General features: G+C 43.5%; 5 protein-coding genes, 1 long non-coding RNA gene and 1 pseudogene across 12 annotated transcripts in view; 3 read left to right on the top strand and 4 right to left on the bottom strand.

Moving 5' to 3' along the window:
- Positions 1-5809: 5809 nt before the first annotated feature.
- LOC121578416 (cytokine-inducible SH2-containing protein-like) lies at positions 5810-8840 on the bottom strand. Of its 2 annotated transcripts, none has more exons than XM_041892780.2 (3): positions 8271-8840; positions 6882-7042; positions 5810-6700 (listed from the first exon to the last, which is right to left on the bottom strand). In XM_041892780.2, the coding sequence occupies exons 1-3, from the start codon at positions 8288-8290 to the stop codon at positions 6219-6221; spliced, it is 663 nt and encodes a 220-aa protein (XP_041748714.1). In that variant the 5' UTR covers positions 8291-8840; the 3' UTR covers positions 5810-6218. The 2 variants fall into 2 exon arrangements, with proteins under 2 accessions (XP_041748714.1, XP_041748715.1); XM_041892781.2 differs by having other exon boundaries at positions 6882-7056.
- Positions 8841-13400: 4560 nt separating this feature from the next.
- Positions 13401-24136, bottom strand: LOC121578417 (twinfilin-2). Its single transcript, XM_041892782.2, has 9 exons — positions 23780-24136; positions 17906-18084; positions 17712-17807; positions 17478-17582; positions 17332-17346; positions 16423-16548; positions 16100-16250; positions 14119-14240; positions 13401-14002 (listed from the first exon to the last, which is right to left on the bottom strand). The coding sequence occupies exons 1-9, from the start codon at positions 23874-23876 to the stop codon at positions 13829-13831; spliced, it is 1065 nt and encodes a 354-aa protein (XP_041748716.1). The 5' UTR covers positions 23877-24136; the 3' UTR covers positions 13401-13828.
- Positions 24137-27210: 3074 nt separating this feature from the next.
- LOC121578418 (WD repeat-containing protein 82) lies at positions 27211-30516 on the bottom strand. Its single transcript, XM_041892784.2, has 9 exons — positions 30149-30516; positions 29498-29595; positions 29012-29078; positions 28751-28850; positions 28514-28630; positions 28166-28321; positions 27910-27979; positions 27551-27693; positions 27211-27462 (listed from the first exon to the last, which is right to left on the bottom strand). The coding sequence occupies exons 1-9, from the start codon at positions 30307-30309 to the stop codon at positions 27433-27435; spliced, it is 942 nt and encodes a 313-aa protein (XP_041748718.1). The 5' UTR covers positions 30310-30516; the 3' UTR covers positions 27211-27432.
- A 14407-nt stretch (positions 30517-44923) lies between these two features.
- LOC121578421 lies at positions 44924-45987 on the top strand. The gene is made up of 3 exons (XR_006002770.2): positions 44924-45206; positions 45513-45603; positions 45702-45987. It is a non-coding gene; the product is annotated as an uncharacterized LOC121578421 (long non-coding RNA).
- Positions 45988-46120: 133 nt separating this feature from the next.
- Positions 46121-47672, top strand: LOC121578497 (annotated as a pseudogene).
- A 122-nt stretch (positions 47673-47794) lies between these two features.
- On the bottom strand, positions 47795-67747 carry LOC121578420 (T-cell leukemia translocation-altered gene protein homolog). 3 transcript variants are annotated; one of them, XR_006002769.2, is made up of 4 exons: positions 67246-67747; positions 59091-59145; positions 48654-48774; positions 47795-48056 (listed from the first exon to the last, which is right to left on the bottom strand). XR_006002769.2 is itself a non-coding variant. In XM_041892786.2 (3 exons), exons 1-3 carry the CDS (start codon positions 67454-67456, stop codon positions 48732-48734), a joined length of 309 nt encoding a protein of 102 aa, XP_041748720.1. In that variant the 5' UTR covers positions 67457-67746; the 3' UTR covers positions 47795-48731. The 3 variants fall into 3 exon arrangements, 2 of the variants coding, with proteins under 2 accessions (XP_041748720.1, XP_041748721.1); XM_041892786.2 differs by having other exon boundaries at positions 47795-48774; positions 67246-67746; XM_041892787.2 differs by having other exon boundaries at positions 47795-48774; positions 59057-59145; positions 67246-67735.
- mon1bb (MON1 secretory trafficking family member Bb) overlaps positions 66502-70486 on the top strand; it is an 8741-nt gene continuing 4756 nt past the window's right edge. Inside the window, exons 1-2 of one of the 4 annotated variants that reach the window (XM_045223894.1) lie at positions 66502-66520; positions 69735-69838. In XM_045223894.1, coding sequence (XP_045079829.1) covers positions 69751-69838 — 88 coding nt within the window. In that variant the 5' untranslated portion in view covers positions 66502-66520; positions 69735-69750. The other 3 variants (XM_041892861.2, XM_045223892.1, XM_045223893.1) reach the window with 3 other exon arrangements.

Here is a 70486-nt window from a genome sequence, read left to right on the forward strand (position 1 = left end):
AAAGTATAATGCAGTTGATTTGCGATGATGACACACACATATTAAGCAGGACATTCATACAAGCCTTAAAATCAAATTATAATCCAAAAGTAGTGTCAAATGCACTCACAAGGAACATGTTAATAGAGGCCTTTTTGATGGCATTCTATAAGAACTCCCCCTTGTTCTGCCACCAACTTGCGCACAAAAGTTTGTAAACATGTTTGATCGTATCCCAATGTAATCAAGGTTTGAAATTATTCTGTTTTTTGTTTCAAATACTATATCTGTTTGGGATTCTTGCGGTCAATTTGCAGTGTACAAATGATTTATAACTATGTTCCAACCATCAGCTCAAGGAAAAATTGGCCCACATTATGTAGGATGCTTAATAAGACAGGTGCTTATACTATACCAAATAAAACAAATTGTTTGAACAACAATGTGCAGACAATGTGGTGTCACATAAAATATTTTCTAAATATATGCCTTCTCTGGGATTCAACCCCATATCCTGTCATATGTAAGTGTTTTATGGTCCTCGACTCTACCTGCTGAAGTACCATTCAGGTGATGCTAAAATAAAATAAAATCCTAACTACACTGCTCAAAAAAATAAAGGGAACACTAAAATAACACATCCTAGATCTGAATGAATGAAATAATCTTATTAAATACTTTTTTCTTTACATAGTTGAATGTGCTGACAACAAAATCACACAAAAATTATCAATGGAAATCAAATGTATCAACCCATGAAGGTCTGGATTTGGAGTCACCCTCAAAATGAAAGTGGAAAACCACACAACAGGCTGATCCAACTTTGATGTCATGTCCTTAAAACAAGTCAAAATGAGGCTCAGTAGTGTGTGTGGCCTCCATGTGCCTCTATGACCTCCCTACAACGCCTGGGCATGCTCCTGATGAGGTGGCGGATGGTCTCCTGAGGGATCTCCTCCCAGACCTTGACTAAAGCATCTGCCAACTCCTGGACAGTCTGTGGTGCAATGTGGCGTTGGTGGATGGAGCGAGACATGATGTCCCAGATGTGCTCAATTGGATTCAGGTCTGGGGAACGGGCGGGCCAGTCCATAGCATCAATGCCTTCCTCTTGCAGGAACTGCTGACACACTCCAGCCACATGAGGTCTAGCATTGTCTTGCATTAGGAGGAACCCAGGGCCAACCGCACCAGCATATGGTCTCACAAGGGGTCTGAGGATCTCATCTCGGTACCTAATGGCAGTCAGGCTACCTCTGGCGAGCACATGGAGGGCTGTGCGGCCCCCCAAAGAAATGCCACCCCACACCATGACTGACCCACCGCCAAACCGGTCATGCTGGAGGATGTTGCAGGCAGCAGAACGTTCTCCACGGGCGTCTCCAGACTCTGTCACGTCTGTCACATGTGCTCAGTGTGAACCTGCTTTCATCTGTGAAGAGCACAGGGCGCCAGTGGCGAATTTGCCAATCTTGGTGTTCTCTGGCAAATGCCAAATGTCCTGCACGGTGTTGGGCTGTAAGCACAACCCCCACCTGTGGACGTCGGGCCCTCATACCACCCTCATGGAGTCTGTTTCTGACCGTTTGAGCAGACACATGCACATTTGTGGCCTGCTGGAGGTCATTTTGCAGGGCTCTGGCAGTGCTCCTCCTCCTCCTCCTTGCACAAAAGCGGAGGTAGCAGTCCTGCTGCTGGGTTGTTGCCCTCCTACGGCCTCCTCCACGTCTCCTGATGTACTGGCCTGTCTCCTGGTAGCGCCTCCATGCTCTGGACACTACGCTGACAGACACAGCAAACCTTCTTGCCACAGCTCGCATTGATGTGCCATCCTGGATGAGCTGCACTACCTGAGCCACTTGTGTGGGTTGTAGACTCCGTCTCATGCTACCACTAGAGTGAAAGCACCGCCAGCATTCAAAAGTGACCAAAACATCAGCCAGGAAGCATAGGAACTGAGAAGTGGTCTGTGGTCACCACTTGCAAAACCAGTCCTTTATTGGGGGTGTCTTGCTAATTGCCTATAATTTCCACCTGTTGTCTATTCCATTTGCACAACAGCATGTGAAATTTATTGTCAATCAGTGTTGCTTCCTAAGTGGACAGTTTGATTTCACAGAAGTGTGATTGACTTGGAGTTACATTGTGTTGTTTAAGTGTTCCCTTAATTTTTTTGAGCAGTGTACATTGTAGGAGTCCAGAAGAGGTAGGCGTTTGAAAATAACTTGAAAGAACCACGGCGAAATCAGTGGGATCTCGCACTCGCAACGTGATCAAACAAAGCTTTGGATGTCATTGATTACGTGATAATGTTACTTTGAAACAAGTATCGGTAAATTGTGTCGGATCAGTAGTGCTTTGAAAACTGTATCGGAGCTCCGGTATCAATCGGCCCATCACTATTTATAACCATAACTAGAATGAATTAAGGGTATTGAAGAATAATAATGTAACCTGTTAATATTCACTGATTGCATTATAAGTGTTACTTTTATGAAGTGTTCCAAGTGTCTCTCTCTCGCTCTCTCTCCCCGTCTCATCAGGGGCTGTGCACATCTCCTGGTGTGGCTGAATGCGTGCCAGCCTTGCCTACAGCCAGCAGACTCGCTGTGCAGCAAGCTGTCACGTTATGGACAAGCCATTTCCAGCAGAGAGGTGTCTCTTCAGCCAGTACATCATTGTACATTTGCTTGGCGCTAAAACAGTGAGTTTGTTTTTTGAACCAATGAATGTGACCTTGCAAATCATTTGCATTTTCACTCTTCTCGGTCTGTGTCCTAGACATTCATAGACCCTAACTACGGTTTTGGAAACATATGAAACGTATTTTTCATATCAGCAATAAATAATTTTCAAAAAACAAAAGGTTAAATTACTACACACCTTTATAGGGTTAGGGTTAGTGTTCCCACACCTCCGTATCTCCATGTTACAGCGCTTGTTTACAGAAGACCGACTGAAGACAGAGGCGACTACCTAATTAGCTATCTAGTGTGCTCGAACACTTGTGTGTAAGCGTAACTGGGGAGGAAGTGTAGCGGCAGTGTAGTTCGTCGGCTGGAGGCACACAGCCATATGGATCTGTGCAAACCTGCTACAGGAAGTGTATATTTTTTATTTGAAATATTATTTCTCGCTGATATGAAAGATAAGTTCCATATGTTTCGAAAACCGTATCGTAAGTGATGATTATTGACGTTTCTGTGTTGTAGTACACATGGTCCCACCGGTAAGCAGTGCTTATAGCTGAGAACCCTTGGGATAAGGCAGAATGCCTTGTTAATGCATTGGCTTCTCCAGAGAAATCTGTGTCCCAAAGAGGGAATTGTTGCCTTCCATCTCACTCTCAACCTCTCTCCTCCCAATTAGAGAGTCTTGGACAGGACAGGCTGGCTGAATTACTGACACATGAACAGACAGAGCAGACGTGGAAGCTCTGTACCAGACGTCTTACCAGGTACATATGTTAGGCTTAACATGTTACTGTCAGTAAAGGTGCACTTGACCTATTTTTCTGTCTCTGTGGAAGGCTACGAATTCCATTGCATAATGTAGCCTACATTTCGTGAACATGTGAAATTTGCTGTGTGTTCAGAATGCCAGTGCAGTATGTTATTGAAGAGTGGGATATCAGAGATCTGACATTGAAGATGAGACCTCCTGTGTTTATCCCCCGGCCTGAAACTGATGTGCGGGAGAGTACACAAACACACACACACATTCTTTCATTCTGTGACATCAGAATTCGCAGTTCAGAGACATGACATTGTATCAAGCTATGGTTGCACGTCTGTCTGTGCAGGAGCTGGTGGCCTTAGTGCTTACAGATCTCCAGGTGAAGCAGGGGACTGGAGTAAGTGAGGATACCCATTTTAGATGCCTGGAAGTGGGCTGTGGCTCTGGTGCCATCTCCCTCAGTTTGCTGAACAGCCTTCCACAGGTGAGCTCTATTTTGCTCTTTTACTTTCCTATTATGTTCCGAGATCTCTGAGCCCCTTCACTCAAACAACACCCAAATCTTAGTTTTTCTCTCTCTCTCTCTCTCTCTCTCTCTCTCTCTCTCTCTCTCTCTCTCTCTCTCTCTCTCTCTCTCAGCTCAGAGCAATTGCTTTGGATAAAAACAAGGATGCTGTGAATCTGACACATAGGTAATCATGAAAACACAGGATAGAAATAGTTTGATACTTTGATTAGCTACATTGATTTTGATTTTATGTTGTGTGAATATGTGCTAACATAATTGGCTGTATGTTACAGTTTGGGGCTCCAGGACCGACTTGAGGTTCACCATATGGATTAGATAAGAGGTAGGATTATTGGGAACAATGGGGGAGGGATATTATGAAATCAGTGAAGAAAGATAAACCATACAGATAATAATGGAACATTCATTTTGGCCAATTTCAAGGTTGTGATTTGACGTTATGTTCTAGATGCAGACACGATTGTGAGAATGTGCAGTCCACTCTCAGCGTTGGTCAGAAACCTTCAGTACCTATTCTCAGAGGATATGACATCACTTGAACCTGAAGTCTTCAGGTGAGATGAACAGTCAGTCACACACAAACACACGCATGCACCCACACTTTGTTGCTAAATTGTCTTGAGTCTCACAGTTCAAACAGGTATATGAATTAAAGTGCTCACTGTTGTCCTCCTCAGGTTTGAGGACCTGCTCTGGATGGGGAGGATGATGGCATTTCGGTTGAATGCATTCAGTTGTGCAACTGACTAGGTAACCCTTTTCCCTTTCATCCAGCGGTGGGTAGAGGGAAGTGTACAAGGGTTACACTATGTGCACAAGCATCATGACATCACCGGCAGGTCAGGAGTAAATCTAAGACTGCTAAATCTTTGTTAGATAACTCCATTTACAAAATCTTGATCAAGGAATGTATTCACATTAAATAATAATAATAATAATATTAAATCCCCGATTCATATTCTCTCTGTTCCTTATAGGCCTCGTTTCTGCATTCTTCAAAAAAGGGAGTGTGGCAAAGATAAAAACCAGGACCAGCGTTAAGAGACTGTATGAGATATGGATCCTGTTTCACTGGTCTCAGGCCAGGCTACTACACCCCAACCCCCCCGCCACTTACACACACGCTTATCTCCACAAAAGTAAAAATTCACAAACCCTCCCAAATATATATCATAGATACATACATTTATACCTGGGACACTAATGTGGGTGCTAATGTGTGTTTGCATGGCAATAAGGGATAGCGAGTGAGTGTGATAGTCACAGAGTGAGCAGTAGGCTGAAGGTAATTACTGAGAGGCTTTTCTGAGAACCCTCCCTCTCAGAATTTCACCCTCCCAGGAAGCATGCAATAGTTCTAGGAATTAAGTGATTTCCATTCCCCTCCCTCGCTGACTTGCCCACTGACTCAGATTCAATCTTACACGTTCAAACCAGCCAGCCTCTTCTGGCTGGTAGATCTGCTGTGTACACACCAGTGGAGGCTGGTGGAAGGAGCTATAGGAGGACTGGCTCATTGTAATGGCTGGAATGGAATAAATGGAACGGTGTCAAACACATAAAACATTTGGAAACCACATGTTTGACTCCGTTCTATTAATTCCATTCCAGCCATTACAATGAAACCGTCCTCCCACCAGCCTCCTCTGGTACACACTTAGACCAGGGGGGGTTAGTCGCTTTCTGTTACAAAGGTAACTTTAGACGTTGATGTTGCGTAACAACCGAGATTGGACCCTGCCTACATAACCCAGTTTTTTGTCTGTGGATGTAGGCCTATAAAGCTCTTTCTGGCCATTGACCCACCAAAAGAGAACATGACATTGAAGACAGAAGCAGTATGACTCATGTTGAATATTCTTTTTTATAGAAAAAGGGATATGTACAGAGTTGGGGGGTAAAAAATGACAAATGGTGACTGAAACAGCAATAAAACATTGAAAATACATCTCACTGGAAAACAATTCACTGCCCACGGCACATGAGGGTGGGGAGCATATCCCCCATAACATGGGGATACACTATAGTTAGCACCATGTTTTGTTTTCCAGTGAATCTCCTGCGGCAGGGTACGCAGAACTCCACTTCCCCCTCAAGACCAACCATATGTCCGGTGTGGCTTTATTACTGACCAGTGCAGTGATGTGGTTTCCAGCTGCCAGGAACCTATTTCTGACAGCGCTCCTCAAGATTTAGTTGAACGGTTTCTTTTAATTCAGCTTTGCCCTCCATAGGCATGTAGATCACAGGACCCTCATACCTGGAAGGGGTAGTCCTGCAGGAAGCGCACCAGTGGGCGTGGCAGGGGCAGCTGGTCGGGACAGTCTGTGCTGCAGTTGATGGTGAGGCGTGCGAGGTGCTGTAGGGAGGGGAAGGCCTGGGGCTTGTGCAGGGCCCGCTTGAGCTTCAGCAGTACTGTGCTCTCCTGAACTGTCCTCTGGGCAGGCTTGCCACCATGAGTCTCCTCCACCTTCCTCCCTGGTCCCACATAGTACTGCACCATGCTAGGCACGTCAGGGAAGGACAGAAGGCTGGGTCGGGCTGGCGAGCTGGAGTCTAGCAGAAACCGGGCTCCACTGTACTGTATGCGTATACTGGTGGGGCCACGGGCAGTCCTAACAGACAGAGTCAGCATGTACAGGGGATGGCTGCTGTCTCGAATCAGAAAGGCCCCTTCTGACGCTGCCTGCAGAGCTGCATGGGCCTGACCTGCTGTGATGGCTCCCCAGTACCAGCCTGCAGAGAGAGAGGTCAAAGGTTATTCACTTATTCAATGGTTTAGATTTGATTGATAAGCCTGTAGTAAACAGTCGGCTGGATGAATTGAAACGCAATTATGAAAAATATTCAAACAATGATGGGGTTTCAGGGAGCCTGTTGGACTGAGTTCACATTTCGAATATTGCATTTGCATTACCTGAGGTATCAAGGTAGAAGACGTTTTTTGCGATGGTGCGCAGGTCTTTTGTGGGGTCCCACTGCGGAGAGGTGCTGTGAATGCAGTGAGGGGAGGAGACGCTCACTGTCCGCATTCCTAGGTGGCCCTCTGTGGGTGTACCAGACAGCAGTGGTCTAGGGCTGTATACAAGATACTACAATAATAAGCACAGGACAAGTGTAGGAAACAGTAGGGGGACACTGGTATCTCTAACATGTTTAACCTATCATTACATTACCCACTACCCTGTTATAGGATAGTCCTAACACTAGGATAGACCTAACACTAAATGTTTTGTTTGTTTTTTAATAGGTTTTGCACGCACAAAGCTCATCATTTGGGAGTTGTGGCTTTAGAAGACCTCAAATCTCAACATTAAATCTCGGACAGCTGCCTGCCTCCCTCCCTTGAACATTGACCAGACAAAGAGCCCATACATCAAGCACAGTGTCACAGACTGTGGGTGTGAATTGATTGAGATGCTCCATAACAGGTGTTAGACTGTTAAAATGTGTAGTATTCTAATATGAATTCACATATGTACATTTTCAAGCCTACATAAAACAACTTCCAATGACAATACCACAAATAGCCATGCACACTTTCTATATGGGGCGTTCTTGAAATGTGGTGGCCTTTGCAACCATAATATATAATATATGCCATTTAGCAGACGCTTTTATCCAAAGCGACTTACAGTCGTGTGCATACATATGGATGGCACAGGGAATCAAACCCACAACCCTGGCATTGCTAACGCCATTCCCTGCCAACTGAGCCACACAGGAAAAACACTTCAAAAACACACTTCAAAATTACAAGCGTCTGCTAAATGACTAAAATGTAAAAAGCGTTTCCACCGACATTTCTCGCATAATTAATTTTACAAACACAAAAGATCCCACCTTGTCTAGCGTATTTTGTTTTGTCTACATTCGGAAAGTTTACCGACACATTTTCTGTTTCCATCAGGCCTGTCGTGACATTTGTTCTCCAACATGTAGCCTACTTTAGGCGCATAAAAAGGTTTGATGGAAACCTGGTTAGTGTTACCATCATTGGTGTTACTACTCCTACTGGTAAAACAATACATAAATTAATTAAGCTACCATATTAGTTTATTGAGAATGGGAAAATGTACCCTACCCGAATATTTATTTCCTTCCAAAATGCCACCATAATTCAAGAACGACCACGGATCTTATTCGACTATATTCGGTATGTTATCCGAGATATATAGCCATAAATTAATTTAGATCATATTATGTCGAAGATAAAAACTTTTGACTTTGTCTTTTGGTTTTGAATATCAATATCTAAGCATGATGCAATTTTCCTTCAAACAGGGACAAAATAATGTGAACTTACCCTTGAACACAAAGAATCATGATGGTCAGTCTTCAATATCCCGTACTAGTCTAATTCCACAGCGGTTTAACGAAAATATAGCCGGTCAAACAAAGGAATGTGTTATTTTGTTCTGAATGTCCCACGCATCTGTTCAGTGAATAGAGAAGACGCGTCCGAATATCCCATATGTTAATAGACGGTAATTAACTAATTCAAAAGCACTATAATAAATGTATAATTTAGACAAAGAGAATACAGAGCAGCAGTGCGATGACTATTGTCACTAGAATGGGTTCTAAGCGTGTGAAGGAAAGAGTGTGGGTTTGGCTTTTAAAATTCGCCAATTCCAAGAACTGTTCAGCACACCAGCGCCTCTGACGTCATGCGGAGCTGCCACCGATCCTGTTATAGTTTGTGAACTCCAGTCCAAACCGTTACTGTTCAGTTTTTTGGGGGGGAAATATGTTACTGTGAATGCCAGTGTAAAAAACAAACAAATTGATAATTCCTGGAGACGAGTCTAAGTTCATCATAGTCATTTTATAGCCTTGCGGTGTTGCTGCGCTTGCTGCTCTGCTCTCCCAAGAATCGGACTGCACCTTCCCCCTACTTTCCAAGAATCATGGTGCGCTTATCTCCGCCCACTAGGCCTGCTGCAGCCTGCCCTCTACTCATTCTGAGAATTGAGTAATGGGTATGCGGAACTATTGGGCTATTTCCAATAATATACACTGAACAAAAATATAAACGCAACATGCAACAATTTCAAAGATTTTACTGAGTTACAGTTCATATAAGGAAATCAGTCAATTGAAATAAATTCATTAGGCCCTAATCTATGAATTTCACATGACTGGGAATACAGATATGCATCTGTTAGTCACAGATACCTTAAGAAAAAGGTAGGGCCGTGGATAAATAAAAACTAGTCAGTATCTTGTGTGACCACCATTTGCCGCATGCAGCACGACACATCTCCTTCGCATAGAGTTGATCAGGCTGTTGATTGTGGCCTGTGGAATGTTGTCCCACTCCTCTTCTATGGCTGTGCTGGATATTGTCGGGAACTGGAGCATGCTGTCGTACATGTCGATCCAGAGCATCTCAAACATGCTCACATGTCTGGTGAGTGTGCAGGCCATGGAATAACTGGGACATTTTCAGCCTCCAGGAATTATGTACAGATCCTTGCGACATGGGGCTGTGCATTATTTTTTAGAAACATGAGGTGATGGCGGAGGATTTATAACATGACAATGGGCCTCAGGATTTCGTCACTGTATCTCTGTGCATTCAAATTGCTATCAATAAAATGCAATTGTGTTCGTTGCCTGTAGTTTATGCCCAGTGGCGGCTCCTGAAAAAATTCTCAGGGGGGGCAATTTTTCTGATGATTTAGGTGACCTACACACATTTTAAAAAAGATATGTCCAGCAACAACATGAAGACAGGGGCAGCATATAAGTCAATACCAGAAGCATTTATTGACTGATCTCAAAAGTGTTGGCTTACCAGGGTTGGTGGAGCCCTCAGTTTCATCTTTGCCTCGCAAAGCTAACTCAAACACTCCGCAAAACTTCACACACTGGATTAGCCGGCTGAGGATGTGGCGGTTCTTGCTAATGTCGTAGTAAATATATTTGTTATAGTGAATATGGAATATGATATGTTGAGTAAAATGTTGTGCTAAGATCTATTTAGGTCAGGAGCTGGTTATAAGTTCTGTTCCTATCCAATAACAATGGACAAAAGGGTCCTATCTTGTCAGCCTTGTCAGTTTCAGTTCTCCAGTAAACTTGTGATTATCAACACTAACCTCATCGTTGTGGCGGCGGACAGCTAGCCTGTATCCCTCATCCAGTTGAGTGGGAATGTTCACTCTCCCCAAAGCAGACAATCTCAAACAGCTATCCATGTGGGTCTTTGACAGCTCATGTTTCTTAATCTTTCCTGAAAGATGGTGCATGTCCGTTACACACCAGTCGCTGTCCAAGCGGTGCTGTCTGCCGTGCCGCCTTCAGGGTGAAAGAGTAAGCAGGGGGGTAGCAGAAGACTGCATTAGCTACATCGCAGCCTGCTAGCCAGGTTTTTCGTTCGTACCAATTTTTGGAAAATCCTCGGGTGTAGGACTTCCCCCCTTTAGTAGAAACCTGTTGAATTATTAAATTTGGTCTGGGAGGTCCTAATTGTTTCGTTGCCAATTTATCTTCATTTGTTCGCCGACAAAAAGGAACTTCTTTCAAAGACACAATCGAGTTGCACTGAAGCCTAGCCATTTTGATAGTAGTAGTGAATTGATTGATGAGGCTACCCGCTCTTTTCTTAGTTACGTTCATGGTTATGTTACGTATGACGAAAGCGCGTAAGTGCAAGCCCTCAGAAACCCATAGAGATTGTATTGAAAGCTCTGATATTTGAAAAAAATAGATTTTACATGGGAGTCTATGACAGACTTCTGGGCGATTTTCAACCTGACTGAAATCGCCCCAAAAAGGGGGGCATTTGAAGCACGACTTTAGCCTGATTGGACATTTAGTGGCACTGTGGCAGATCAGACGTCTAGATTACAACACTGATAACTACTGTTGCCGTGATATAATTGATTAGAAAAAAAATCCCTTCCTTTTCCCGTTTGGCAGTGCGTCGCCCATATCGCCCTATTGAACACACCGCCCCTGTTTATGCCTGCCAATACCATAATCCCACTAGCACCATGGGGCACTCTGTTCACAACGTTGACTTTAGCAAACCGCTCGCCCACACAACGTCTGCCATCTGCCAGGCACAGTTGAAATCGGGATTCATCCGTGAAGATCACACTTATCCAGCATGCCAGTGGCCATCAAAGGGGAGCATTTGCCCACTGAAGTCGGTTACGATGCCGAACTGCAGTCAGATCAAGACCCTGGTGAGGACAAGATGAGCTTCCCTGAGACGATTTCTGACAGTTTGTGCAGAAATTCTTTGGTTGCGCAAACCCACAGTTTCATCAGCTGTCCAGGTGGCTGGTCTCAGAAGAAGCCGGATGTGGAGGTCCTGGGCTGGCGTGGTTACACGTGGTCTGCGGTTGTGAGGCCAAATTCTCTAAAAACGACATTGGAAGTGGCTTGTGGTAGAGAAATGAACATTCATTTCTCTGGCAACAGCTCTGGTGGACATTCGTGCAGTCAGCATGCCAATTGCACGCTCCCTCAAAACTTAAGACATTCTGTGGCATTGTGTTGTGTGACAAAACAGCACATTTTAGAGTGGCCTTTTATTGTCCCCAGCACAAGGTGCACCTGTGTTTTTATTTGTATTATTTAACCTTTATTTAACTAGGCAAGTCAGTTAAGAACAAATTCTTATTTACAATGACGGCCTACACCGGCCAATCCCGGGCGCCGCCCTATGGGACTCCCAATCACGGCCGGTTGTGTTACAGCCTGGAATTGAACCAGGGGGTCTGTAGTGACGCCTCAAGCACTGAGATGCAGTGCCTTAGACCGCTGCGCCACTCGGGAGCCCAATGTAATGACCACACCTATCAGGTGGCTGGATTATCTTGGCAAAGGAGAAATTCTCGCTAACACGGATGTAAACAAATTTGTGGCCAACATTTTAGAGAAATAAGCATTTTGTGCGTAAGGAACATTTCTGCGATCTTTTATTTCAGCTCATGAAACATGGGACCAACACTTTACATGTTGCGTTTATATTTTTGTTCAGTGTAGATCAGGGATGGGCAACATTGATGGAGGTGGGGGCCACAAGAAATATTAACTCATCATGAGGGCTTGCGGGTCTGCATACCCACAGCCGGCCCTGATGCAAAACCAAACTTCGAAATTGCCCCTTGTGTATTCTACTATTCTAACTCTCAACAGTAAGTTGAGACCTCTACTGAGTTCCAAAAAGTTGCCCATCTCTGATATAGATAATCTGCTGGAAATACAAGAACAAAAACAAAAAACAAATGTGATGTTAGGTTTGTTATTTGTTCGGTAGAGTAAGCTTTGAAACAAACTGTTGAAACGGTCATTGAGTTCTTCTTCCAGCCTGGTCTTACTTAAGGCTTAGTAACTGAATCAGGTGTGTTAGTACTGAGCTGGAACTGTGTCCCCAGGACCAGCGAAGAGCAAGGATGTAACGTTAATAACCAACACTGATGTAAGTGTCATGTGTAATAGGTCAATATGTCATCATGTGATATATGGATGTTTGGGGTGCCTTTACTTAACTTTACCTAGTGTAAATGTGTAAACAGCGGCTATCAGCAGGTATTTTAATTAGCATGCTCTCAAAGGCATGTGTAGCCTACTAATAGGGTACTTGCTAATTCAATTAAGGAATTCATAATAACAGGGAATCTGCTCTGTGGTAATTGTGCATGACTGCCTGCGCATGTCGATAATCTGTGCTTATGTTAAAGGAAATTCGCTGCCTCAACATAACGGACAGTGCTGCAGCCTGTAGTAGTCTAGTCGGAACACTGCTAGAGACGTGTCCTCCCTGTCCCCTCTGCATGTCCGTAGATGCCACAAGAGGCTATCTCTTGTAATGCATCATCGGGCCCATGCAATTTGTGCAGTGTTTTTTATGACACAAAATACAGAAAAAAACTATATTTTATTTGGAATTCCTCTCATTAGTATCATCTGTTTATAAAAACATGTTTGATACAAAACATTTAGTGGCAACAGGCAAGGTATGGACAAACACATACAGGAGAAGACCAATGGGTGGTCTTCTCCTGTATGTGATATTAGCAATAGAGAAACTTGGCTGAGGTATCTGTAAGACCACCCATTGGTCTTTAATTCCTGTCAGTCCATCTGTCTATCCATGTATGTGTAGGATGTTGTGTTTAAGAGTGACACAGAAAGATAATGAGAAAAATAAAGTTAATTCCATCGTTTTATCCTATAGTTCAGGGGTTTCCAAACTTTTTTACTCAGTATTGGGGAACATCCCCCACGCACGTGTGAGCAAGCCACGTCTATTTCTATGGGCACAAGCACTGTTCATGAAATTTTGCAGGTTTAAAGCTTATTCCCCGCAATTCTATACATTTTGTTATGGGGTGCAGAGAAAATGTTGCCATTTTAAAGCTAATTTCCTGCAATTCTACACATTTTGCCATGTCTTATGTGTGTTCATGTGATATTTGAGTGACTCAAATCAATGGGTTAAAAACCTAGCTAAAAAACGTTTGCTGACATGGGCTAGTTGATCTGGACATTTCTAACAAGGTATACAGTAAATATCTCTCAAAGGTCTGCAATGATTGACAAGAGGAAAACTGCTGATGCACTAACCAATTTGGAAATTGCAGAGTAAGTTTGGAGTAAGCTGAAAGCCGGACTGAGTTCCCCCTGCCGACCCTTCGCGCCCCCACAGTTTGGGAACCACTGCTATAGTTGATGTTCATGAATAGCACGTACATGAATGACACATTGTTAAAACACAAGCAAAGGGAGGTGAAAATCAAAATGACAGAAATTCTTCTCCTTTTCCTTCCTCGTGGCCAAACAAGCTGCCGTGGCAACAGGAGGAGGATTCAGGGAAGGGGAGACGACCAAGCTCTGTCCCTCTCTCTAGTTTTCCGGCCTGCTCTCCCTAGTCGCTGGGCCCTTGATGAGACGCTTGTTGCCTCTCTTCCCTGCTGGGCCACGAGGCTTGGCGAAGGCCTGCTTGAAGGCATGCTGCTTAGGATGGACCTCATCATACAGGAACTCCTCTGTCAACTCATCCCCACTGTCAATCTCCATCTGTAAACAGACACAATAACACTGAGTAAATGCACACTTCCACTCAGACACAGACCATTATTGTAAAAACACAAAGACCATATTGTGTTTAGAATATGTGCATTTCAGCTGATTACCTTCTTGGAAACCTCCAGATGGTAATCTTTCTCCACCTCATCCAGCAGTCGACTCTTACAACTGGAGTACAGCATCCGCTCCTTAATGCTACAGCTGTACCCGGGCATGGAGTAGATGAACACTGAGAGGAAGAGAAAGAAGGCAAAGAAAAGATGGGTCGTTCCACTTCAAAAAGCACAAGAAAGAGGATTTTGACACCCACCATCTCAGATTGTTCTGAAATTGTTTCTGTTGTTGGAAACAGATAAGACTAGCATTCCTGCAACATTATTTTGTTGAAATATAATTTGACCTCTGAGAAATTAATCTAATTGATTGCACCTAAATTGGCCATTTAAATTTATAGGATTCATATAATATTCAAATATAGTACCTAACATCTGATTTGGACCAACCTTTTTTCTAATAATGAGTAAGACATGAGGATTCCAAAGAAATTGTCAAAAGCCACCCACAGATCCCCCACATCCCACGCCAATCCCACCCCAACAACTAGTATATAGTATCAGTTCTCTATGTCTGACAAGTAGTATGGAGCTGCGGCTCTGAGTATTGTTCCTTCATCCTATGTAATGTATTCTCAGTGAATTTGGTGATGTTTTTTTCCCTGTTCAGAAAAATTAGTCATTGAAGTTGTTAGGTTTATGTCCCATCCTACATCCTGATATTACCAGGTTCTGACCACTAGATGGTGCTGTTCCTGCTATTAGGTGAAGTTGTTAATGTTAAAGGGATAGTTCACCCAAATTACAAAAGTACATGTTGGTTTCCTTACCCTGTAAGCAGTCTATGGACAAGGTATGTCAGCAACCCATGCTTTGGTTTTGTTGGCCACTGTTTCAAACATGGATTCAAAGCAGTTCAGGGAACAGAACAGAAAACCGGAAATTACAAAAGTATAGAAAGTGATCTATACTGTTCTGGAACATAACCTTTATTTTAAAAGCATGGGAGCTGGTTAATAACATTATTTTATGTTCAGGGACAAACATTTTGAGATGGTCATTCTATGGATCATTTAGCTATTTCATTTAGAATTTTAGGACCCCTTTAGGTATAAAACAAAGTACATAAATGTTTTTTTGGATAAAATATTGAATTTGGCCTTTACTACTATAGCCCAGAAAAACACATTGAATAACACATTCATAAATGGCAAAAAAGACAGTCCAAAAATAAATAATAAGAAACAAGGTTTTGAAGTGTTTGCCCTATATCTAGGAGATATAAGAAAGCTTTTTTTTTTTTACACATATTTAACCCTTTTTTTTGGTAGCTACCTTCATACTTCCATTCATTTTTTTAAACCAGTACTGGTTACCTTCAGACGAGTCCCGTGACACTTGAGGGGGTTGTAGAGCAAAACGGTGACCACCATCGTGTTCATGAGAGTCTCCCCTTTCCACAGAGTGGTCATAGTTTGTAGGTCTAACCGTTCGGATGCTACAGATGTTTGTGAGAAGACCGATTTTTGGGATGATTAATGATCTGACAAACACCCCTCTAGCTCTGCCACCTTTCACCGTAGATGCGGAAGTGCGACAAAAAAAAACAGATATCTCTAGCTTAAACGGACAGATTTTGATGGGGATTTTATTTTTATGTTACTGAGATTGACGCACCGGTATGACAATCGACTCTAGGGTTTTAAGCATACAATAGTTATCACGTTTCACATTGGATTTATTAACTACAAAAAGGTAACGTGTTTTTATTTTAATTCTGGTGCCGCTCTGCACACACTAGTTTGTTTTGGTCCAACATTAAACCAACTCTCTGAAGATCAAAGTTCCTTCATAAAAGCCATTTTGGGTTGAATGGTTACACCTTCAGATGTTATAAATGGAATGAAATGCCTTTGTTCTCTCATCCTGTATCCAGTACATGGAGGAAGGTTGGTTGTATGATCAACTCTCATTTCCTAGGCTTCTAGAGCGAGACAGGAATGATCAGGGCAGAAAATCAATAACTGAAACTGACCAACAGATTCCAAGTAGTCCCCTTCATGAGAGTGTTTATAGAGGAAGAAGTGATATCTGGGCGTATCCGTGGGAACCCTGCAAGGCAGCTCACAGGTCTCTGTCGGGTCAGAATGGACCAGCTCTATCGTCTCTCTCTCTGTGTCCAACTTCTGCAACACACAAATATTACACAGTTACTACTGAGATGACTGTGTATGGCTGAGTCAGTGTGCTTTGGGTCAGAATACTTTGGTCAGTCATGGCTATTATCTCTGAGAATGTGGCCGCTAGAGATATCAATCATTTTATTTGGTTGGCTAATGGCATTTCTATATGGCTCACCAGCTGTATGTAGTTGATGTGTTTCTGTGCAAGTTGTTGTAGAGCCTGTTTGGCTTCCTCCTGCAGTGGGAAAGCAATGCCCTGCAGCGTTTGGTGCTTACTCTCCACACTGGTCTCTGTTTTCACCTGCAGGGGGCAGCATACACACAGCCAAGGAACATGTGTTAGTGAGTTTTGTTCTCATTATCACAAACAACTATCTTTCTGCCCATTATGCTTTAATACTGTGAATCCCCAATCTAATTGCTTTTACTGTGCGTCTCCGTTGAATTGTTGATAACGAATTTCTGAATCTAGACTAGGGCCTTTTATCTCTCTTCCGGATGTGCAAAAAATACTTCTGAAAATGACCTGAACTTTCTGTAACTTCAGTGAGAAAGTGAAAGTACTGTACAGGTCTCTCTCTCTCTCTCTGATTGCTCTGGCAGCGTTTCATCTGGCTAAGGCCGTACTCATTAGCCAACATGCATGTATGTGAAGAGTCAGTTTGTATTTATGGCAGAGGGGAGATATCAAAGGATGTGAGTAAGTGCTCTCTGCAAGAGAGAGCGAGAGAGAGAGAGACAGTGCCAGTGACTGCCCTTCAAAGAGGAGGCTAGAGTTATTAATTCCCCTCAAATAATGTTAACCTTGAATTTGGTTTACAATCATTTTAAAAATTGTTAAAGTTGATACATTAGATTTTTTGAGGTGGTGGTATTTAGTATACTTGGATTAGCTATTGTCAAACCCGTTTTCTGTATCCTAGTTGTCAATCATGCGGGGTGACTGTAAAAAGCATGGCCATTATTAAAGGGGAAAGTGTGAGCCTCTTTATCTTAATTAATGGGGGAATTCACCATTCTGTTCTCAGTTTGTGAAAACACACATGGTCACACAGGCACAAGCATGCATTTCATAATAACTCACCTGCTTAACCCTTCCCTAGAAAAGTGACGACAACAAATCGTTAGAAACTGAAACTGAGACATTGGGTGAATACTGTACACATACACAGTGACTGCAATAAGCTGTGGAGTTGACGACATCACTGTAGGCGATGCTTGTCCCCTCACCTCGTTGATTTTGATTCTCCGCAGCTCCTGTTCAGCAGCTGTGAGTGGGGCAGGGCCGGAGCTGGAGGACACGTGACGCTGGTAGCCCTCGAGACAGATGTCCTCCTAGTGAGAGCAAGCAAGAGGTCAGCCATTTAGGGAAGGCGGAGAGCCAACAGGTCTAGACTCATCATTAGTCAGGTGAGAGAGAATAACCAGAGTACGTCAAAGGGGTTTTGAATGGCTTCTATGTACCTCCACTGTGCCAAACATCTCGTCCTTCACATGACCACCACCAAACTCTTTCTTCACTGTAGCACGGGTGGCAGCGTACAGCATCTTCTGTCTCACCTGCAGTGGACATCAATGGGTGAATGAGACATGGATCAGTGAAATGTGTTTGCTGTGAACATGAGAGTATGTGTTGCACAGTTACAACTTGCACATACTGGAGATTGGTCAGGAGACCAGGAGATGAAGATCCACTCGTATCCCTGTGCATTCTGGGAGTCGAGGCGGTACAGGATGTAGCAAGGCTCCTGGTCGTCCAGCAGAGGAAGTAGGAAGTGGTCATAGTCCTGGTCCCAGCTCTGTGTCGGCTCTCTGAATGCCCCCAGCACCAGCTGCTCTGAAAAACAAGAGCACAACTCATCACACACCTTGACCCATGCTTCAAACTTTATTATTCAGCTACACACACGTACATATGCACGCACGCACGCACAAACACAAGCCACTGTAGTCCAACCAATGTTCTTATTTTTGCTGTGACATCATCCTTCATCTCTTTCATTTCATGCACTCTTCTGAGCCTCATCTTTCACCCCCTCTCGTGCTTTGTGTCAACACTTTGCTTAAATTAGCCTCAACTCCTCAATTAACTATTCATCAGGTCTCGGGACCTACTGTATTAATCTCACTGGTGTATGGAGACAAGTCATTGGGTTGAAACTGTTACTGATTGACAGTAGCCTGGCAGTCCTGTCATTGATGGCACTCTTAGCTAATCCTCTCTCAATAATGTTTATAACATCTGAAAAGAGTCATGAAATGATCCAGGGTCACTTAGTTTCGCATGCACAACGATAGAGGAGCTGCTGTGTTTACAATGTGATGCATTAGTGGTATTTACTAGAAATCAATCACTAATTGCCAGGACTATCAAATGAGGTCACAGACAAGATGCACACACACTCGCAAAGAATTACGTAACAACATCCAACCACAAACAGATGATCAAAACATGAAGGCAAGTGCACACATGCCCATTCTTAAACCTGCATGCACACATAGACCAAAAGTCCGATGTCCTTGGGGGGAGCAGGGGGATTTCTTCACCATCTATCACTGCAGTTGCTATTCTGAGCTCCAACACATTCCAACTATCAGCACAGACACATACTTTCCATCAGCCAGTCACACACAAACACACACACACACACACACACACACACACACACATGCACGTTTTGTTCTTCTATCCTCGTGGGGACCTAAAATGTATCTCCATTCAAAATCCTATTTTCCCTAACCCCTAACCCTTACCCATAACAAAAACCCTAAACCTAACCCTAACCCTAACCCTAGCCACTAACCCCTTACCCTTTTCCTAAACCTAATTGTAACCCTAATTGTAACCCTAACCCTTAACTAACCCCTAAATTTAAAATAGCCCTTGTCCTCATGGGAACTAAAGTGGAACTGACAACTTTGCAGATATGAAACAAACAGACAGTAAAACATATCGAATTCCCAGTTTATGCTACAAAACCAACTTAATAAAAGGTTTTAAAAATAGGTTATATTTGACTCAACGTTCCATGACATACACTAAGGCATTGTTGGCAGAATAGATGGATGCAGTTCAATGCATGATTAATATAATTCACCAATACATTTCTTGGTAGTCCCAAAAACATTGCTATCAGGTTGGAAATCACAGATGGCCTGGTACATTGTTTGCTGCCTCCATTCGTGATGCAATGTTTCAGTTTCAATGACTCAATATTCTGGACAAAAACAGACGAATGTAACTAAGGCTGGGAATGTCAATACAATCAAACTGGCAAGGCCAATGATCACAAGTCAGTCATAACTAGCTAATAGGCTAGCGTATCTATTTATGTAGCAAGCTAAAAACACAGAGCCTAACGTTAGCTAGATAGTTTTTCAATGGCTATACACAGCTAGAGATGCAGGTGTCATTTAGATAGCTAGCAAGAACTTGAGCGACTGTTATCCAGTTAGCATATCTCTTGCGTTCACAAATTCACTCTGGCATATCTACTCCGATTTCAGAGCACTCTTGTTTGAGTGTGCCAGAGCGCAGAAATACTGATTAATTTACGAATGCGCAACACCCACTGAATATGACCAGTGTCAGTAAACATAGGCAAAAAAAGTTATATTTAGTCAAGAACGCTCCAGATAACATGTAAACAGCCTAACCAGCTCTGCTACGGTCAGTAAAATGGTCAGAGTGAGGTGTTCTCTCATTTGTGTCTGGAAGTAGTTAGCTAGCAAGCTAGCCAACTTTAGCCAGTTAGCTTGGGTGCTTGGTTGGGACAAGCATGCATTGGCAGGCAAGCTGCAGAAAGACGAGGAGGCTAGTTCCCCATCGTTTATCAGTGCAATTTTGACAGCCAACTAGCTGAAAAAGTTTGAGAGGGTTAATCTAATGTTCCTTCGTTAGATTTGAGCTCATCTTGCTGATGATCTTGTTCTTGTTGTTGTTGATGTGCATAACTGAGGGAGAGAGGGCCTACCTTTTCATGGTTGTTTGATAAATAGGACTGTAAAGTTCCCAAATGTAAGAGGACTCCCGTGGTGTCTATATATTTGCAGAAATCCATTCAGGTGTATTTTGTGGCTTTTGGCAAATGCGTTCTAATGATCTAAAGTCATGCTGTTGCAACTGCCTGTAAACACACAGTCCAGTTCAAAGTAAAGGATGGCAGGCCCATGTGGCAAAAGCCTACTTTAGCTCTGATTGGCTATAGTGCACAGGTCTGTGTAGACTCCAGTCCTGGACTGCAGTGTCCATTAATTGTCCAACCACATGGCTGCTTTCCCACTCTATATTGCTATAGAATTTTCACAAATACCTTAGTATACATAATTCCCAAACATTCTAAGAATGCATGAAAACGTGAAAATGACCATATCTTTAAAAAATAAAAATAAAAGAATGAAAAAATAAAGAATTAAGTGTCATATTCTTCCTGGGGGTGTATATGAACAGATTTTTATAAGATTTAATGTTGCTAAAATAATGCTAGTTCCACTTTAAATGCAACAATGTTTCACAGACATAAGTTATTTTCAAAGAGATGGCTAACAACAGCAAGTGCGCTGCAAAAAAAAAAAAAAACTGTTCCACTCACCAGATGATGATCATTTGAAACTTAATTTCTTGTTGAAAGTTATTCTTGAAAAGGGAGAAGCTAACAAATTAGCAAAAACAACATCCTCTTTGATAACACCTGCTGCAGCTGCTGAAAACTAGCCGACGACAAATGCTAGCTAGCTAGACGTGGGAAAACTACTGCTCGCTATTGTGCGGTGACCTTGTCGGCCTTCAAGAAGGTAGACATGTCCATTCGTTTTGGTAAAAACGGTCCCACCCATTAAGTCAACATGCGATTGGTTGATTCCACTGTCACTCCAAAATGTTGCCCTAATACAGTTGAATGGCAGATGCCTTTATTAGCTTCTGATGGCCTAGCCAATGGCTGACTTAGCTAGCTAGATTTATCTCCCCAGAGACCAGCAAAGACAAATCCTGATTTGATATTTTTTTCTCTTCCGTGTTAACCCTTTCCTTTCCAACACAAACTGAAGCGATTAAATCAGAACATCATTGAAAATAATAATATAATTATATTATTATAATATATATATTTTTTCAACCTTAGCCCTTCTCTGAAGGTGCAGAAGGCCCATTGTTCCCCACTGTGTTTGGGTTAGTAACATTTTGTGGCTCTATTCTCCCTCAGCATGCATTTTTTCACTAATCCTGATTGGATCTTTTTTTCTCTATAGTGTTAACCCTTTCCTTTCCAACACAAACTGAAGAGATTAAATCAGAACATCATTGAAAATAATATCATTATATTATTATAATTTAAAATAAAGTAAAACCTTAGCCCTTCTCTGAAGGTGCAGAAGGCCCATTGTTCCCCACTGTGTTTGGGTTAGTAACATTTTGTGGATCTATTCTCCCTCAGCATGCATTTTTTCACTATTCTGAATGTCTAAAGAATCCATATGTTGTTCTGAAATATGAACACAGATATACTGGACATTTTTTACTCTTATTATGGTGGTCTTGGTCTTGACTCGGTCTCGATTTGCTCCGGTCTTGGTTTTGAATCAGTCTCGCTTTAGGTGGTCTCGAACACAACACTGCTAAGGATACCAGACTACTGAGAGAATATGTAACCTATGAAACCAACCAATGAGATAACAGAAACACAAATGACACACTTAGCCAGAGCACAGGGAGATGACAACTTGTAAGATAGCCTCTTTCTCTTTCAACATCGGCATGAAAACATGAGTGAACACTGGGATACAACATGGTACAAGCCCATGGATGCCTATCAGCCGATTACCACAGTGACAGACCCAACAATACCAATAGCCCAGTAACAGACCCACAAATCCCAATAGCCCAGTTACAGCCCCATAAAGCAGCAGACAGACAGTAGACCTCAAACAGGATATAAAAACCAGTCCAGAAAAACTTTTAAGACAGTGTCACTGTGCCCCTCTTGCATACTTGCCCAACTGTTGGTCCATAGGCCCCCTGGAGATAGGCCCAGACATCACGAGTCTAGACACAGCCCTTAAACTACCCAGAGACAACCCAAAAAGAGCCAGACACCATATCCATATCAGTCAGAAAGTCTCAGATGACTATAATATGACAAATGGCCCAGACAGAGCGTCAGTAGGCCCAGACAAGATGTCCCAAACAAGATGTAAACATCCCAGATCATGAAATGTCCTTATAACCTCACAGGCCAACCTGTTGCCTCATGGTCTGTTTCACACATGCACAGTCTGGCACATAGAATGAATGCCTTTCACACAGCTGATGAACAGCTGCACTACCTATGCGGTAATTCTTACTGGAAAACAAATCATGATGTCTCATGAATGTTAGACTTATTGATTGCACCTCAGGTGCTGAGGTGCAATCAACAGTCAGGTTTTGTCATGGGTATCATTACCCATGACACTGGACAATGAGTCCAGTGAGGGCTCCGATGATATTTTCCATACTTTCACTAACCCTTCTGAATGAGAGTTCAATGTCACTTCATATCTCAACTGGATTATATAATCTTTGACAACTTGCCCACCATTACAAAGTTGAGTAAAGCTGTCAGTCTCTCTTGCGATCCCTTTCATCAGACTGAATGCATCATCTGACCAAACACGTGGCCTCAGTTACCCAACACATTGTGAAATGTTTGTTTTTGTTAAACTCAATGACATCTCCATCAGCATCATACACACAATCAAGTGACTGAACAGCAGAACAACAAACATACCAGGTGGTGTCAGAGGAAGGCCTAAAAAATTGCCAAAGACTTCAGCCACCCAAGCCATAGACTGTTCATTCTGCAACCGTCCAGCAAAAGGTACCAGAGCATCATCTCTCGGACCAATAGGCTCCGAGACAGCTTCTACCCCAAAGCCATAAGACAGCTATATTGTTAATCAAATGGTTACCCGTTTTTCTGCATTGACCCTACCATTGACCTAATCTATGCACACACACACTACTTGCGCACACACACACACATGCTGCTGCTGTTCTTTATTTTACTCGTATTATTAGCTATCCTGATCCCTAGTCACTTTACCCCTGCCTTCATGTACATATCTACCTCAAATACCTCGTACCCCTGCACGGTGATATGGTACTCCCTGTATATAGCTTAATTCTTGTGTATTTTATTGTGTTACTATTTTTAATTTTTATTATTTTTAACTCTGCATCATTGGGAAGGGCCTGTAAGTAAGCCTTTCACGGTAAAGTCTACACCTGTTGTTTTCGGCGAATGTGACAAATACAATTGAATTAGATTTTTTGATAACTCTCACACACATTTTCACAAATACACACATCCTAATACAAACACACAGTTAAATCAATTTACTCACATAATACAGGAAATTAAGGTGAAATAATTGAAGTTATCAAATTAATATAAATCTTATGTATACTCTGCCTTACCAAGATCCCTCCTGTCCTACCAAGATCCCTCCTTCCCCTGCTTCCTGACCCAACCGCTGTCCCCTGGGTCACTCACCGTCCTGGATCCGCACCTGGATGAGGCGGACAGCTCCACCCCTTGCTCTGGCCAAGAACTCCCTTAGTTCCGGCGTCACAACGAGAACCAGAAACATGGCGGGTCAGCAAGAAGTCTGTCCCACCCTCCGGGTGCTGTAGGGGGGAGGGGTTGAGAGACAGAGACGGTAGAGCCAAGCCAAGTCCCAGAGCAGACGGTGGAGATTCAGCCCAGCCAAAGAGAGACACAATGGGATAACCTTTTTGCAATAAAAGCACTGATAAAGCCTGTGTGACGAAGCACTGGTCTAAGTGTCTGAAATCACTGCGTGAGTGTATGAGCTCTTTGAGTGAGTGGGACAGTATGAGAGGGGGACACAGCTTGAGTAACTAGGGCAGGATCATGTGCGTTCAGAGAGGGAACCTGATCCCCTCTCTCCCAAATTTAGCTGCCACTGACTGTCCAGCCTTGGGTATCTGCCTCCCCACCCCCATCCCACCAGGGTCTGCTTGAGAGACGAACAAGTGACCCGAAAACCTATAATTACACTTACCTGAGCCCCTGACCCAGTGACATTTCTGTTGAACGGTTTTCAACTATGTTTAAATGTGATTTGGTGCACTGTTCAGTGGTGGAGAGAAGTGGTTGGAGGACTGAGGATTCCCATGACAAAGACTGACAGAGATATGTCTTTAGGCGACGTGTATGGCACGTTTATGGCACACTGTCACAAGGGAACATTTGTGTTAATGCACAGTTAACAACAATGAAGAATAACAATGGTCCAAGTATTGAATCTAACGGCACACCCGTTAATTATATTTCCAGGTTATTGAACTTAATGCCCTCCTTTTGTAACACTGATTTCTATTATTACCTAGAAAACCATTTCCAAAGCCTTTGGGCAAACCCAAGTATGTTCAGTTTCTCTAAGAGAATGAGATACCAACTAGACCAAAGGCCTTGGAAAAATCAATGAATATGAACCCTGTGACAGCCGTGGCAGGCCATTCCCTGGTGCGTGGTTGTCTAATACCGAAAGGAATTCAGATCATAAAAGAATCCCATGCTTCTTGCAAAATGAGTATTAACGGCATTCCATCCCAGTTTATTTGCTACTGTATGTCCAGGGGCCAGTTTTTTGTCATGTTTAATCCAGATCAAAATGATAATGTGTTGAGTGAAGTCCTGTTCATCAATTGGAAACTTTATGACTGTCTTTCTTCTGGACATTTTGTTTGTGCCATTTGGATTGAACTGGAGGCCAATAGGCCTCCTGTAGATAGGCCCAGACATCAGAGTCTAGACACAGCCCTTGAACTACCCAGAGACAACCCAAAAAGAGCCAGACACCACATCCATATCAGTCAGATAGTCTCAGATGACTATAATATGACAAATGGCCCAGACAGCGCATCAGTAGGCCCAAACAAGATGTCCCAAACAAGATGTAAACATACCAGATGTACATCGTGGTCCTCTGTAGCTCAGCTGGTAGAGCACGGCGCTTGTAACGCCAGGGTAGTGGGTTCGATCCCCGCGACCACCCATACGTAAAAATGTATGCACAGATGACTGTAAGTCGCTTTGGATAAAAGCGTCTGCTAAATGGCATATTATTATTATCATGAAATGTCCTTAGAACCTCACAGGCCATGGTCTGTTTCACACATATATTCTGGCACACAGCTGCACTGTTCATGTGGGAATTATTTTGAGAAAACAAATCATGTTGTCTAATGAATTTTAAGACTTGCTCTATTTGACACCTCAGCTCATGGATGGACCTATGAACGTCACGGTGTATTCCGGCCATTTGAGTGTTAGTCTCTCCTGAGACACCTGTATGAACTCCCCACAGTGGTTTTATGCATGTAACTGGTTACAGTTTTTTTGGTAACCTTTTATAGAAGACATCAAAGTGTGTGTTATACTGAAAAGCTACACTGGATGGATGATCGGAAAATAAGGAGACCCCTTGCGTTTAATCATGTTATGTTACATTTAACTGTGAAAGTGAAACTGTTAAGTGAGTTTCTGATACAGGTGCTGTCAGACTCATGAGGTGCAATCAACAGTCAGGTTTTGTCATGAGTATCATTAGACAGTTTGGATTGAACCTATACACCGAGTGTACAAAAACTCATTAGGAACACCTTCCTAATATTGAGTTGCACCCCCTTTTGCCCTTAGAACAGCCTCAATTCATTGGGGCATGGACTCTAACAAGGTGTCGAAAGCGTTCCACAGGGATGCTGGCCCATGTTGGCTCCAATGCTTCCCACAGTTGTGTCAAGTTGGCTAGATGTCCTTTGGGTGGTGGACCATTCTTGATACACTTGGGAAACTGTTAAGCATGAAAAACCCAGCAGCGTTGCAGTTCTTGTCACTCAAACCGGTGCGGCTGGCACCTACTACCATAACTCGTACAAAGGCACTTAAATATTTTCTTGCCCATTCACCCACTGAATGGCACACATACAGTAGACTTTTATGACTTCGTAGGTTAATCATTCCCATGTCCCTGCTTGCTTTGTCATACTCCTTCCATAACTTCAGTAATGTGCATCGCCCTTTGAGTGGTTGTGTGACCCTTAGATTGTTTACCCAAAGGGCAGATAGAAATGTGTGTGCCAGAGGTAAAGCACAGATAATACTTCACCATCTGGGCACACCCTCCTGCAGATATTAACCCGTCAGTTGAGACTACAGACATATACACTTCACTGCAGGTAGCCAAGTGGTTAAGAGCATTGGGCCAATAACCGAAAGGTTGCTGGTTCAAATCCCCATGCCGGCAAGGTAGAAAAATCTGCCATTCTGCCCTTGAGCAAGGCAGTTAACCCCCAATAACTGTTCCCCATGCGCCGATGTCATGGACTTCAATTAAGGCAGCCCCCCTGCACATTTAGTGCAATTGACTAGGTATCCCCTTTCACTTCCCATTAGAAATGTACTGTGCTAGTACATTATATCACCAGCTGTGCTAATGATGTGTTGTTCACTGACAGTGTATAGGTAGAAGTAATCTTGGTTAACCCAGATCTTAAGTCTCACGTAATTGGTCAGCTGATTGATTAAGTTCTGGGTCCATACACGTTAAAAGAAGGGATTAATGAAATGCTATAACGAGGAGCGGAACTGGAAGGAGGTGCTCCACCCCCTCTCTTTGCAAGTAATGGGCCGAATGTCCCATCTCCTTCTGAAATTCGAAAGATTATAACGCCTGCGAAAACGTGATTTGTCCAAATAACCAGTGACGAAAAACCCAAACATAAAAAATTTATACAAAACTACTGCTGCTCATATCCTACGCATCCCATTCAGTCCCGACAGATTCTCTAAGTTTTCATGCATAGTCTTTCCACATGAGATTAAGGTAGAACCTCTGTTTATGAACATGAATGGACACACATTTCACCATTCATTCACTCACAGAAGTCAGACACTTGTTAGAAAAAGAAAACATATTTAATGTTACAAGTATAAAAAGAACAGAAAATCAGACCATTTATATACCTGAAGTCCTACATATTTACAATCAACATGATTTGTCACACACATCATAGAAAATCCTCCTAGAACTGGGTGTGCCGACACCTGCTGGTTTTAAATGGGATCTCACTTCGCCTGTGCCATCCATCAGTTACCCACTCAGAGCTTTTCTCTCTCAATCAATCGTCAATGGTGGGCAGCCAGAATGCCTGTAGAGGACAAAACAGACTTACTGAGCATTCATGTACTGTATGTGAGATTGGTGTGCATGTGTGTGTTCAACCCAAGTAATCTTACCATGTTTGAACAAGCACTAGCAAAAGTCATGAATTTGGGGTTGAACTGAAGGCAGGTGACAGGGCCCGTGTGCTTCCCATCCAGAACCGCCACCTTCATCCCACTCTCTGCATTCCACACATGGACCTTCCCATCCTCAGAGCCTGAGAGACAACCACCCGTCAGACCATGGAAAAACGAGAGGGAGCTGAACTAGACTGTTTTTTTGGAAATGTTTCTAGGTTAGGTTTAATTTGCATATTCAAGTAATTACTACCAAACAATTATGTGGTAGAAAGGGAAGACAATTGGAACTGTACAGTCTTCCTTTACAAAACGTAGAGCCTGTTACCTCACCTACCCAGTCTGTGTGGACTTACCGATCATAATGAACTGAGAATCAGGAGTGAAGGAGGCCTCCAGCGTCACAGCTTTGCTGTTGTTGTAGCCCTGCAGGACAGAGGAGAGCGTCTATAAATATAGGTCTATCATCTCTCTTGTACTGCATGACAATATCCATTTACTAATAAACATTTACTTCTCGTACAACTTGCGGTTGGTCTGAAATCTATATCAAGAGTATCCAACAGTGTCTGTCATGGTTTTAAGTGTCTATAAATGCGTATGATCTCGCACCCCAAAGGAATGCATCACAGCGCCCTTGAAGGCGTCGAGGAGGCGGAGAGCACCCCCATTGGTTGAGACAAGGATGAGCTTCCCATCGTTGCTGAACTTCAGTCCTGTCCACTCACACGTACGGTCGTACTGTAGCTTGAAGGTAGCAAAAGGACCCTATTGAGAAGGCAACAAAAAAAGTTACTCTCTGTAGACAACCACCTACCACTGGCCCCCATCCAAAGCTCTAAATACAAATGACCAACACAAATACACAGAACTACAAAACAGAGACTACACCACCATCTGTATCACATCATACATCCTTTCCTAAAAACACCAAATAGTCATAGTCCTAAAATGACTTACCTTGTCAAAGGACCGCAGGTCGTACAGTTTGACCATCTCCGAGTTCACGCCAGCAGCAAAGATCAGACCCTCAGGATCAAATGAGCAAACTGGCTTCCCCTGTAGATGCATCAGGCCCTGGTAGTGTGATGGAGATAAAGAGACTGAGAGGAAAGGCACATTTTATCCAGCGCAATTAGAGTCTATCTAGAGTAAATTGATCTGCAATGTCAAGGAGAATTAGAGAAGAGAACCAACCTGGCAGTTCGGAGACCGCAGATCCCATAGCCGGATTGTCTTGTCCAAAGATCCTGAGATAAACGTGTCGTCCACAGGGGACATGGAGAGAGACGTCACTCTGAAACAACATTCAACTTAAAGGTATAGAAACATCTACCATGATGATAGAAACATCTGATATTTATTTATAAAAAATTAAATGATACAAACAATAGTTAAGTAATAGTACAGTAATGTAGCCTAAACTATCCCATTGGGTCTCTCTGCTTCAGTCCTCACCTTTTGTTGTGTCCAGGAAAGTACCGGATGTACTTGTTGTCATGGAGGGAGAGGTACCGAATAGTGTCTACAATGATCATAAAGGCATGGGGTTATGGGCAGAAGACAAGGCAGCATGGCATTTCAATTCATCACCACACCACTAAAGAGCAAGTAGAGCTACCGATCCAGGAGGCGATGGACACTGGGCAGGTCGGGTTGGATGAGTGGGCTCCACCCTAGGCAAGGCAGTGGCTTGTACAGTTAGCTCCTGTATTGGGCAGAATCACAGACCCTCAAACTGTACAAACAACTACCTCAGACCAGAGTGAGCATGGTCGACCGCCTCAGGCTGAGGTCAACACGGTCAGGCTGTCGGGAAATCCATGAGAACAATCTTCTGCATGAATACAATAAGTAACTCCTAAAAGATGCAAGGCAAGAATTACATGGACAACTGCTTATTTAAAGAGCCTGATTACAAATCTCCTCTTCGCACTAACATACCATCAATTTTGTTGGAGCTGTAGACCACAGTGTTGGCTGCATGTGTGTACCTGATCAGATCCACTCCATACTTCTTACTGTAGAGGGTCCGCTTAGGTCTGGACCAGCACAAGATGGAGAGAAAGAAAATAACCACATTAGATTGCTGGCACAGAAACTTCTAGCCAAGCCAATGTACATATTAAAATACCCATAACATAAAGGGATGAAAAAGGGAAGGGAACGGGGATACCTAGTCAGTTGCACAATTGAACGCATTCAACCGAAATGTGTCTTCCGCATTTAACCTACCCCCTCTAAATCTTACATAATCATGATAAACGGGGTTACAACTGCTACAAATATCTAGACTAACACATACATGCTTTTTAGTTTTGGTTTACGTCGACTACGAACAAAATAATACACCTAACACGCTTGAGTGAAAATTAGATTAAATACAAGTGACAGTTTTGTTACCGATCTACCAAGCCAGACAACCTCTCAAACTCTGCTAGTGTCTGAACTCGAGCCCGAGGATTGTGCATTACGCAGCAGGCCTCACTATACCTAGCGGAACAGATGCTAACTACAGCACAGGGGTCGGCCTACCGTAATAACATGCAGTGCGGCACAAACAGTCGATTTAAATAAATTTAATGTATGTCTTACTTTCCCTCCTGACAGTCGTATAAAACTAGGGAGTCATCGTCGCTGCTAGAAATGATGGTTTCGCCGTTTGAGCTGAAATCAAAACAGTTGATTTTGTCAGAATTTTCCCGGAAAACCTTTGCAACCCTGAAGCTCCGCAGCACATTGTCCGTCAGCTTCATGATGGCCTCATTGATTGAGGGGGCGCAGACCCTCGTTTTCTACTGAATGTAATATTTGAGAATCTATTTCAGTGCTTTTTAAAATACGATCGTTCCTATTATGTAAATAGAATTTTGCGTTTCAAAAATTGTAAAGAAAGCCCGCCTGGGATACTCGTTATCCGAGTCATGGAAAAGCACCGCCCTCGAAACGTCGGCTACGCGCAAATTCCACAAACACGCGCATCAATAACTCTCGCGATACATATAACAACAACTATCGCGGTAGTCAGTTCATGTTTTGCGCACAACCAATCGCTCATCTGGACAAGAAAACTACACAGAATAAACCAAGAAGACACAATTGTTACTTATTTTTATACAAACAAAAAGCGAGCAGAGAAATCTTTTTAAATTCACATATTGACAATAATTGTAACTAACTTATTTACATTTTTTACATTTTAATCATTTAGCAGACGCTTTTATCCAGAGCGACTTACAGTTAGTGAGTGCATACATTTTTCATACTGGCCCCCCGTGGGAATCGAACCCACAACCCTGGCGTTGCAAGCGACATGCTCTACCAACTGAGCTACACGGGACTTATCCGACATACAATAACCCGTGCGCTGCCTGTCAAATCAATAATGTGGTCCTCTGTAGCTCAGCTGGTAGAGCACGGCGCTTGTAACGCCAAGGTAGTGGGTTCGATCCCCGGGACCACCCATACACAAAAATGTATGCACGCATGACTGTAAGTCGCTTTGGATAAAAGCATCTGCTAAATGGCTTATTATTATTATAAATAAAGTAACAATGCAGGTGAGTTTGCAGTCGTTGCTTTCGAAAAATTCCAGACCCTTCTTTTTCGCAGCTTTTGAAACCTTCTCTCGCTAATACTGAGTAGGGCTCTGTAAATCGACCTCTACCCCAGGGCAAAATCCACCTATCCAATCAGAGGGCAGGGTAGAGTGATTACCATAATATTTATCCAATCATTTTCAGATCTACTTGAAACGTGTAGGGCCATCAGGGGACAGGGGTTAATAGGCAACCTTGTTACATAGAAAAATTAGGTTTTTTTTGTGGTACTAGTGGTCAAACACTCAGAAAGAGAGACCTATACTTTCCACCACATAACATCACCAGCTTACAGGTAACAGCCTACACCAGGACGGGATGAGAGTATGGATAATGAGTGTGCTGCCCATCTCAATAGTGCACTATATGAGATGGAAGGGAGTTCCATGCACTCATAACTCTGTATAATATGATAGTTACCGGAGTGTAACTCCAGTTCTATATCGTGGAGCTCCGTCCCATAGGGGAGCTCTACGTCTATTGGTTTACCCCGCTGCCTATGCAGCGAACAGCCTGAGACAAAATTATGCACACACCTGCAGCCAATCGGAGTACAGGTGTCCCTATAAGAGGGGACGCTTCCCCTCAATCAGCCTCCCTTTATTTTCAGCGACTGGACTAGACTGATGAAGCCAAGAAGAGACGAAGACTCAGGACGAAGATATTGCTGTCGATTTCCAGTTCTCGACGTCGTCCTAAAATGAGCACACCAGGAGATTTTCCACCCACAAAAGCTATTTTCAGAGCTCAATGTCGCTGTTCCTCTATGGCGGCTGCTGACCCCCATGACTTATGTTTTGTGTGTCTAGGGTCACAGCACGCCAGGGACGGCCTCATAGATCCCCCACTATGCGCCAGCTGCGCCCTCCTTTCATTGAAAGAGAGGAAGCAGCGTTGGGCATTTTTTAGGGAAGATATTCCTCTTGAGGATGTGCTATCAGTGTTAGCTCAGCTTCTGAGGCATCATCTGAGGGCGCTGACTCAGGAGATGACAGGGATATTGGGGAAGAGATGGATATTCCAGCGGAACAATCCATCCCTCTGACCCATGATTTTAAGACCCCATTTCCATTGGAAAGGGAGAGGTCTTTTTCATCCCTGGGCGATGATGATGCGGGCTCTGAGAATTCAGCAGCCACATCAAACGCCACAGCCTCTCTGCGCTCTGACTTTCCAGGGCTCATCGAGAGGGCTGCCGAGCGCCTGCAGATTAAGCTTCCCCCCATTCCCTCCAACCCGGAAGTGGATATGATGGAGGGCGGTCCTTATTCCAGGCCCAGGAGGGCGGCAGAGCCTCTGGCACCGACTATGCCCTCACTTGGTAAGTATGTGGAGGGCTCATGGGAGGTACCTTAAGCAGTGCGTTCGCCGGCTAAGGCATACCTCCCATTCACCAGAGTGGAAGGCAGACAGCAGGGCTTTTCAAGGGGAATCCCCAGGCTCGAGAGCGCCCTGGCTGCGTATCTCGTGCCGGGTTCGAGTCCCTGGCCCTCGTCCAAGAAAGCCATTCTACCCACACAGAAGGACAGACTCACAGCACAGCTGGTTGAGAAGTCCTTCATGTTAGGAGCCCAGGCCGTAGCAGCGGCAAATAATATTGCCCTCCTAGCAGCCTCTCTGTCCCGCCTAACAACAGGTAAGTCTGAGCTCACTGGGGAGGAAGTGGAAGAGGCGTCCAGGATTTCTGGCGCTATTCTCCACTTAACGCAAGCATCAGCTGTGTGTGCAGGGAGGTCCATGGCCACTTCGGTGTCTATGACAGCCATGAAAGAGACAGACAGAGCCGCGTTACTGAATGCCCCCATCTCTGACGACGGCCTGTTTGGGGTCGCCGTCAAGGATGCGACGGAGCGTTTTATGAGGCTTGACGAGGAGAGGAAGCAGCTGGCCAGACACCTGCCACTGGCAGGAAGACTCGGCCCTGCGCCGAAACGACCGTCAAGCTCCACCGCCTCAAGTAGACAGGGGTCTACAGCGAGGCGTCGTGCCCGGCGCCATGCAGCGACTTCCGGCAGCAGAGAAGCAGGCCCCGCCCCTCCTGCGGAGCCAGAGGTCCCAACTGTGCCGTTGACAAGAGAGGTCGTCAGAGCGTCTTCTTGGAAGCACCTGAGGGGTGGCCAGAAGAGACGGCGCCAATGACGTGGCGAGAATGGGAGACGGCGCAGTGGCTGGTCCGACTGTGCCCACTATTCCCCCCCACCCTTCTGTTGAGGGTATGGAGGGAACTGTTGTTGTTGATGTTTTGAATAAAGAGTTGGCTCCAATTGACTTTGTCACAAGAGAGCCCCTTTTCCATGATACATCCGAGAACGTTCAGACTCCTTCACTCTCTCTCTCCCTCTCTCACCACTCTGAGTGTAGCTCAGCCCACCAAGGGTGCGTAGCTGAGCACACACGAGGCGAGTGTGATAAAGGTAACAAGGCGCCGCCTTAGTTTACCTCATAAGGACCTCACACTATAGACTCCTAGGAGTGCTGTAGTGAAGGTCTCTCATAGCAGAATGCAGTCACAACCAGGTAATGGAATGATGACGCAATCGCTATGCAGGGATGGCGCTCTGTCCCAGGCTAGCGCCTCGGCCAGTGCAGTTCAGACCCGTGCTTCATTCACGGAGGGCCGGAATACTACGGTTTCGAGTGTAACCAACGTCTCGGCGCCCCCGTTTCTCTCAGAACGCGCTGATAGTTCCTCTCCCTTTCTTGGGAGGCCCGCCTTGGGCCATTCCACCACTTCAGTGTAGAGGAATACAGGTCCTTCCTACTGAAAGTACCACAGCTTCGCGCTCTTCCGCTTTCTCTGCATTGCTGGGAGTGGCGGCGAAGCTGTACTCTCTCCCACTGGCTAGACCAGGTGCTGGAGAAGGGTTATGCCATCCAATTTCATTGGACCCCCCCCCCCCCCACCGTTCAGGGGGGTGGTGGAGATGGTGATGAAAACGCCAGAAAAAGTGGCCGCTCTGGTTTCAGAGATTACGGAACTTTTGGCGAAGGAGGCGGTCACAGTAGTTCCCCGGGAGCAAAGGAACAAAGGGCTATATTCGCCCTATTTCCTAGTGCCCAAAAAGACGGGGGGAATGAGGCCGATATTGGATTTACGCATTCTCAACGAGAGCGTAGCCCCAAACGGCCCTTCCGAATGCTAACAACAAAACGTCTACTGGAATGTGTCCAGAAGGGAGACTTTTGTACAAGCATAGACCTAAAGGACGCGTACTTTCATGTGCCGGTGCAGCCGCGTCACAGAAAGTTTCTGCGATTCGCCTTTCAAGGGGTGGCTTACGAGTTCACGAGGATGCCATTCGGGTACGCCCTGGCACCTCGCACGTTTTCCAAGTGGGTGGAGGCGGCACTGGAACCGTTGCGTCGTCAGGGAATAAGGCTACTAGCCTACCTAGACGACCTACTGGTTCTCGCCCTGTCAGCAGAGTTGGCGTTCACTCACACAACACAGACAGTGATTCATCTCACGCATCTGGGGTTCGCTGTGAATTGGAAAAAGAGCGCGCCCTGGCCCAGTCATCAGATTGTCTACCTGGGGATACAGCTAGATACTGTAATGATGAGGGCTTGAATTTCGGACCCTCAAAGGGCAGCCCTGTTGCTAGCCCTGAGAAGGTTTCGTCCGAATCACACAGTAATGGCGCTGTCAGTCATGTCACTCTTGGGTCTCATGTCGTCAGTCCATTTCGTGGTACCGGCGGGACTCCTGAGCATGCGCAGGATGCAGCGATGGTTCGCTCCAACTAAGACTAGACCCAGTGCGTCAACGTCGTCGGTTGGTGGTGGTTCCTCTCTCGCTCAGTGCAGATCTGAACTATTGGAGAGACCTGCGCGTTCTCACACACGGAGTCCCAATAGGCAAAGTGTCCTCCAACATTCCAGTGTTGACAGATGCCTCTCTGACTGGATGGGGAGGGACATGTCAGACCCAAGCGATAGGTGTGTGGCCTCTTTCGAGTCGCCACATCAACCTCTTGGAGTTGGAAACGGTTTGACTGGTTCTGACCCACTTCGTGTCTACCCTTCGGGGTCGCGATGTGTTGGTCTGGTCAGACAACCGGACCACAGTAGCCTACATAAATTGCCAGGGAGGAGTCAGGTCTCCTGCACTCCACCGGTTGGCGGAGGAATTTTGGCTGTGGGCTCACGAGCACCTTCGCTCGTTGAGAGCAGCACACATTCCGGGCTACTTGAACGTGGGAGCAGACCTCATGTCTCGAGGGGGTCCTCGAGAAGACGAGTGGCGTCTGCACCCGGACATTGTTCTCCAAATTTGGGAACAGTTCGGGAGAGCCGAGGTGGACTTATTCGCGTCACGTGTGAACGCGCATTATCCTCTATGGTTCTCTCTGAGGGAACAGGACGAACCGCCACTGGGGAGGGACGCGTTTGCGCACCGACCGTGGCCGAGAGTTCTCCTGTATGCATTCCCACTGTTATCCTGCATTCTCCCACTGTTAGCCAGGGTGAGATCAGGCGGGCTGTCAATAATATTGGTGGCCCCCGATCGCCCGGGGGCTCCATGGTTCACAGAGATGAGTCAGATGTTGATTGCGCCACCTTGGCCAATTCCACATCGACGGGACGCGTTGTCTCAGGTGGGAGGCTCGATAGGGCGATTGCCCAGAATCGGCCAACCACTGAAGGCTTGGCTCCTGAGAGGGACAGGCTAGAGCGCCGTGGGTTATCTGATTCAGTAATCAGGACCATACAGGGTTCACGTGCTGGTTCCACTTCCAGCGTGTATGCCAGTAAATGGAACGTGTTTTCACAGTGGTGTGTCACAGAGAATGTAGACCCCATGAACTGTTGGATTGAGAGTGTACTCTCGTTCCTGCAGTTTGTTTGATAAGCAGCGATCGCCCGACACCATTAAGGTGTTTGCAGCGGCGATTTCAGCTTGTCACGAGGGGTTTGGCAGAGACACTGTCTTCAGCCACCCTCTAGTGAAACATTTCTTATTGGGATTAGTGGGATTTGGCTTTGGTACTCGAAGTGCTCTGTGAGTCGCCGTTCGAGCCATTGAATCAAATACCCCTCAAGATGCTGTCTATGAAGACGGCACTGTTGCTCGCTTTGACTACTGCTAAGCGTATCAGTGATTTGTGTGCTCTTTCGACGAGACCCGACTGCCTTGCCATTAATGGCAATTTGAGCAGAGCGGTGTTACGTCCTAACCTGGCATTTATGCCGAAGGTTATGAAGAGTTCATATAGATCTCAGACCGTGGAGCTGTGGGCTATTTCTCCCCCTCCCCATGGGGAGAGGAGAGAGGAAAGGCTCCATCGCCTGTGCCCAGTGCGCGCTTTGGCGTGTTACGTTGAGCGCACAGCAGCGATTAGGTCATTGCCTCAGCTGTTTGTGTGTCACGGTGCGGCTGCACTAGGTAGACCACTTTCGAAACAGCGTCTATCTCATTGGCTTTGCGAAGGCATTGAGACAGTGTAGTGTCGAGTCAATGTTGCTAATTATTGCTGTTAAAGTCCGCTTATACTGAACTTTGATCATAAGTTTTATTCATATCACAAGATTTCAGCATAAGTTTACAGATGTCATGATCACCCGGAGAGCAGTGTTTTCCAAATTACAATGTCCGCTCTGCTCTTCTTTGTTTAAACCCAGTACTTATAATTTTCCCAAGATATGGGTGGCTCCCTCTACTGTCCAATCCCCTGTCTACAACACACAGACTTCTCTGTCCCATCTGGGGTGTCACTACAAAATGGCTCCCTCTGAAACTGAATAAACATCCTCTCAGGTTCCACTTTAAAACATTAGCAAAGTCATAATTCTTCATATACTACATTCCCCCCTTCGAGACTAACTAAAAGTCTCAAAAACAAACAGAATAGGATTATGACAAGTAACAATTTATCTTATTGAGTATCTTTAACAATAAACCAAAAACATTTTTCTCTGGAGTGTAAATACCTTTCTATGAAATATGAACAAATCTTTATGGAGTGTGAATACATTACTATGAAATATGAACAAATCTTTATGGAGTGTGAATACATTACTATGAAATATGAACAAATCTTTATGGAGTGTGAGAGCGAAAAACCTGTCTGGCAGCCTTCTTTCCAAATATCCATCCATCAATCAAGACAGTAAAATTCTCTCACGGCCCCTCTGCCCCAGGCAACCACCTAAGTACTCCAGATCAATTCATAAGTCTTTATCAATGCATTTGAAACTATGATGCAATTAAATACACATGAAAGCCCCAGCAAACAAAATACTATCCAAAATGTCCACTCTCAGGCTGGTCGACCCATCGGACCCTACGGTGGATTATCTCTATCCCTGCCTAGACTCCATGTCCCTAAGCATTCACGAAATAAACAAAAACATCTAAGATCCCCACATGTATCCAATAACATCAAATATCATTCTACAAAAATTAATACCTAAGAATATGACACAAATTATGTATTACACATGCAAATATGTCTATATTTCATTGCAGACACTGGAATATAGTCCACTACACTTCATCTCCTCAGCAGTGTCGACTTCCAATGCATCGTTGATGATGGAATCAGAACATTTCCACACCTTCCTTGTTCCATCTCCTCCAGTCCCTTCATATTGTCCTTTCATATTGTCCTTGGTTGAGCATTTGAATCTCTACATATTCCCCCATATGCTTCTGGAAGAAAATAACATTCAAATTAAAACATCAATATCAACTAAGAATATAAAAAATGATATATAAAATGATATATAAATGATTCATAACAAAATACTAAAATCACACTAATATTGAAAAACATTTGAAAAATGATAAGATAATCAAAATTGATATTTATCCATCAATACTCCATCCAGTCCCACTTGTCCATCTTCATCCAGATCAGTAACAGTCAACAACGGCATCTGAGTGTTGTCTCCAGGCATCACTACTCCAACCCATCTCAATATCATAGCTTTCGCAAAGGTCAGTAACAAATTACAAAAGCAAAACATCACACACAGTGCTATCAAAGCTGCTACTAAAATCTGAACCATCACTGCTCCCACTGGGCCTAAATGATCTTGCAACCAAGACTTCGCTGACCATCCAGCTCCTTCAGATCTACCAAATGCATCCCTTATATTCTTCAACGCATCTATAACACTAGTGATATTATCTGAACTATCTGGAATCAAAGTATAACAATCATCCCCCATCAATGATATCAAATTCATAGCCAAACATAAGCCACCTTGTTTTGCTAGAATATAGTCAAGAGCCATATCATGTTTTAACAGCGTCAGTCTGTGACTTCTTTGAGTATTCGACAGAAGGTTAAACCCTCTTATCGTTTCATTTGCAAAATCCTTCAAATTATAGTCAATATTATCTATGTTATCTTCCCAAATTTTACACCATACCATGGAAAAATTCCCACTTCTCTCTTAGGCTTATCCTCCAATGATAGGCTTCCCAGACTATGAAATTCCTCTAAAATTGGTGCTAGAGCTATCTGCTCCCTTGTAATCAAATGCGATATATTTATGGCTTTAATAACTATCAATGTTGAAAGAGTTAAATTGCTTCTCACTGTCGTTATAATAGGCTGAAGTGTTGATGTCCTTGTTGTTACTTCATCCATTCTCCCTAAGACTCTGAACTCTTTACTTGTATTTCCATCTATCACCACTAGTTCTCTCTCTTCCTACTAACATTGAAACTTAACTAACTGTCCTAGAGTTCCTTCAACCCTAGTTTTCCTAACTTTTTAAAAACCCTTTAACTGATTTATTCACAAAATCCCTTACCACCAATTTTTTGAATATGTGATCGGGTAATCCCCACCTGCTTATGACTTCTTTACACACAGACTTGGCAAACGATTGAGCATCTTTTAGCCTAGTTTGAAATCTCTTGGTGTAGGAATGTAACCAAGAATAACAGTCACCCTCTGTAAACATTATTTTTCAGACAGATTGTGCACCTTCCTATCATATAGTCAATCTGTTCAAACAAATATGGTTCCCAAAATCCCTACTCCTTTATGATCTTACTATCAACCCCTCATGGTTTCTCCCAAAACAACAATTGATTCCTACTCTAACGATTTTTCTATTGTCTTCAAAACACCTGCTTTTGAAAGTCCTTCAATTTCTGGTTCAATCCCTTGGATAGCTTAATCTTTCAATGAATACTGATTCTTCCAAGGAGGTCTGGCTCCTAAAAATCTTCACTCCTCCAAATCGCCAAATTCTCTTTCATCGGTACGAAAACAGCTTTCTCTGCTTCTGTCATCATTTCTCCTATTTGCTTCTGGTCATAGTCTTCCGAAACCAACAAGGTCACATGTGGCACACTCTTCTCAATCTCAAATTCTTTATTCAGATAATCATCTGTGTTTATCTTCATAGCTGCTCCTTGTGGTCCTAAAATAATGCAACTTGAGCTAAGTTGAACATTCTTAGGTTGATGACTCAACCATTCCTCTGAGTCTGGTTGGGCAGCATTCTTGAAATACTTGAGCGTACAATGAAATGGATATTCGGAAGCCTCGCATCTGGCATATTTGCAACAATAAATCTCTCCCATATCTTAGCCTGCTTCAAAAAATCTTCACTGAGATTTCCAATCCAGAATACTGAAGACGAATCCATCTCTGTCATCATCAACAATTTGTAAACCTTTTCCTTTGGCACTTCTACCAGACAGCCGTCTGGTGTACATCTTATTGTACAGTTCAACTTACACAATGCATCTCTTCCCAACAATGCAATAGGTATATGTTCTGATACCAGTATGTGTATTTAAATTTCTCTTTGATTTTTATAGCAGAGCTCAATTGGTTCCTTAAGAGTAATCAACTGTTTTACTCCCTCAAATCCCTATCCTAATTAGTTAATTTTACATAGTGAGATGTTTAACCTCTTTAGGCTCAACACAGATAAAAGCTTTTCCACTATTCACCTCTCCTCGTCCTTTGTTTTCACTTCAATTGTTAGATATTTTTTCTCCCTAATCGGTGCTATCAGCTGACACCCCCCTTCGGATCTTCTAGGCACTCTAGAATCCTTGCTCCTTTAAGGGTTCACCTGTCCTCCAGATGATCTTCACTTGCTCCTGTATCTTCCTCTGAAATTCTTTCTCTCCAGAAACTGTCTATGGATATGAAACAACTTGTACCACTTGTTGTGGCTGGTACAATTGCATTTGACCTTGTTCAGTTGAAGCTGTAGCAGTGATTGTTGATTTGGTTCACCCTGATTCTTCATAACCAAAGCTTCTCTTCTCCTTCTTATTCTCCACCAGTTGTATTTGATTGAGTTTTCTGAGAGTTTATTGGTCCTGCTCTTTCTTGTTGTTGACATATCAGTATTCTTCAAAAGGTTATATTCTAAGTTCTGTCCTCAAATATCATCTTCCATCATCTTCTTACTAGTGGCCTTTTTCCTTGGCCTCAATGTATATTTTTCTCAAATTCTTGGGATTCTTTTCTCAGCAGTTTCTTCTTCTGTATCTTCAGCTTCTTGAGTTGTTCCTCCAGTTCTTTTACTTCTCCTAAATCATTCGCTTTATCCAGGCATGATACGCATCAGTCTATATCTCTTTCTATTTCTTCTGTGCTAGTCATTGTTGGATAAAATCCTCTTGAATATGAAGCACCTTTAATCTCCAAGTCTTCATCTTTGTCTTCATCTTTCCGAACCTCATTCTTCTCTTAGTTTCCAGACATCTCGGTTTTTTCTTACTTCTGGAGTTTTGGATTCATTTTTATGGTCGTTTCTGCTTGTCCTCTCTCTATTATTCGTTCATCTTCATCTCTGATGCAATAATCACCCTCCTGGATGATCACCGGAAGCTGAGGATAGACGTCCTTAAGCTCTACTTCTTTCTCATAAGGTGGGGGTCTTTTTGCTAAATCCGTATGTGAGAAAGGTATACTGACTTCTGCCATTAGTTTTTCTGTCGCCTTCTCTTCCTTTAGCATTTTCTCTATACCTTTGTTTCTCTTATCGTTGGTATCTTTCATCAGTTTTTGTCCTTCATCTTCAAACAGCTTAAGAACACCCAGCTCTCTTTGTCTGTTTTCTTTACGTTGTTCCCTTTTTTTCCCCTTCTTTTGATCTGCCTTGTAAATTGACAGAAGCACTTTCATGATGTTGATGACGTCAGGGTTAAGAGTCCCTTCCACTGGCCATGGTTGTTCAATGTCAGGCCAACGTTTGTTCCATTTGCCGGATAACCTAGCAATACCATTAACTAAAGGATTACTATTTTGTACTATATCAACAGGTGTAATTACCTTCATAGCCTTGATGTCCTTTTTCCCCATTGTAACAACTATTTTATATTCCTTTATTGTGAATTATTTTATTTTAGACTATATAGCCTATGGCTTCCTCCCTATTTCCCCCCCCCCCCCCAATTAATTAATTAATCAATTAATTTATTCATCTATTTACTTATTTATTCATTTTATTTTATTTTACCAAATTATTGATTAGTGGCAATCTTACCACATCCAATCAGGAAAGTAAATGCAAGTAGTCAACTTCAGAGAAATCCAAAAAATAAAGACTTCTAATCCTACAACACTACAATACTCATAAACCCCATTGCTTAATAAGCATCCAATTATCTTAATTTTACAGAATAATGTCAGTACTCGATTTCCAACAGAACTCTAATCAAACCAACTCATGCACAAAAACTCCCATATGCAATTACATCAATTGATCAGTCTGTTGCCAAGTCCCTGCCAAATTGTCATAACATGAAATATGCAAGGCACACAAAATATCCTGTATGGGAAGGTAAGGTTTGTAAACAAAACAGTACTGGCCTGATTTTGACTCGATCCGTTGCAGCAGACTCTGTCGCGTGATGTACACGTCAGCACTTCCTGTCTCTCTCTCTCCTCCTTCTCGTCTCTCATATGACAGAAGAACAAAGGACAGACAAGCATTTAATAGTTTATGCACTCACTGAGTTATTTCCACCATTCAATATTCCTCTGTTCACATTCGCGCTAAGAAATAAGCAAACAACTTAACTCAGGAATATTTATAGATAGCTCAATAACATTTTATTTTATTTATTTAATTATTTTTATTTTATTTTTTAATCCGTCAACATATCTCTCTCATTTATCAATTCAATAGATCTCAACAAATAGCTTCATCATTAAGCAACAGCCTATGTAACAACTAGAACATTCCATTTGTGTTCAAATCTCTCTCTGTCTGCTTCTGAGTCTGCGTCTCCCAGCACCCAGTGTAGGCAGTGGCATATTCTCCCTACGTAACTCTCAAGTCATAAAATCACACGCATGCGCAGTTCATTCACCAATACGATTTCAGCGTGGACGGAGCCCTCAAGCAGCTCTTTCTCCAAGCCAAACAGAAAGTTAACAGTCCCGCTGTATCTCCGTTTTCTCCTCATAGCCAAACAATAACATTTAACAGAGCTCACAAAGCATAGAACTACTTCGTCAAATATAAGATGAGCAGTAACTTGCAATAGAATGTATATACCACAGTCTCCAGTCCCCAGGACTCACCTAATCCCACCTAACGTGTTATCAGGATTTCCGGCCCATCCTAGAGATCGCCTTGTTTAGAGGTCTTTCCAGATTCGCAATGTCCTAATTTGTATACGTATACCCTGGCCTTATTCCTCTCAATCGATTGTTCTTGAATTCCTATTCAAGCAAAATATCTGTATAGACACTCCCCCCTATTTGCGCCGTTCACCAGTGCAAACAAATTTAGAATAGTTATGACAGACCCCTAGTCCACAGCAATAACAGCCACACCAACACACACAAGTACTTTACACGGTACATCTCCCCAGCGCACACTCAAATAGCCTCCGAACTAACAAATGCCCAAAGTGGTGAGGAAACTCACCCTTATCTGGCCATGACTTTGGAACGAGAGTCAGCTCGGCGCCCATGAATGGAACACAGGAGAGACGCAGACCGATCCTGTTCGTGACGCCATTTTGTAGTGTCGAGTCAATGTTGCTAATTATTGCTGTTAAACAAAGGAGTCCGCTTATACTGAACTTTGATCATACGTTTTATTCATATCACAAGATTTCAGCATAAGTTTACAGATGTCATGATCACCCGGAGAGCAGTGTTTTCCAAATTACAATGTCCGCTCTGCTCTTCTTTGTTTAAACCCAGTACTTATAATTTTCCCAAGATATGGGTGGCTCCCTCTACTGTCCAATCCCCTGTCTACAACACACAGACTTCTCTGTCCCATCTGGGGTGTCACTACAAAATGGCTCCCTCTGAAACTGAATAAACATCCTCTCAGGTTCCACTTTAAAACATTAGCAAAGTCATAATTCTTCATATACTACAACAGCTTATGAGGCAGCGGGGCGACAATTGCCTCAGGGTATAAGAGCCCATTCCACTCGTGGAGTAGCGGCTTCTACTGCCCTTTTCAAAGGAACAGGGGTAGAGGATATCTGTGCAGCGGCATCGTGGTCGTCACCGTCTCCATTTATCAGTTTCTATCTCTTGGATATGTCTTCTAACTCTTTGGCTCAGTCTGTCCTCAGCGTTGCTGAGGGGAGGACTTGAGCTAAGAGAGAGGAATGCAGGACCGATGAGACAGGTCTCTTTCAGGTCCGCTTCTGATAGAAAGACATATTTTAGCATGACTCCTGACTGACATGTTCAGTACAGTAGAAGGCATGTATTGATCTGCCCACCAGTGAATAACTGGGTTGAGGCGGAATGATGAGGGATAATAGTAGTAACCTTGGTTACGGTACTATTAGACCGGTCATGACAATTTTGACGGAATGTGACGTAATCTATCTGCTTGTTCAGATTAGTATGAATCATGGTCTGGGATCTGCCCACTAATCTTTGGGGTTCCATTGATTGAGTGGGGCGGGCTACCGTGTACACAATGTAGAGTGACACTTTGTGTCATTCCATTAGTGGTCGGTATTGTTGTAACAGGATATTGAGGTACCATCTATCTGCTAGTACAGATTAGTATGGCCCGTATTCTAGTGATCTGCCCACCAGACATTGGTGATGCCATTGGACTAGGTGGGGCAGATTTGAACCGAGGACGCAGTATATTGTGACACAGTGTGTTACAGTACTGCGGGACTTGGTCGCAGCCATTGCTAGGCCCGACCTTTTCATTTCGATGGGAAGTGTTGGGCTCGGCAGGGAGTACATTTTGGAGCATTGCGCTCCGCCTTAAACCAATAGGAGCAGAGCTCCCCTATGGGGCGGAGCTCCACAATATAGAATAATAGTTACCGGAGTGTAACTCCAGTTCTATGAGTGGAGCGGAGCCCCATAGGATTTAAGGCCCTGCCGACCCTCTCTAGTCTCACTGAAGATAATATCTCGGGAGGCTGATTGAGGGGAAGCGTCCCCTCTTATAGGGACACCTGTACTCCTATTGGCTGCAGGTGTGTACATAATGTTGTCTCAGGCTGTTCGTTGCATAGGCAGCAGGGTAAACCAATAGGAGCAGAGCTCCCCTATGGGGCTCCGCTCCACTCATAGAACTGTACGTTTCCTTGAATTTGTTCTGGACCTGGGCATCACATTGGTTCCTTCATGAACACCACCCCCTCGAGAATCCCATTGGTTCCTGCATGAACAACCCCCCCACCCACCCCCACCCCTCATTGGTTCCTGTTAGCCAGCCTGCCAGTTTAGTGGAGTCTGCCACTAGCACAGTCATTGTAGTCAGCTCAGCTTTCCCCATTGAGACCGTCTCTGTGCCTCGATCTAGGTCGTGCATTGATATAATGTGGATTTGTGTTATTTTATATATATATTTTTTTTCTCTCATTTCTTTGTGTAATCCCTCTGACTGTTCTGTTTTTTTTGTGTTTTACATGTTACTGTTAAATAAAATATTTAAAGAATATAAAAACGAACAAAAAAAAGGTCGTGCAAAACTTGAGTCAATCATTACACAGAGGGTACATATTCAACTTGAGTTGAGCTCTGTCCAGATTTTGCGACACTGCCTTAGTGCTGATCCTGACTCTGCAAGTACACAGCTCTCACACAGAGGAAATCCAGAGGTTCCCCATACCCTGTGTACAGGTAGGCAACCTCACTAGGATTCACTCAATGACTTGAGTCTTGTCAACTAAATGCAGAGTGAATATGTGGTTATCTGGTTATCTGATGTGTTGTGTGGGCATCTCAAGGCAAGGGACAGAAGGTCAACTAGTAGGCCCCTTTGTCTCTATCTGGAATCTCTTGGGTGTCTTTTTTGGTGTGCACATACAAATCTGAGAAATGACCAGTAAAATCAGAACAGCAGAAACATCAAAGTGGGTGGTCATAATTAACAGTACATCCTGTGATCCATAAACATCGTTTTGGCTTTGTTCTCCTGTCCCCCAGAGGCAGAGAGGATTGTGGGATACCACTTGGTGAGAGGAGTGATCAGTGTGCCACATGGAATAAAGGAGACACTACGGCAGCATGGGAAAGAGTAAGCAACTCAAACTAGAACCAGTGTTTGTGGGTGGGATGGGTTGGTTGGTTGGTAAATTAATTGCTCCCCTCTTCTCTGTTTTAATTTCTCCTCAGCCAGATGTTGTTGAAGGATGGAAGTTGTATCACAGTGATGGAAGGAGCTAAACACAACCTGCCAGCTGCTGATGCCCAGGGGGAAGCCGAATGTATTAAGAAGCTGGCCAGCACACTGACTTAGAAAGACCTGTTGCTTGTACTCATTTCAAGTAAATTGATACCCAACTACTACTACTACATAATGTAATTGTCTAACAAACTATATAGTTATTACTTAATCTGAATCACCGAAGCTACAGGGTGTCCATAAATATCAGTGCAGTCAAAAACTAGATTTTCCTGTGTTTCCTGTGCTACGAGGTTGGAATAATACTGTTAAATTGTGAAAATGATCATAATGCCCTTTTAGTGTAAGAGCTGTTTGAAAAGACTGCCTAAAATGTCTGCCTGTTTTGACCTTCTATGGTGACATCACCATGCGGTAAATTAGTTAATAGACCAACTCAAACCACTCCGTCAGTCCTAGCTAAATTCTTGCTTGAAGAATTGGTCTTTGTTTTAAATAAAAAACTTTTTTTTTTAGCAATCACAGTAAGGTACTTAACTGTTATCCAGAAATGATTTGATAGAGATAAAATCAGCTGCATTGGACATTTAACATATACATATTGTGTTTGTAGGAGGGTCTGCACTCTTGCCTGCACCAGTCCCACCAATCTCTCTTCAAGAAAAACAGGATGTTACACGCAGACTGGCTGGTGCTGGCGCCACCATTCAGGAGCTTAACTACGCCGTGCCCTGTCGTTATTGAAGGGAGGTGGACTTGCACACTGCGCTCACCCTGCTCAGATAAGACCGCAACTACTAGCTCATTATAGAGCTTTCACCCAAAGACCTAAACTTCTTGCACATTCACTTTATATTGTGGTCATATTTGGTCAAATACAATTTTCCTGTTAACATTTTCTAACAGGTGGTGGCCCTGGTTCAGTCTGATGTAATCGGAGATCCCTTGGACTTGATAGCCAGTGGCCCCACAGTGTAGACTGAGGCGTGGCCTGAGGAGATTTGGTTGGTGCTGGACCGCTGTGGGCTGTCCGCAGCCTCTCTCCCCGCCTCGGTCAAGGAGGTCCTTGGACGCTCAGCTCCCCGGTGGGAGGAGGCTGGAGAGCAGTCAGACAGGGTGACACGTTCTCAATGCTGTAATTGGCTCCAATAGCATTGCTCTGGAATGCGCAGGGCGACATGCACGGGAGCTCGGATTCCGTCCAGTTGTGCTGTTGCCAGGGGTGTGTGGGGACGTACAGTCTGTCTCTCGCCTTTATGGTCTACTGGCTCACTTTGCCTGCTCCTGTGACGAACCCCCTCCTGAGTTGCCTGCTGAGAAGGGGGCCCGAGGCCGAGGGGCCGAGGGGCGTGGGGAGGGCTGAGGAGCCACCAGTCTGCTGGCTGGGGGAGAGCCCACTGTGCAGTTGACAGGCAAGGGGCGTGGTGGGCGGAACCAGGAGCTGGCCCTGCGAGTGTGGCTGGAGCTGGGAGGCATGGCACTCCCTCCGAAGGGTCCCCTGTTCCTGAGTGGTGGGACAGATGGTCAGGACGGGCCAACTGAGGCAGCAGGGGCGGTCACAGACGCAGGGCTTGGAGAAGAAGCACGTGCACAGGGGCTGGACACTGAAGGCTTCCTCATTAACAATGATTCCTTCACCTTCTTTTCACACCTGTCTGGTGGGCAGCGACTGCTCCTACCAGGGTTAACGGGGAACAATGTGATGGATGTGCCATCCTGCTCATCCCACCAATCCCCATAGTCGTGTCTGGTCATTGATGAAGACGAGGGCATGAAAGCAGCTAAGCACACATTTCAGTATGAATCCATACAGAGTAGACATGAGTTTATTCAGAGCGCAGCTTTTCAAAGTTGACTATTCCAATGATACCCTTTCCAGCAAGCCCTTCTGGAAGTCCACATTTAATTTAAAAAGCCACAGTCAGTTATGTCTATGATAAATAGGAATAAATAATAAAGAATGAATACCGTAAATTGTTTACTTTTTTGTTATTTGTGAAGAGAGATTGTTCTTGTACAGAGCAATTGTGGGTTGTGTGCTGGACATCGTTTTAGACAATTAAAAAATAATAATTACTAAATGTGAATTTTAAACACAATTCTTTAATAAGTACCAATCAATTGCACAAGACCATTAATTACAAAATGTACAATAAATTTGCCTTCTCCATTTGACTGCTACAGGTACCTACCTGTACCTGAGACAATAAAAGGCATTAATGGCCTTCACTGTTTTATATTTTCACAGCAATCAGAAGAGTCACAGAGGCCTCATGCATTTGCTCCTTCTCAATATGGATGTTCCAGCCATAGAAGGGGTGTACAACGGGTATAATAAGGTGAGGCTGTCAAGAAAAAGAAATCAGAGTTTGAGGGGAGCTGCCATTTGATGTAAGGCTTCTATCTTTGACCACTTCTCCACAGTAGACTTGCTCCAGCTCGCTCTTCACGGATTACTATGTAGCCTTGCTCCAGTGGAAATAAAAACAGAAACCATCTCTTCTCAGAACAGCTCCTTATTCATACAATAACATGTTATGAACATAACAGCAGTCACACCCATCAACAACTCTCACAGCAGTTGTTGAGTCTTTTCAGATTCTGTCTACCGGTAGATTAGAATAACATTTCGGTTCAATCTACAGCCAATCAAAGGACATAGAGCCGGATGGATATTTTTTCATGTCTCACCAATCAAAAAGGGGTAAAAATGAACACGAGGAGCTACATTTTTAAAGATATGAGATTTTAAAAGATGGCATTTGAGAGAATATCTTAGCATATCGCATGGTGTGGCTGTCTGGATGTAAACTGAGCCTGATAACCGTTACATCTTCATAACAACCGTCCAGGGAAAAGTATTTTTCAGCTCAAGAGTAAGGAAGCGTCCGTAGGCTCATCTCATCAATGAACTCCAGCCCATTTGAAAAGGCACAACATACCAAGTCTGTGTCCACTCAGCAACACTGTCTGATTAGACAGAGAGCAAGTAGTGTGTAGTCCAACTTATGTCCGGTCTGTCACTCACGGTGTGTCTTGAGGGTGTCTCCTGCAGCACTCTCCCTGACAGATAGAAAACATTATCACAATCACTCACCAATGTAACAGACAAGGAAAGGAATCCTACCTACTGCTTTTTTTGTAATTGTAATTGTAATATATTTTTTAACAATACAATAAAACACATACAAATGACAACACACCTGCCCAGACCCACCTGCTCACACCCCCATCTCCAGGGCCCGCATCACTCTCTGCCACATGGCCTCAAACTGCACCATTTTGTTTCTCTTCGTCGCCCACGCACTTTCAACATTTAGATAATAAATCATTTGACCTTTCCATTGTGTTAATAATAGAGGATTGGTTGATTTCCAGTTTAAGTATATGTTTTTTTCAAGATGATTGAAGAGAAAAGTATCTCACTGCACCCCGATATGGCATGTCTTGAAATATGCAGACAGGTGGATTAAAAGTACATTTACATTGTAATACTTTTGACAGCCAACCTAACTCCGCCCATAACTTTTAGACTTCATAGCATTCCCAGAAGGCATGGATTATTGAGTCATTGTTAGTTTTACAAAAAGACACGACTACCGTTGTGCTGTAGAATTTGTGAATTTTGTCCCTTGTGTAATAAATTCCATACATTAGCTTACAGTGGCTTGCGAAAGTATTCACCCCCCTTGGCATTTTTCCTATTTTGTTGCCTTAAAACCTGGAATTAAAATTGATTTTTGGGGGGTTTGTATCATTTGATTTACACAACATGCCTACCACTTTGAAGATGCAAAATATATATTTTTGTGAAATAACACAAAAAAACTGAAAACTTGAGCGTTTATAACTATTCACCCCCCCAAAGTCAATACTTTGTAGAGCCACCTTTTGCAGCAATTTCAGCTGCAAGTATCTTGGGGTATGTCTCTATAAGCTTGGCACATCTAGCCACTGGGATTTTTGCCCATTCTTCAAGGCAAAACTGCTCCAGCTCCTTCAAGTTGGATGGGTTACGCTGGGGTACAGCAATCTTTAAGTCATACCACAGATTCGCAATTGGATTGAGGTCTGGGCTTTGACTAGGCCATTCCAAGACATTTAAATGTTTCCCCTTACAACACTCGAATGTTGCTTTAGCAGTATGCTTGGGGTCATTGTCCTGCTGCAAGGTGAACCTCCGTCCCAGTCTCAAATCTCTGGAAGACTGAAACAGGTTTCCCTCAAGAATTTCCCTGTATTTAGCTCCATCCATCATTCCTTCAATTCTGACCAGTTTCCCAGTCCCTGCCGATGAAAAACATCCCCACAGCATGTTTGCTTATTTCATTCTTTAAGCAATGGCTTTTTTCTGGCCACGCTTCTGTAAAGCCCAGCTCTGTGGAGTGTACGGCTTAAAGTGGTCCTATGGACAGATACTCCAATCGCCGCTGTGGAGCTTTGCAGCTCCTTCAGGGTTATATTTGGTCTCTTTGTTGCCTCTCTGATTAATGCCCTCCTTGCCTGGTCCGTGAGTTTTGGTGGGCGGCCCTCTCTTGGCAGGTTTGTTGTGGTGCCATATTCTTCACATTTTTTAATAATGGATTTAATGTTGCTCCCAGGGATGTTCAACATTTCAGATATATTTTTTTATAACCCAACCCTGATCTGTACTTCTCCACAACTTTGTCCCGGACCTGTTTGGAGAGCTCCTTGGTCTTCATGGTGCTGCTTGCTTGGTGGTGCCCCTTGCTTAGTGGTGTTGCAGACTTTGGGGCCTTTCAGAACAGGTGTATATATCCTGAGATCATGTGACAGATCATGTGACACTTAGATTGCACACAGGTGAACTTTATTTAACTAATTATGTGACTTCTGAATGTAATTGGTTGCACCAGATCTTATTTAGGGGCTTCATAGCAAAGGGGGTGAATACATATGCATGTACCACTTTTCCGTTATTTATATTTTAGAATTTTTTGAAACAAGTTCTTTTTTTCCATTTCACTTCACCAATATGTCCATTACATGAAATCCAAATCCAAATCCATTTAAATTACAGGTTGTAATGCAACAAAATAGGAAAAACGGTATACTGTATTAAGCGTACATTTTAGTTAACTGTAATTTCATTAGTTATGTTCCAACATTCCCTCCATCTTGTGCCAATATCCGTTCTTTTTAAGTCTTGGTTCCAATTGTTTACATTTTAAAAAAAGATTGTCAGTTGGATAGGCTCTCTGCAAGTTTTTGTATATCTTACTTGTCATATGAATATCCTTTTCTGACTCAAATAGGATTCCCTCAAGATTGCTCTGATGTCCAAAATAGAAAAGTCTTGATAGGAAAATTAAGTTGCATGTATTTGAAAATATCTACATTGGTCAGTCCAAAATAGCTTTTTAATGCTGTCATGGAAATATATGTATTTCCTATTACCATGTCATTTATGGTTTCTATGCCTTTAGTTTTCCATGTGGACCAATTTATCAGTGAATTCTGAAAAGCTATCCAAGGATTGTTCCATAGGGTTGCGTTTTTAGGGAGTGATATTGGTTCTTGTAGAATATTTCATTTTCTTCCATATTGTTATAGTGTTCTTAACTATGAATTTGTTAATGGTCTTCGCTTTATCCTTTGAAAATAGACACGAAAAGATTATGGGGATGAGCATGCACATCTTCAATATGTACCCATTGTTCCTCTTTAGTGCATTTAACTGTGTGTCGCAAGTAAAAAAGCCCTGGGTGGCGAGTTGATACAATTCCAAGTCTGAAAGGTTAAAACCCTCAGACTTAGGAAGATGTAAAACTTTCCTTTTTGTTCTATGAGTTTTATTTGCCAATATAAAAGTCTTATGGCCGAGTATACTTTTTTAAAGAATGTCTTCAGTGGGATAATTGGTATTACTGAGAATAAATATAAAAACTTTGGGAGCCATGCTATTCTGAAGAGGTTTATTCTAGCTGGAAGATTTATGGGAAGATTTTTCCATTTAATTAGATCTGCTTTCATATTGTTGAGTGATGGGATAAAGTTATCTATATATATATATTTGTTGTTTGTTGTCACTTATTAAGCATCCTAAGCATTTTATATTTTGTTGTGGTCCATTTAAAGGATTGCTGTAGATCACGAGTTATTTTTCCTATTGCCATTATTTCATTTTTCCCCATGTAAATGTTATATCCTGATATTTTAGAATATTCTGAAAATATGTTTTTGCAAGGGGGGCATAGAGTTTAATATTGGTCAGGTATATCAGGTGATAATCTGCAAATAAGTATATATATTCATGTTTACCAATACCTGTTATGTTTCGGTCCTGTCTAATTCTTTCTGCAAGAGGTTCATTGCCAGTGCAAACAGGAGGGGGGAGACAGGACATCGCTGTCTTGTGCCCCTTTCTAAAGCAATTTAATCAGATAATGTATTATTTGTGTATATTTTTGCTTTAGGATATTTATATATTTCATTTAATATTTCAGCTGGGAAGTTGAAAGCTTCCAAAGTTTTGAATAGAACAGGCCATTCAAAACAGCCAAAAGCCTTTTTCGGCAATAATCAACAGCCTTATTGATAAATCTATATCTTGTTTTTTTGCACATTGTATTAAACTGAAACATGTTCTTGTACACTGAGTGTACAAAACATTAGGAACACCTGCTCTTTCCATGACAGACTGACCAGGTGAATCTAGGTGAAAGCTATGATCCCTTATTGATGTCACCTTTTAAATCCACTTCAAATCAATGTCGATGAAGGGGAGGAGACAGGTTAAATAAGGATTTTAGACAATTGAGACATGGATTGTGTATGTGTGCCATTCAGAGGGTGAATCAAAAAAGTATTTATCTTCCTTTGAACGGGGTATGGTAGTAGGTGCAACGCTCACTTGTTTGAGTGTGTCAAGAAGTGCAGCGCTGCTGGGTTTCACGCTCAACAGTATCCCGTGTGTATCAAGAATGGTCCACCACCCAAAGGACATCCAGCCAACTTGACACAAATGTGGGATGCATTGGAGTCAACATGGGCCAGCATCCCTGTGAAACGCTTTCAACACCTTGTAGTCCATGCCCCGACAAATGGAGGCTGTTCTGAGGACAAAAGGGGTGCAACTCAATATTAGGAAGGTGTTCCTAACATTTTGCACACTCAGTGTATTTGTTTGTGTCTATTTTTAATATACAGTTTGATATGTATCAAATATGTTTTTAGTGTTTATTTTTTGTCTGCTGATAATTGCTTCAGGGTTGTTGAGTCTAAGAAGGCTGTAGGATCAGTCTAACCCTTGAGAAAAAAGATTGCAGTCAGAGTGCAGTATAACTGCAGTACACTGTAGTATAACTGTAGTTAGAGTTCATTATAACTTCAATATGCTGCAAATACTGCGTCCAAAATAGCACTTTTTTACTGCAGTAATTTTGCAGTATAACTGCAGTTAATCTGGAAAAACTGCTTCCAAAATACCGGTCGACTGCAGTTACTGCACATTTACTGTAGTTTCAAAACTGCAATCTTTTTTTTTTTTTAAGGGAACTCTTGTTTAATTCTGATTATTATAGATTTTCATAGAAGCTTTTAAAATTGTCATTAATCGCGTTGTTGTTTCTAATTAACGCATTTGTATCTTTATCTTTTTAAATGATAACTGTTTTTGTCAGCTTCCTGCTTCCCCTGTTTGTCTCCTGGCCTCTAGAGGTCAGCTGTGTTCCCCTTTGCCTTAGTTTTTCCTCATGTGTCCTAATTAGCTTATCTATGTCACCTGTGCCTTGTTTCCCCTTGAGTATTTTAGCTGTGTGTTTTCCCCTTGTTTCTCACTTGGTTGTTGCGTCCTGTCTATGTGTCTCCTGCTTTGTCCCACCGTATCAGTCCTAGTAAGTTATTCGAAGTTATCTTTAGTTTGTTTTTCTCCCCTCGGGGAGTTGTTTTGTTTTGCCTCCTGTTTTGGAACATTAAATCTACTTACCTGGAGTATTGCCTTGGGTGTTTCATTTGGGTCCTACAACATCTCCTCTGTGGCTAAGGGGTAGTACCCCCAGCTCTACACATTTGAGACCGGAGTTCTAGCCCGGCTTGTGACAGAATAACCAAGTCAATCATGGACCCAGAAACACTCAGTTCCCAGGACCTGTTGGCGGTGATCATTCGACATGAGGCTTCTTTCCAGCGCCATGAAGCCGTTCTCAGCCGACAAGAGGAGCTGATGGCTAGACATTCTCAACTCCTGGCCGAAATGATGAGTTCCCTTCACCAGCTCTTTGAACGCCTCCTTGGTTCTCCCCCTTCCCCCGGTCACCTCCCAGTGACGACAGGCCTTCTCGGTTGGCGGAGCCCCCGACTACCACCTCCCAAGCCCTTTTCTGGGGATCCAAGCTCTTGTCAGGGTTTCCTCACCCAATGCTCCCTCACCTTCGAGCTCCAACCCTCAAGTTTTCCCACAGACCGTTCCAAGATTGCCTACCTCATTACCCTTCTTTCAGACAAGGCGCTCGCCTGGGCCTCTGCGGTGTGGCAGTCCCAGGAGGCCTGTTGTGACTCCCACGCTGCATTTGTAGAAGAGTTCAAGCGGGTGTTCGATCATCCTGTCAGTGGGCGGGAGGCTTCCAAGCGCCTACTGTCTCTCCGTCAGGGCCCCGAAGCACGGCAGATTTTGCCATTGAGTTCGAACCATAGCAGCAAGGAGCGGATGGAATGATGAAGCGCTGAGGGTCTGCTTTCAGGGAGGGTTATCTGAGCCCCTTCAAGATGAGTTAGTCACCCGTGAACCAGCTGAAGATCTCGAGTCCCTCATAGCCTTGGCCATCCGCCTGGACAATCGTCTAAGAGAGCGGAGAACGGCTCGCCGTCAGGTGTCTCAGTCCCAAGTTCCTCTGAGCAGCTCTGTTTCTCCTGTTTGGACTCCGTCATTCAGAGCTGCCCCGGCTCCTGAACTGCCCCAGGATTCCCCGGAGAGCATGCAGTTAGGCCGTTCCAGGCTTTCTTCCAACGAAAGGGAACGTCGCATGAGGGAGCGTCGGTGCCTCTACTGCGGGGTTGCCGGCCACTTCCGCTCCACTTGCCCCGAGCTGGGAAACGCCTGTCCCCGCCCAGCTACAGGAGGGTTGTGATGGGGAAAATTAGAGCTCCTCCTACTAACGCGGTCCTAGCTATTCCAGCCACTCTGTCCTGGGAGGGCCACCAGCATCGGGTCCAGGCTATGATCGATTCCGGTGCCGCAGGTGATTTTATGGATGTAACCTTGGCTAAGGAACTTAAGATCCCTACCCAACTACTTCCTCAACCCCAGGCAGTTACAGCCTTAGATGGCAGACCTCTGGAACCAGGAAAAGTTACTGAGGCGACTCAGTCCCTGCGACTTACCATCTCTCAACACCAGCAGGAGGAGACCTTCTATCTCATTGACTCTCCCGAGTATCCTATTATCCTGGGTCACCCTTGGCTATGCAGACATAATCCCCAGATCGACTGGCCTACTGGCACCATTCTTAGCTGGGGTCCCACTTGCCAACTCACCTGCATGCTTCAGAGTTCCTCAGCCCCTAGTACCCAGTTTCAAGAGTCTGTTGACGTCTCCCGAGTCCCCAGTGTTTACCATCGGTTCAAAGCAGTGTTCAGCAAGGCCCGGGCTACTGCCTTACCGCCTCATCGCACTTATGACTGTGCCATTGATCTACTCCCTGGGTGCTGCCCTCCTAGAGGTCGGATCTTTTCCTTGTCCTCCCCGAGCACGCTGCTATGGACACCTACATTAAGGAGTCCTTGGCAGCCGGCCTCATCTATGCCTCTACTTCCCGGCTGGGGCGGGCTTCTTTTTTTGTTGAAAAGAAAGACGGGGGTCTGAGGCCTTGTATTGATTACCGGGGACTCAACAAGATCACGGTTCGGAATCGATACCCTCTTCCTCTCATGGCCACTGCTTTTGAGCTGCTTCAAGGGGCTTCCATTTTTACTAAGCTGGATCTCCGCCAATGCTTACCATCTCGTGCGGATCCGGCCAGGAGACGAATGGAAGACGGCGTTCAACACGCCCACGGGACACTATGAATATCGGGTGATGCCGTTCGGGCTCACCAATGCCCCCGCAGTATTCCAAGCCCTGATTAATGATGTTCTCCGGGATATGCTTAATCTGTTCGTCTTCGTGTACCTGGACGATATCCTCATCTTCTCGAGGTCACTGAAGGAGCATGAGGGGCATGTTAGCCGGGTTCTCCAGAGGCTCCTTGACAATCACCTCTACGTTAAGCCTGAGAAGTGTGAATTTCATGTTTCTCAGACTCAGTTTCTCGGGTTTATTGTCACTCCCGGGCACCTAGAGATGGATCCCAAGAAGGTCAAGGCGGTCCACGATTGGCCCACACCTGCCACGGTCAAGGAGGTTCAACGGTTCATTGGCTTTTCTAACTTCTATCGGAAGTTCATCAAGAATTTCAGCTCGGTGGTAGCCCCCTTGACGACGCTTACCAAGGGAGGAGGGACCAAGATTCACTGGGGTCCGGAAGCAGCAGGGGCCTTCGAGGATCTCAAGCGCCGCTTCACTTCTGCTCCGATTCTGGTGACCCTGACCCAGAGAGACCTTTCGTGGTGGAGGTGGACGCCTCAGAGGTGGGGGGTGGGAGCCGTCCTGTCACAGAGGGGTGCGGATGGGAGATTACACCCTTGTGCCTTCATGTCTCGCCGCCTGTCTGAGGCCGAGCGCAACTACCACGTGGGGGATCTAGAGTTGCTTGCGGTTAAACTGGCCTTGGAAGAGTGGCGCCATTGGCTTGAGGGGGCTCAGCACCCTTTCCAGGTTCTCACAGACCACAAGAACCTGGAATATCTCCCAACAGGCTAAGCGGATGAACCCTCGGCAAGCACGATGGTCCCTTTTCTTTAATCGATTCCAGTTCATCCTGACTTACCGACCTGGCACCAAGAACGTCAAGCCGGATGCTCTGTCTCGAGTCTATTCTCCCGAGGTACAAGAGAAGCCCTTGGCATCGATTATTCCGAGGTCTAGGATCGTCGCACCTCTTCAGTGGGAACTAGAAAGAGGGGTAGAGAAGCTCTTGCCCATGAGCCCGATCCAGGCGGTGGTCCTGCCGGTCGCCTGTACGTTTCTCTCTCGGTTCGGGCCCGTGTCTTGCAGTGGGGTCATGAGTCGCCCTTGACATGCCATCCTGGCAGTGCTCGCGACACTGGAGTTCCTCCGACGGCGGTTTTGGTGGCCGTCCATCAAGAAGGACGTGCAGGTCTATGTTGAGGCCTGCCCTGTGTGCAACCAGGGAAAGTCGACACGCCAGCGACCCCAGGGACTGCTCCATCCCTTACCTGTTCCTCGAAGGCCATGGTCACACCTTTCTCTGGACTTTGTTACGGGACTTCCTCTATCCCAGGGCAACACCGTCATCCTTGTGGTGGTAGACCGTTTCTCTAAGGCTGCCCGGTTTATTCCCCTGCCCAAGCTGCCCTCGGCTAAGGAGACGGCGGAGCTCCTCATGAACCATGTCTTCCGGATATTTGGCATTCCCCTGGACGTGGTCTCTGACCGAGGTCCCCAATTCTCGTCCCGGTTTTGGGGGGCCTTCTGCAGGCTTATTGGGGCCACAGCCAGCCTATCGTCAGGATTCCATCCAGAGTCTAATGGCCAAACGGAACGGATTAATCAGGATCTGGAGACCACCCTGCGGTGTATGGCGGCCAGTAATCCCACGTCTTGGGCCACCTATATCATTTGGGCTGAATATGCCCACAACACCCTCCAGTCCTCAGCCACCGGATTGTCCCCCTTCGAATGCCAGTTCGGTTACAACCCTCCTTTGTTTCCAGAGGAAGAGGCGCAAGTTGGTGTTCCCTCGGCCCAGCGCTTTGTCCAACGCTGTAGGCGGACCTGGAAGAAGGCCAGGTGTACCCTCCTTCGGACCTCCCAGAGATACCAAAGTCAGGCTAATCGCCACCGCCGGACGGCCCCTAGTTTCCGAGCTGGTCAGAGAGTTTGGTTGGCCACTAAGAACTTGCCCCTCCGGGTCGAATCCAAGAAGCTTTCCCAGAGATACATCGGCCCTTTCCGCATTTTCTAGAAAGGTTAACCCTGTGTCGTATCGTTTAGTTCTGCCTCGCTCCCTTAGAGTTAACCCCACTTTCCATGTTTCACTCCTTAAACCTGTCTTGTCTTCTCCTTTGCCCCCCACACAGACCCCCCGCCACCTCCCAGGATCATAGACGGCCAGCCAGCCTACACAGTCCGCCGGATACTGGACTCCCGGAGGGTCCAGAACTCTCTGCAGTATCTGGTGGACTGGGAGGGCTACGGGCCAGAGGAGCGCTCCTGGGTTCCGGCCAGGGACATCCTGGACCCAGGGTTGATCCGAGATTTTCGCACCCTGGGGCCAGGGTGTTCTGGAAGGAACGTCAGGAGTCGTTCCTAGAGGAGGGGGTACTGTCAGCTTCCTGCTTCCCCTGTTTGTCTCCTGGCCTCTAGAGGTCAGCTGTGTTCCCCTTTGCCTTAGTTTTTCCTCATGTGTCCTAATTAGCTTATCTATGTCACCTGTGCCTTGTTTCCCCTTGAGTATTTTAGCTGTGTGTTTTCCCCTTGTTTCTCACTTGGTTGTTGCGTCCTGTCTATGTGTCTCCTGCTTTGTCCCACCGTATCAGTCCTAGTAAGTTATTCGAAGTTATCTTTAGTTTGTTTTTTCTCCCTCGGGGAGTTGTTTTGTTTTGCCTCCTGTTTTGGAACATTAAATCTACTTACCTGGAGTATTGCCTTGGGTGTTTCATTTGGGTCCTACAACATCTCCTCTGTGGCTAAGGGGTAGTACCCCCAGCTCTACACATTTGAGACCGGAGTTCTAGCCCGGCTTGTGACATGTTTTGGCGCGTATTTGTTTTGTGAGGGCTGCGAGATGTTTACCATGTTTATTAACCATTAATAGTATGCTTTATTTGTAGTTGTTTGCTCTCTTCAAAAGTAAAATATCATATTCCTGCTTAAGTTTAGAAATGTTATTTTCTTCTTTACCTTGTAAAGATTTTTTTATGGACTTTAATTTTTTTTAATAATTTTAATAATAATTAAAATGTCTAACTTAGATTTAACTTTCAGAGTATGAGCTTATCATTCCCCTAATGTACACCTTAAAAGTAACCCAAATTATATAGGGGGGGGGTCGGCTTTTCTCTGTCCGCTGTCTACATTTGTAATGGTAAAGGTTTTTATTTTTTCATTTAGGTACACCTACCGCTTTTAACAGTAGGAAGCAACCAACTAGCCTTACCAACTAAATTCATAATGGGAAAATCAAATGTGTGGAGTCCAGTGCAGTTAGCTAGAGAAAAGGACACTGTATAGTGACTAGAGAATAACAGTCAGTATTAGGGGTACCTGGAGGGAGACACATGGATGCTTGGCCACCTACCATCCACTGCGGTGAGGTGCAGTGTCAGGTGTGCCTCCATTCTGTCCACCAGTACCTAAATGTTAGAGCACAACAATACGTTAGCTAGCACTTCATGACAGCTAGCTTCGACCGCAACTGGATTCTAATTTGACGGTTTATACAGATCAAGCCCAATGAATCAGAATCCAGTTGCGGTTGGAGCTACATGGCAGTATGCCTTTCAGACATAGAACTAGCTACAATTTGAAACGGCGTGATATTTGAATGCTTCCATACAGCTACAGCCGTTACACAGTAGATAGTGGTCGAGTTCGTTTCGCATGCCCCAGTGCCCTGGGTGGGTGGAGATTTCACTTAAGGACCAATGGATTGGTCTAAACTGAGCAACCTCTGCCCACCTGGGGCACTGGGCCATGCAAATTGAACTCGCCCAGTGTAAAGCATAGCACAGAGAATTTTAGATCAAACTTTAGTTGCCGATACTTCCTCAATTCCCGACTTGGAAGACAATGCATGTCTTCTAAACTTCCATGTTTCTGTTTGAAAATGCTTGGTTATTTAATTAAATATTTGTTTTGCTACATGAAGTAATCCATGCCGCGATCTTGTCTATTTCAAATCTTCTCATTGATCGAGACAGGCGAGTGTCAACCAATGATGCATATAAACCCTGGATTGCTGATGCTACTGTATGTATTGATTATTGTGAGGCTTTGAAGCCACTGGTCGGCCATACGGGCACTCCTGAACAGTCCTTAATAGGAATGAATGGAATTCTACAGTGTTTCAATTAAATGTTTCAAGGACAAAATGACATGTACAGTTGAAGTCGGAAGTTTACATACACCTTAGCCAAATACATTTAAACTCAGTTTTTCACAATTTCTGACATTTAATCCTAGTAAGAATTCCCTGTCTTAGGTCAGTTAGGATCACCATTTTATTTTAAGAATGTGAAATGTCAGAATAATAGTAGCGAGAATGATTTATTTAAGCTTTTATTTCTTTCATCACATTCCCAGTGGGTCAGAAGTTTACATACACTCAATTAGTATTTGGTAGCATTGCCTTTAAAATTGTTTAACTTGGGTCAAACGTTTCAGGTAGCCTTCCACAAGATTCCCACAATTAATTGGGTGAATTCTGGACCATTCCTCCTGACAGAGCGGGTGTAACTGAGTCAGGTTTGTAGGCCTCCTTGCTCGCACACGCTTTTTCAGTTCTGCCCAAAAATGTTCTATAGGATTAAGGTCAGGGCTTTGTGATGGCCACTCCAATACCTTGACTTTGTTGTCCTTAAGCCATTTTGCCACAACTTTGGAAGTATGCTTGGGGTCATTGTCCGTTTGGAAGACCCATTTCCAGACTGATGTCTTGAGATGTTGCTTCAATATATCCACATAATTTTCCATCCTCTTGATGCCATCTATTTTGTAAAGTGCACCAGTCCCTCCTGCAGCAAAGCACCCCCACAGCATGATGCTGCCACCCCTGTGCTTCACGGTTGGGATGGTGTTCTTCGGCTTGCAAGCTACCCCCTTTTTTCCTCCAAACATAACGATGGTCATTATGGCCAAACAGTTCTATTTTTGTTTCATCAGACCATAGGACATTTCTCCAAAAAGTACGATCTTTGTCCCCATGTGCAGTTGCAAACCGTAGTCTGTCTTTTTTATGGTGGTTTTAGAGCAGTGGCTTCTTCCTTGCTCAGCGGCCTTTCAGGTTATGTCGATATAAGACTTGTTTTACTGTGGATATAGATACTTTTGTACCTGTTTCCTCCAGCATCTTCACAAGGTCCTTTGCTGTTGTTCTGGGATTGATTTGCACTTTTCGCATTAAAGTACGTTAATCTCTAGGAGACAGACCGCGTCTCCTTCCTGAGCGGTATGACAGCTGCGTGGTCCCATGCTGTTTATACTTGCGTATACAGATGAACGTGGTACCTTCAGGCATTTGGAAATTGCTCCCAAGGATGAACCAGACTTGTAGCGGTCTACAATTTTCTTTCTGAGGTCTTGGCTTATTTCTTTTGATTTTCCCATGATGTCAAGCAAAGAGGCACTGAGTTTGAAGGTAGGTCTTGAAATACATCCACAGGTACACCTACAATTGACTTAAATGATGTCAATTAGCCTATCAGAAGCTTCTAAAGCCATGACATTTTCTGGAATTTTCCAAGCTGTTTAAAGGCACAGTCAACTTAGTGTATGTAAACTTCTGACCCACTGGAATTGTGATACAGTGAATTATAAGTGAAATAATCTGTCTGTAAACAACTGTTGTAAAAATGACTTGTGTCATGCACAAAGTAGATGACTTGCCAAAACTATAGTTTGTTAACAAGAAATTTGTGGAGTGGTTGAAAAACGAGTTTTAATGACTCCAACCTAAGTGTATGTAAACGTCCAACTTCAACTGTACAAAGAAACGTCAATAGAAAAACAGGAAATGCAGCTAGTTTGCTGTCATTCCAGCTTCAGTTTATAGTGATTGTGTTAGCCGTGTAGTTGGCTATCTCTTCTGAACATTGACCTGGCGAGAGAGCAAATGTTCTATGCCAGGCGAAATGGCACATCATTAGCTCATTGTTATGTATCCCCCCAAAAAAATACTAGAAAACAGCTTAAACAAAAGTAAATGCAGCTACTTTGCTGTTATTCTGGCTACACTGTTTGACGTGACTGTGTTAGCCAAAGTTGGCTAGCTGGTAAGCAAGGGATAAGAACGTTGCCAGCCATCATGGCAAGTTCGCTTTGATCTCAAAAACGCATCTCCCGACTGCATGATTGACAGACCGCTTGTGCCTGTCAATGCAGGCCTACAATAATTATACTCTGGTGCGCTCTGCAGAGATTGGGAGGATAGAGGACAGTGCACAACACATTGCATCCGGAGGACACTGATCCAACTCTGATAGGAGTAGCCTAAATTGTTTGATAGTGCTTTTTGCGTGATTTTTTTTTACTTGTCCATTTGGACAACATAAATGTTTGTCCTACTTAAAAATATATATATATAATAATACTTGCCCCGGGCAAGTGGACAAGCCTTAATGTCAAGCCCTGGATACCCCCAAAATTCCTTAAGTAGTACTTCAAAGTATCTTTACTTAGTTACATTATACCAGTGGTTCCCAGCCAGGTGTACTAGGACCCCTGGGGGTACTTGGCCTATCCACAGGGGGTACTTGAGAAGACTCATGAGACCATATGCCTACTGGTAAAAAGCACATGAGGGGGTACTTCAGGGCCCATGCCCAGGCAAACCGGCGACCCTGGGATCCCCATCATATGTTAGCAAAAAAAATTATAATCAAGTCTTATCATCTGTTAAATGATAATGGAAAGTAGAAGTAATCAAAATATATTTTGGGGGGATTTGTTTTTGTGAAAAATAATTAATGAATATCGGTAGCTATAGTTCATATCCATATTATTCATATTTGATTCAGTGATTGAAATTATGACCCCATCCCTCGATAGCCTATTGGGCAACGGAAGCACTTCTTACCACGAGATCGCCTTGCTATTCATGTTGAATGTCAATTTAAGCAAGCTGCTAAATCTACTGTGTAGGCTATCTAAAATTAGATGTAGGCCTATCAGGGGCTATAGGCTACCTGCATATAGCTAACCAAACCATGGCTAAATGGAATTACAATCATAAACCCAGATTTTAGTTAGTAGCCTATGCCTATTGAAATGACAAGTCAATCTCCCAAATAGGCCATTTAGAACGGTTTGTAGTCTTAACATCTGGCACTTAATAAAGGCACAACTGCCAGAAAATAGCCTAACATTCGTTTTTTGAAGTTTATTTCTTTATTAGTCACATTAGCACGCAATGATTCTTATTGATGGAAAAACGATTTTTGCTTAAGGTCGTTCAAAGTTAAATCGAGATTCCTTCTTAATAGGCCCTTTTCACGTGACGTCAGACAACTTCCGTTCTGCCGCGATGCAGGTTATGTTTACATCCGGTGTCGCTTAGGAACGCTTAGCTAGTAGCACATCATTATGGAGTTCACCCAGTCCCTTTCACATCTGCCACCAATACGACTTAACGACGTAGAACGACTTGCTGACAAGTGGTCCCTTACTTCAAGATCGAAGCTTGATAAAGGCTACAAGTTCTTCGTTGAAGGTTACCTGTTTGATTATGAAGGTACGTGTTTATCTTTATTTAGCTTAAATTAGCCCTATGCTAGCGAAGGTTATGAGCTGACGAAGTTTCTGTTTTGCAGCCTCTTTTTAATATTACTGCTGTTTGTATCGACCGTAAGATAAGAGTCAGTAATGTATTAATGGCTAATGCTGCGCCCTTTCTCCCAATCACTGTATTGAAACAGTCTCAAGTGTAGTTAACGGTGAGGTGACAGTGAGAGGGCGATGTTACAGGTCCATGAAGAAAAATGAGGAGGCTCATCGGCTTCAGGTTTCTCAGATAAACAGTTCTCTAACATTATGATAAGATAGGTTAAGATAGATAAGTTTTCTTTTTGTTGTGTTTTGCTGCGGTTGCAGATTTAATAAGAATGATTCCACAATGTTCCACTGTGGATCAGTTTGTTTCTCAGTCTGAGCTCTGATTTTGTATCATTAAACTTAATACACAACGAAATTCTAACAAACCGATGTGGGTTGTTGACGGCAATAAAGACTGGGAAAGATTCTGTGATAACTCAAAATGTTCAAATTTTCGATAAGTGTTGGCACTACTTGTCAAAGGTTTCAGAACAGCCAATTTTTCTTAATTAAAAAAAGAAATTGGGTTTTGAAAATTGTGTACAGTAGTTTATAATGAAACGCAGAAAAAATGTTTTGTAAGTACAGCACTAATTGTTATGTCTCTATGAACAGGTTACACTAGACTCTGCAGAGGTTCCTGTGGTACTCAATCACATGTCATGTTCCTGCTCTGCTGGGAAAGCACTATGTAATCACATAGTAGCACTTCTTTTTCAAAGTGCTCACTATGTTACCATGGGCTTTAAGACAGTGCCATTGCCTCTGTCATGCACCAGCGCACTGCAGACCTGGCACCGGCCTAGGACACAGGTCAGACATTATTTGTTACACTGATGCAGAACTTTGCAGTTTGTATTGACTTTTGACAATGTATTGTTCATCATTATTATATCACAGGGAATTGTACCAGAGGCCACCAATGATATGGCGGTGTGTAAACCAGCGGCTAAGAAAAAAACAAGTGTCAGAGCTGGTGTGAAGTGCACACTGTACCGAGCCTATGATGGTGAGTCTGAATGAGCCCCCGCCTGTACTAGAGCACAAAGACTTTAGTGCATTTCTAAAATAATACAAACATAAAAGTGATTATTATTTGTTACTTTTTATATAGACTTTCAGTGGATATTTTTTTATTTGTATTAGAAGCATGTACGAGACTGGATGAGTGTGGTTGTCTTTTTTTAGTGAAAAAGATAAGGTGGCATTTAATGAAATCTAAACTTGACATATCTCACTTTCATGCCAGGGCCTATTCCGGATCCTCACGTCATGGCCAGTGCTGAGAAACTGAAAGACATCCGTCCACAACCAGGGATTTGCAAATTGCTGCACGGGCTTGAGGGCCTTAATTTGGTGGACTCTAAATTTGGCCCTGTGCCATTTGGGTCTGTGCTTTCTTACCAGTGCCCTCTAGAATTAAGTAGAGATATTATTAAACACCCTGGTGCCAGTGAGTTTCCTCAGTTGCCTATTGAAGGTTACAACTTTAAATTTCCCATTGATTTTGAGCCCAACTACATACAACAATGTCATTTGGACAGCCTGATTGTGTCAGAGGAGATGTCTGCTGCTATTGAAGCAGAAACAAGAATGCAGTCAGAATGCCAGCTGTGGAGCCAGGTACGCAAACCCCGACTGACAGCCAGCAGATTCCGTGAAATATGCCATGTTCGTGGGGGGAGTTGTCTGCCAAGGCTTTGGCAACCCGCATTCTGAGAGGAACTCCTCAGACAGCTGCTATGAGAAGAGGGTTGGATCTGGAACCTGAGATACTGAGGCAATATTCTGATTTTTGTGATGTCTCTCTGAAACAATGCGGGGTCATCATCCACCCTGATTCACCTCACCTTGCAGCCAGCCCGGATGCTAAAGTCTTCTGCCCAACAGAAGCACCACCATTTGGTCTTGCTGAGGTTAAGAGTTGCGATGTTGAAAATGTTACCCAAGTTAAACACCTGATCACAGTTAAAGGCCAGGCCTGCCTTAAGAAGAGCCACAAATACTACTATCAGGTTGAAGGCCAACTCGCCTTAAGCGGACTTCAGTGGTGTGACTTCATTACAGATACCCGCACTGACTTCACAGTTGAGAGAATCTTTAGGGATGAGGAGATTATCCACTCAATGCGACAGAAGCTTGATCATTTCTATTATAACATCTACATGGATGTCTTCTTAAGTTATAAAACATAAGGCAGAATTTTATGTGTAAATAGTGTTAAGGTAAATGTGGAAGGTGAACCTTTGACATTTTTTTCTTTAACTGCAAATTAACTTGTCATATACTGTATATCTCCTATGTACTGAAACACACATTTTGAAAAGGATTGTGATGTAAATGTCGACATGTTTTTCTTTAACTGCAAATGAACTTAATTGTGTTATATACTGTATATCTATGTATTGAAATACAAATTTTGAAAAGGATTGCGATGTTGTAAATGCTCTTACCAAAATCAAAAAGGATTGGAAGCAGTTGCTTGCAAACATATATTTAATAGTTCCATCAGTGCCATGACACATAAGCACATAACATGGTTAATAGTTGGATATTTTTACAATATATCACATTAGGTTCATTAATAGCTATGAAAAAGTTATTACCCTTAACAAAAACATACAGTATAACATTAGATCAATTAAATTACCAACAAAGTTAATTCATATTTACATTTTTTTGTACATACAATACAGTAATATAAAAGTACTTCTATTTACAGCCCATCTAGCTTACTCAGGAAATATACAACTTCCAGTTGACAAAAACATCAGACTGGTTTGTCTCCTTTAATGTCAAGAGGTCCCTGATAGTTCGACATGAGGCAGCAGATGGCCCACAGCTGATTCACTGAACCCACTGTGGAAAGAGGAACAAGCCCATCCCAGATATGGTACTCCTTCACCCTCCGTATGGCCCTCTCGACTAAAATCCTCAGCCGGGCGATGGCCTGGGTCTTAAGAGTGTCTCCCTGCTGAGCTGAGGAGATTTTTACGGGAAGATACGGGAATTTCTGTTTGTTGTTTGAACAAAATGGTACACTGCAATAGCATCTTCTCGAAGATTGTGCCATGCTTCGGGTGTTGGATGGGATACTGTTGCGATACAGACACCGGGAGAAAAGAAACAGCTAAATTAACATTCAGCTTTGACCAGGAATCAATATTTATCTAGCTATCATGCACAACAGTATTTGAATAGGTGAGTTACTATACATTCATGAATAAACTAACTGCCTAACAAAGGGTTAGATAGCTAGCTAAGTAAACTTGTTACATTACAGCCAGGCAGCAATGTAACGCTACCTTTTAACGTTATCGGTATCTGGTACTAAGTTGTTGTTAGCTAACGTTAGCCCACTTTTAAGTAACTAAGGCAGTGAACAATTATGAATTAACAATAACGTTAGCAAGTTACAAACCATTGCATATACGTAAACATTATTACTCTTAACTTTACTAATTTAACTTAAACGTACCTCAGAAGAGAAGTCTCAGGTTACGGGCGAACGGAAGTGAAGTTAACCTGCTACGCGGAAAGGCGGAAGTTAGATGACGTCATCGTGAAAAGGGCCTATTCAGTCGATAAGGTTATGGGAAAAATGTTTATTGGCTAAATGTGGCAACTCCGCTATTGCTGATTTTTTTTAAATGTCATATATATGAGACTTTGTCGGCCCAAATGAACCCGATGACCCAAATGTGGGGATCTGGCACATGGACTAAAGCCAGGAATTTGAAGTATTGGTTGGACGAAAATCCTCTGTGCTATTCTATGCATTACACTACCTACTGTGTAACGGCTGTATGGTATGGAAGCGTTCACATATCACCGCCGTTTCAAAATGTAGCTAGCTAGCATAGACCTAAACGTCATTGTGGCAAACATTCTATGATGAATGTTAGTTAGTTTACTGTAGCGCTCACCTTGTCGGTAATACATATCGTTCACAGTGTTTCCGTAAACTCTCCAAGCGAAGTGGATGGCAATGAGACTGACAACGAGCCAGCTAAACAAGATCTTGAATATTGACACTCTCATATCATTAGCCAACCAGTCATCCACGAATTCGGAAAGAAACGACACAAACCCGTCCACAATACGGGATAAAAACTCGAAATCCCACGGCTCTTCCATTTTATAAAACACCACCCAACGTGTATGATTTGTCAAAAAACATGTCTTACCTAAACCAGTTAACGTTAGGTTATGTTCAAGGCTGAGTAGATGGCTAACGGGTGATGCGCTGACTGTTACAATTCACCACATTCCTCAAAAAGATTTAGGCGTAATCTCACAAGATGTAAATATTTGCTTTTAGTATTAGCTACTTATCCCGGAGTTTCTAAACCCAGATGCGAAACATCGCGAGACTTCCGGGAACGCTTGCGAAACAGATGAAGCAGACCAGGGTGTTTGAGAAGTCTGTGGCCGTGTTCGAGAGCATCAAAACCGTGATTTATCTAGTGACGTGCAGTTCGCGAACGATTCGTTCTTTTTGAACTACTCTTTTTACTAACTCGAGAATCATAATTCGTTAATTTTATTCATTCGTTTAACCTGCTAGTGTTGGCAACAATGAGTCCTACAGCAGGATTAATACACGCTCCTCCGGCTCAGCGGCTCCAGAGACATGCTCCGACCACCAACTGTCTGTCATAGAAGCACAGAGAAATAGATCATGAACATAGAGAAGAAAAATACATGTTTAGAACTGATCATTAGAGAAGGATTACTTTTATACTATCCCAGGTATTCCTTAAAGAGGTAGGGTTTCTTAAGTAGTTGAACATGTTATTACTCCAACCTCGTGAAAGTCACAAACTGACATGTTTTCATTTTCGTCAAAAATAACTTTAAAAAATCAAGGAGTGCCTTTGATTTGAAGGCCTGCACATGCACAGTTCAAATCAAATCACATTTTATTTGTCACACGCGCCGAATACAACAGGTGTAGACCTTACAGTGGAATGATAACTTACGAGACCTTAACCAACAATGCAGAGTTTTAAAAAGTAAGTAAGAAAAATGTGCTAAATAAACTGAAGGAAAAATAGTAACACAATAAAATAACAATGATGAGGCTATATACAAGGAGTAATGTGTACATGTAGGTACTAGTAAAGAGACTGTGCATAGATAATAAACAGAGTAGCAGCAGTGTATGTGAAGGAATGTGAATGTATGTGTGTGTTTGTGGCTTCAATATGCATGTGTGTGTGTTTTGTGTGTGCGTTGGAGTGTCAGTGTAGTATGTTTGAGTGTGTAGTTAGAGTCCAATGAGTGTACATCGAGCCTATGCAAGAGAGTCAGTTATAACCGTGCTTCTAGACCCGAACCCTGGCCCCTTGCCCTGGAACGAACCCTGACTGTGGGGAGGGGGGAGTTTCTCCTCTCATTGGTTTGTTACTTGCTCCATCTAAATTATCATTGGACAACGTATCCTGTCACCACTGGGATTCCGGATGTGCTGTTGTGAGTGTAAAAATTGTTTTTCGGCAATTTGCCTACCAGTTATATAGCCTAAATTCACGTTATACCCGACGATTTAACAACAGAATATCAAAACGTAGCTAAGCTTTGTTTTTTTGTACAATATTTCAAGTTATGTCAGTGTGCGGAAAAACTGGTGTTGGGGAGCACTGGAATGTATTTGGCTGGCTAGTGAGGGTAGCCTGCAATAAAAAACATGCAGGAAGAAAAGCTAAATAATACAATCTAGCTAACTATCTTATTTGCCAGCTAGCTAGGTAGGTAAGTAATCAGCTAGCGAACTAACGTTAATCGGTTTAATCCAATTAGCTAGAATAAAATGCGTTTTCATTTAGACTTTACGGTAGCTAGCTATGATGATGTTAGAATACAAGGCGTTTTCATTTAGACCTAACGTTAGCATTGCAATGATGATGTGTTGTTCAGGGGCCGGTTTCCCAAAAGCATCTTACGGCTAAACTTATCTTAGAATATATATATATATAGTTCCAAATTATGAACTTAACCATAAGATGCTTTTTGGGAAACCGGGCCCTGGTTTAGATGCAAATTGGCTTCCCCCTGTCTGTGGCTTCAGCTGTTTTAAGAAATGAACGACTCAAGTTGAAATGTAAAAGCGTTATTAGTAGATAAAGCTAACGTTGCGAGTAACATACGACTACTTAGCTATGTTCTTACTCCAGGGGCTTTAATCTTATCAAGATGCAAGTGAGTGCTTGCTACGGAAGCTAAAGCCACATATCCGCTGACCTATTTTAACAAGGCTTGTCATCTAGGCCTTAGCAACTTGAATTACCCGTTTGTGGCCAGCTGCGTAGCTCGTCGGTAGTGGTGTCCTGTTGTAGGATGACAGGAACTGTTAGCTGAATATCAAATGAATGACTAGTATGCCAATGAATGCATCATTTTCTTTGATTTACAGTGTCTGTGATGTCAACATGGACAGAGATGACAGTCAAGAAAAAGGAGAGAGAGAGGAGATAACGAGTTGTGATCCACCCTCTGTTGACTGCATCCTGTCAACTGGTATGAAATGCCTTTCTTATAGCATGTGACATCTAATCTAGAATGAAAGTTAGCTTATCTTTAATCCTCTAGAGCACATGTGTCAAACTCATTCCACGGAGGGCCGAGTGGCTGCGGGTTTTCGCTCCTCCCTTGTCCTTGATTGATGAATTAAGGTCACTAATTAGTAAGGAACTCCCCACACATGGTTGTCTAGGGCTTAATTGAAAGGAAAAACCAAAAACCTGCAGACACTAGGCCCTCCATGGAATGAGTTTGACACCCCTGCTCTAGAGTCTACTAAACTAACATATGGCATTGTTTTAAGATGGTCATACCAAGGATCATTTAGATATTTGAGTTAGAATTTTAGGACCCCTTTAGGTGTATATATACAAAAATATTGATGAAATATTGAATTTGGCCTTACTGCTATTAGCTCATAGAAACGCATTGAATAACAGATTCATACATGGAAAAACAGAAGGAAGTTTGTTTTGAAGAGTCTGGCCTATAACTGACTGACACTTTTCACCACAGATGCGGAAGGCCTATATCGGCGGATGCGGTGAATTGAGACGCAGCCCATGCAAAAAACAGATATCTCTAGCTTAAACAGACATATTTTTATGGGGATTGTTTAATTATGCTAGTTGGATTTCTGCGGGG

This window comes from Coregonus clupeaformis, chromosome 12 (genome assembly GCF_020615455.1).
Source record: "Coregonus clupeaformis isolate EN_2021a chromosome 12, ASM2061545v1, whole genome shotgun sequence".
NCBI classification, from domain to species: domain Eukaryota; kingdom Metazoa; phylum Chordata; class Actinopteri; order Salmoniformes; family Salmonidae; genus Coregonus; species Coregonus clupeaformis.

Excerpts from the sequence above, each read along its gene's own strand:
- LOC121578416 (XM_041892780.2), bottom strand. The coding sequence starts at position 8,290 with ATGATTCTTTGTGTTCAAGG. Across the intron at positions 7,043-8,270 it reads ATGATTCTTTGTGTTCAAGG|CCCTAGACCACTGCTGTCTG; the intron begins GTAAGTTCACAT and ends TCTTGTATACAG. Across the intron at positions 6,701-6,881 it reads CTTCTACCTTGATACCTCAG|GCTGGTACTGGGGAGCCATC; the intron begins GTAATGCAAATG and ends CTCTCTCTGCAG.
- LOC121578417 (XM_041892782.2), bottom strand. The coding sequence starts at position 23,876 with ATGTTTCTGGTTCTCGTTGTGACGCCGGAACTAAGGGAGTTCTTGGCC. Across the intron at positions 18,085-23,779 it reads CCAGGTGCGGATCCAGGACG|AGCAGCTGGTGCTGGGGGCA; the intron begins GTGAGTGACCCA and ends CTTGTTTTTCAG. Across the intron at positions 17,808-17,905 it reads GGTCTCCTGACCAATCTCCA|GTGAGACAGAAGATGCTGTA; the intron begins GTATGTGCAAGT and ends TGTCCACTGCAG.
- LOC121578418 (XM_041892784.2), bottom strand. The coding sequence starts at position 30,309 with ATGAAGCTGACGGACAATGTGCTGCGGAGCTTCAGGGTTGCAAAGGTT. Across the intron at positions 28,851-29,011 it reads TTTCCTGGACACAACAAAAG|AGTGACGTCTCTCTCCATGT; the intron begins GTGAGGACTGAA and ends ATGTTGTTTCAG. Across the intron at positions 27,980-28,165 it reads CTGTGATGCATTCCTTTGGG|GGCTACAACAACAGCAAAGC; the intron begins GTGCGAGATCAT and ends TCTGTCCTGCAG.
- LOC121578420 (XM_041892786.2), bottom strand. The coding sequence starts at position 67,456 with ATGGAAGAGCCGTGGGATTTCGAGTTTTTATCCCGTATTGTGGACGGG. Across the intron at positions 59,146-67,245 it reads CGATATGTATTACCGACAAG|GTACTGGTGGACAGAATGGA; the intron begins GTGAGCGCTACA and ends TCTAACATTTAG. Across the intron at positions 48,775-59,090 it reads GCACCTCACCGCAGTGGATG|GGAGAGTGCTGCAGGAGACA; the intron begins GTAGGTGGCCAA and ends TCTATCTGTCAG.